Raw genomic sequence first — 72,089 nt, 5'->3', positions numbered from 1 at the left:
GCTCTCATTCCCATCACTGTGTAGACCATGATGGTATATTCCTTTAATCAATACTTTGGGGTAGGCTAATGTGGGAAAACCAAAAGTTCAAGATTATCCTCAGCTATATTGTGAGTTCTAAGTCAGTGTGGTATATATATATATATATATCACACACACACACACACACACACACACACACACACACACACATATATATATATATATATACATATATATATATATAATATATATTATATATATATATATAATGAAAACACACCAGTTCTGTTACCACAGTCCTAGATTTAAGGTTATATTTTGGGAGATCTGAACTTCTCTCATGAAAAGTTAGTAAAAAAAATTGGTGGTAAACAGTCAGGACTAGAATTTATTCAAGATGGCTGTATTGGAAGGAGCAAAAGGAGGAGGTCTGGCATCAAGCTCAACTTGGGTGAACTAACAGGAAAAAAAGGTTTCAGTAGGGGACAAATGACAGTCATATTTAAGCAGTCTTTGTCATGATGGTTTGGTTGATCATTATCCCAGCTTTGTTTCTATAGCATGATTCCAGATAAACGTACTCAGTTAGGAATTACTTTAAAGAGAGGTATCTGTTCCCATCTCTTTTATTATCAGTATGTTAAAACAATGGACTCATGAATCTCATGTTGGAAATTGAAAATGTTGAAGTCATGGTTCCATCTAGAGAAGGAACTAGCACCCCCAGTCAAAACAGGCACAATTCTGACAATTAATGTTAACATAATATGCTTCTTGGCTTTGTTTCATCATGTACATAAAATCCTAACAAGTGTACAGAGAAGACAAAAACCAGAAGACTTTCTGTTGTGTGACCAAAATGTAAGTAAATCTATTATCCTTCATCAAGTTTTCTAATTTCTTAAAAGAAGTGAGGATTTATGCATCTAAGTTCTTCTGTGTAACAGAAAGGCTGTCACTGTTGTCATTGATCAGGAGTCTGGATCCCAGTGGTTGATATTTTCCACTTGAATAATTTTCTCACCTACTTTCCCAAGATGATTACTTTTATTTAAAGGTGTGTATGGTGTGGATTATCATGGTGTAGTATGTCTGAAAGGTTCCCTCTTACTAGCTTCCCAGGTGACAGCAGGTTGAGGGCAATGACAGTATATTTGCATACCTTTCCAAGGGGTCTAGAATAGGGACACTACAAAAGCCCCAAATCCTATCTACTTTCACCTTAACATCCTTATTCTTGGAAAGAAATGACACTAATAAGGTAAATTTATGGGGACTTATCCTTGCATCACTAGTTTCTTATACATTTTATAAATCATTAACATGTCTCTATACTGAGATGAATAGGAAACTGACTCAAACATTTAAACAAAAGGAAACAGCTGCAGAGTGAAGACAGATGCTAGTTTTACCTGGCTTTAAGGAGTCCCTCAGGCATCCTCAGCATAAGCGAAGTGTCAGTGCTTTTCAATAAAAGCAACTGCTCTCCTTTGTTCTACATGACAGTCTTGCACTTCAGATGCTACCATCAAGGATCCAGTTGTAGCTTATCTTTTTTACTAATTAGCATAAATAGAAGTTGTCATGATCTACTGCTTTGTTTTTATCAATTTCTAGAGCAGCTTGTGGAATTCAGAAATGCTTTTACTCATTTATAGAAAAGATAATACAAAAGATAAAGATAAATAGCCTAATAGAAGAAACATACAGGGTGGCATGTAGAACCCTCATGCACCTTATGGGTGTACCACCATACAGAAACCACTACTGGATCTCCAATTCCATTTTCTTTGGACTTCTGTAGAAGATTAATTGTGTAGGTATGATTAATCACATAATTGGCCCTTGATTATAGGCCTATATCCAGAAGCTCTTGAAAGCTGATAGGCAGATTGAAAGTCCCTGAATTCAAAATTTTGATTCCCCTGGCAGTCAGCTTCATCCCAAGGCTTTCTGGGAGCATCAAGATTATATATATATATTGGAAAGACACATCATTTGAAACATTTCAGTTTTTTAGGGCTGATTGCTAGAGAAGTAGACAAAGATCTGCTTACAATATCTATGTAAAGTGGCTGATCTGGTTAAACAAATCAACACCCTACAACATATATTTTCTTTCACCAATGCAATTATATTTACTAAAATACCCTATATCACACACAGACACACACATACACACACACACACACACACACACACACACACATACACACACACACACACACACACACACACACACACACACACACACAACACACACACACAATTTTCTATTTTAAATCTTAACTCTGGTGTCATTTATTTTTTTATTTATGTCTTTATATATGACCTTTTATGCAACATAAGCATAAGAGAGGCCATGTAATATATTTGCCAATCCTAGGATAATTTCATGTAACATAATGGTTGTTGTCTATCCTTGTAACAAAGTACTTTTGCTCCTATATATTTGTATAAATTTATAATAGAATATGTATATTACATTTATGCAGATTTTATAAAGCACAATACTGCACAAGTTTTAACCCCATATTTTATTTTCCTGACTCTGCTGTGCATATACTGAGTTGTAAATTCAATTTTCTGTCATTACTTTGCCATGCTGCATTTCTGTGATTATGCTAATTTTAATTGCCTTACAAGTTTAATTCATTCTCATTAACCGAACTGGTGTCATATTACAACTTCATCTCTATATTTCTCATGTATCATCTTTATTTTGTCATCTAAAATGTCTCCCACTAAAATGGACCCTTACTTGGGGTCTTAGATTTGAGAAGCTGTGTTTCTACTAAAAATTATAATTGTTCCCATGAGCTAGAGTTTTGGGGGAGTGTTTTGAGGTTTAAAATTTAAGAATTCTTGCATGAGTTCCACAAATATTTTTGCTAAGACAGAAAGATTTACCTTTTGTGAATGAAATTCTGTAATTTTATTTCATTAAATGCATTTTGAGAATTTCATATATGAGTATTATATTATCACCATTCCCGTTTCTCCTGTCCCCCTCCTATCTCTCCTATACCTCATCTACTCCCTCTCAAATTCATGACTTTTTTCTCCTTAATTATTCTTGATGCTTATCAACAATATTAAAGATATAACTGCTGAGGTCATTTAGTAGTACTGGTATGCATATGTGTTTACCATTGGGGACTGGGTAAACTATCCATGGCATATTTATCCCTGGGGAAGACTGAATCGCCCTTTCTCAGCAGCCAGTAATTGCCTACTCTTCAACTAGCCTTGAGACCATGTAAAATTTTAATCCAAATTGTGATGTCAGTTGGTGTTGTCATTGTGCTGATCTTATTTAGAGGATCATATTGCTGAAATTTCATGGGTGAAACTCCCCAGATATATACAGAAGAACTTGTGTCAGAGGAGATATTCTGGTTTTCTAGTGCATACTCCCCCCCCCTTTCGTATTATTCACTGATCCTTAGGACTAATTACTATGCTATTCATGGTCTTTGGTTCTTTGCATTTTGAGCAACCATGGCTTTATATAATGGTCCCGGGTTGCTGCAAAATGAAGCTTGTTTGATGCATGGTAAGAGCTACACTTATTTGTTTCTGTAAGGATAAGTATTTTGAATGGAGTCAGAAATTGTACTGATTTAGGAAAGTTGTAGTAATAGGTTATTTTTAAAGATATATGATCTTACCAGCCACAGGGAGTTAGCTAAATTTACAGTTCCAGGCATGCATGAATTTCTTCCTTGGGTGGGTTTTAAGTCCAATTAGGTAGCTACTGGTTACCTCTAAGATAAAGGTAACACTATTGTACCCTCAAATTATTCTTTTGACTTGTATTCAGGTTCACAGCAGAGTCAATCTAGCACAATATGGAGTCTGGTTCACAAACTGGAGATGCTTCAGTCAACTACCACAATTTCAACATGAGAAAACAAATCAAAATACCAATTATTCTCTCCAGTTTACAAACTCAAAACCCGTGTAAAGAGGTCTAAGTAAAGTAGTGAATAAAAGTCAGTCAGAGATACAATTGCTTCCCTACATGTGTCATGTATACAGTAAATGCAGAAGTCCAATGATGCAGACATTTTAATGCAGCAGAGAAATAAGGTGTACAGCTTATCATACATTGTTACCTGCAAGCTCCATTCTGTCACCCTTGCTGAGAATAATGACATTGCTGAGCAGTTCTGAGAATCCACTGGCATTGACACATTCCTTTATGGTACAATGAAGACACACAAATCACTACTGCAAAATCAGGGAAAGAAACAATGAAATCAATTGAAATCCATCCTCTCTCTCTCTCTCTCTCTCTCTCTCTCTTTCTAGAAATTTAATGTGGTGACACTAAGTTTATGTTTAAGGGTAAAAGGTATGACAAATATGCACATATTAGCAATTTACAAATAATTGAGAGCATACCTTTGAAGGAAACAATATAAGAAAATAGTATACTTACCACGCATTGCATTTCCACTCTACAAAACTGGGAATGAGAGAACAACTTCTTTCTCACCGAATGTAGCAGCTTGACCCTGACTTGGAGCAGGAGAAATGGCTTGGTGGTCATGAGCACTTACTGCTCAAGATGAAGACCTGGGTTCAGTTCCATCACACTAGGAACTTTACAACCTTCCTGTGAGTAAGTCTAGTTCCAGGGGATCTGTTACCTCTCCTGTCCTCCAAGGGCTCCTGAATACTCATGGAACACATACATACACTCAGGTGAACATACACACACAAGAAATAAAAAGAACAAATGTTAAAATAAGATGCCTCTTGAGTTCAAAATCTACCATCTAATAATAAAGTTGTTTCTCTGCAATTGCATTACCTGTCATGCCTGAGTGGCTGCAATGATATGAAATGATTGAACCTTTTATGGTACCACTCATTTCTATGTCTATATTTTCTTATCAGCTATTTTATTTAATTACCTCTTCCTATTTAGTCATATAACTAGGGAAGAGTTTTTGTTACTTTTAAATACTAATTTTAGACATCTTCAATTCCTAACATTAATTTTAAACATCTTTTATTCCATGTTTATACTATATTCATTAACTTTATAAATATTGCAAATTTTTTATATATGTCCAAGTTCCCAGTTCTGACATTTGCTGATATATCCTGACAGTTTTTTTTCTATCTTTGGTTTTTCTAAAGAGTTTTGTTGCTGCTATTATATAATTTAAACTTTTTATCAAAAATATAAACTTCAATGCAGTTGTAAATGCAGTTCAAATATTTCTACTTATTCTTTTTTGTTTGTTTGTTTGTCATAGCTCCGGCTGACCTAAAGCCCACTGATCAGTATAAGCTGGGCTTAAACTCCTAATAAACTTGCCTTTACTACCCATGTTCTCAGATTATTTCATAATAAGCCACTGGTTTTAGCCTATTCCATCTTTTGAAATGAAGTCATTGAAATACACTATTTTATTCACAGTATATTTTCTGGATAACTTTTTAAATAATTAAGTACAGACTCACTTTACATGTGGTTCAAGTCCTCTGGTAGCACAAACAGCATAAATTCATCTCATTTACTTGGTAAAATATCTTAATTATAAAATGAAATTCTCATTATTATTTACTTAGCACCTGTTAAGTAAAGCTTGTATCAATGAAACAGACTCACGAAAATATCACAATAGTACTATTTAATGAAACAGGTTTTGATCAGTTCTTATTATTACGGATGAAAATTCATTGTTTAAAAAAATAAGATAACTTCAAATAACACTTCTCTCAGTGGTTGAAGTATGCAACCTATATCATATATCACACTGCTATAAAAATACATAGGAATCATCTCTCCCTTTAATTTCCATTAAAGATCTGTGATCCTGATGGGGGAAGTCATTCTGTGTATATGTTTGTCTTATTGGTTGATGAATAAAGCACTGTTGGCCAATAAGAAAGCAAGATAGTTGGGGCTAAGAGTCCAGGAGGATTCTGGGAATGTAGTAAAGAGAGTAGTTGCCATGTGATCCTGTGAAGACAATGCATAGTGCTGGCGTCCTCAATAAGTCTTTATAAAATATATATATTAAAAGTTATGGTTGATAATTAAGACTGAGCTAGGAAATAAGAAATCCTAGTCATGCACCAACAGCATTGTAACTAATATTAATCTCTGTATCTTATTTAGGGGCCCTAATGCGGGGGCAGAACTCAGGCGGCTGGCAGAAACAGTTATTGTTACAAATGGCGCCCATGTAGTTTTACAAATTTCTACATAAAAACTTCACTAAAGTTTAAAAAGGGATTTTAGAAGCAAAGGAACAGAGACAAGCATGACTTCTTGGTAGCACCATTTTCCCGGGTGGTCTCTTTTTGCTAGAGACAAGCAAAGACTCAAGCGGCCCCCTGAAGGGAGGTTTCCTGACTCAGCATAAGTGAAAAACCATAGGGCTCTTTTAAGAGGCCCTTAGCACAATTGAATGGTGTGTATGAGCAGCTGGCAGTGGCAGTGACTGCACCTCCAAGCCGGCAGCATACTTCTTGATGGCAGCATAGACCAAGGCTGTAAGCACAGCTCTCAGTGCTGGTGGTAAACCCCTGCCATCTTGGACAGTGGCTAAAACAGCCATGGCTTTAGTTTTAGCAATGTTGTTTAGGAGATAAAAGGCTTGTGGCCACTAAAAGATAAAGATATACAGTAAAGACAGATTCAGAGGGAAAAAGTAAAACCTCTCAAAGTTTACAATGTGTTTAAAAATATATGTAGGCTTGTGAGAGAAAAGAAACAGGATAAAGTAATTGAAAAAAATAAAAAAAGAATAGCTGGGATGTAGTGGCCCATGCCTTTAATCCCAGCACTTAGGAGGCAGAGGCAAGCAAATCTCTATGATTTCAAGGCCAGACTGGTTTACAGAGTGAGTTCAAAATTACACAGAGAAACCCTGTCTCATAAAAGGAAAAAATAAAAGCAAAAGAAATAGAGTTATAAAAGTAAATAAGCCATATAAAGATAAAAATGCATAGAGAGTCTGGATATTATATGCTATATCGTTGTATTTAAATTGTTTGATTGCCGAGGAAACAGCTACAGCTGCTAAAATACATTTGATTATAGGTGCTAATAAATTAATCCAACTTATACATTTTAAAAATGCTTTGGCTTCTAAATTTAAATATAAGGACAGGTTACTTGGGAAAAGAGTTTTTGCTTGTGTTTCCACATAAAATGGAAAGCTATGGATTCATTCCAAATTAATATGGTTTGATGAAGCAAGACCCACTGAAACAGTGTCTCAGGTGATCCAACATCTAAATCAGATGAGATAATACAGACTTACAGACTATAGAAACAAGAACCTGGCTAGGTTTCTGTGTTTTATCATGATCCTCATGGTATGGACATTGCCCCCAACCAGCAGGAAGCAATTTGGAATGAAGGACCCTCAAATTCCCAAATATTGTTTATAAATGTTTGTTTTCATTTAAATGGGGTTGGTTATAAATGGTAATGATCACAGTCAATCTCTTTTTTTAAAGGAAGGGAAAAACCTTCAATGGAGAAATATAGAAAGATACCTTTTTGGGTTACTTAAATTAACTATTCCTAGAAAAACTTGTCATATGTAGAGTATGATAAAGTTAAAATGAGCACCAGGAAAATAAAATGTCAACACATTACTATAAATTAATGGCTCTGAACTTTATCCTGCTAGCTCATAGGTGTCATTAATAGTAGAAGAAAGAGAAATTGGCATTGATGAAATTGTTTTTAAAATTAATTTTAAAAGATCTGGTAATACTCATTGGAAAATTACTATAGTAGTCCAGGAAAAATATCTAGACACTTTAGAAACTTAATAAAATGTTATTCAATACATTAATATCTGAAATAACAAAGGACAGGATATTTAAAATAATAAGACATTTACTAAGATTGCTGTGAAAATAATCAATTATGATTTACTTAGAGGAATGGGAAACCAACTGAAAAAAAAAGGAACAGTAACAAACAGTAGTTTCAGTTACTTTCAATGTTTGCCAAAATTTCTGTTTCTGGAAGCACTTTTTGTGATAATTAATAATAAATTGAGAAATCTAGGTGAAAACTTTTAAGTTAGAATTTAAAAATGGAAGGCAGAGTTTTGCCAGTTATTTGCTGATTTATCCCAGATTCCTGCCATATTAGGCACTAAATGGATAATGCATGAGTTGAAATGATTACTTAAATGTGACTGAAAAGTACAAGAAATGTTTGATAATGAAAGTCAACATAAAAGTCAAACTCTAAGGACATCTAAGTTGCAATGAGTCTTTCCATTTCTTTTAATAACTATCAATAGGAATGGAAATGTTGATAAAGCTTGCAAATCTTTTAATATATACTCCACGAAAAAGGTAAAAAATGAGTTGAATTGGATTTGCTACTTCAGTGTTAAACGTTAAAATTAAAATTACTTACAAACTAATTTCCTGTTAGATTTCAATGATCTGTGTCTTTATCACGTTGAAGAACAGAAGAATATTAGCAGAGATATATCTAAAAAATAAAGGAAAATATGACACTTGTGAACTCATTAAGTATATAGGAAATATATAATCTACTTTAGCAATCTATTAAATAATACATATTTAGTTTGCTAAATCTAACCTGTTTCAAGGGGGTAAACAGATAGCTTAGTGGCTAGAAGCATTTTCAGCTATTAGAGGACTCAGGTTTAGTTATCAAGATGTATAATGCAGTTCACCATCATCTTTATGCCCAGATCTAGGGAATATGTCACTTTCTTCTGACTCCTAAGGACCCATGGTGCACATGAATACATGCAAGGCAAACATACTTACACATAAAATAAAAATAAATGAATATTAAGTTAAAAAATCCAGCCACAGAGGCATTCTTGTGAATGAAAGCCTCTGACAAAAACCAACATCCCATCAGGATAAAGGTGTTGGAGAGATAAGGAATAACAGGAACATACATAAACATGATAAAAGCAATATACAGCAAACTAGCAGCCAATATCAAACTAAATGGAGAGAAACTCAAGGCTATTCCTCTAAAATCAGGAACAAGACAAGGCTGTCTACTCTTTCCATATCTCTTCAATATTGTACTTGAAGTTCTAGCTAGAGAAATAGATTAAGAAAGGGAGATCAAGGGGATACAACATTAAAGGAAGAAGTCAAACTTTCACTATTTGCAGTTGATATGATAGTCTACATAAGTGACCCAAAAAACTCTACCAGGGAACACCTACAGCTGATAAACACCTTCAGCAAAGTAGCAAGATAAAAAATTAACTCAAAAGATTAGTAGCCCTACTATATACAGATGATGAATGCAATGAGAAAAAAAATCAGAGAAACATCACCCTTCTCAATATCTACAAACAACATAAAATATCTTGGGGTAAAACTAAGCAAAAAAGTGAAAGACCTGTACAGTAAGAATTTTGAGTCTTAAAAGAAAGAAATTAAAGATACCAAAAATTGGAAAGATTTCCCATGCTCTTGGATAGGTAGAATCAACATAGTAAAAATGGCAATTTTGCCAAAAGCAATCTATAGATTCAATGCAATCCCCATTAAATACCAGCACAATTCTTCACAGACATTGAAAGAACAATTCTCAACTTTATATGGAAAAACAAAAGACCCAGGATAGCCAAAACAACCCTGTACAATAAAGGAACTTCTAGAGGCATCACCATCCCTGTATTCAAGCTCTATTATACAGCTATAGTCTTGAAAACAGCTTGGTATTGGCAAAGAAATACACTGATAGGCTAATGGAATAGAGTTGAAAACCCTGATATTAAACTATGACCACCTCATTTTTGACAAAGAATCTAAGCTATACAATGGAATAAAGAAAGCATCTTTAACAAATGGTGCTGGCATAACTGGACACTGGCATGTAGAAGACTGCAGGTAGATCCTAGATCCATATCTATCACCATGCACAAAACTTAAGTCCAAATGGATCAAAGATCTCAACATAAATCCAGCCACACTGAAACTATTAGAAGAGAAAGTAGGAAATACCCTTGAATGAATTGGTACAGGAGGCTCTTTCCTGAACATTACACCAGTAGCACAGACACTGAGATCGACAAGTAATAATGGGACCTCCTGAAATTGAGAAGCTTCTGTAAAGCAAAGGACACAGTCAGTAAGACAAAATGACAGCTCACAGAATGGAAAAAGATCTTCAGCAACCCCACATCTGACAGAGGGCTGATTTCCAAAATATACAATGAACTCAAGAATCTAATAACCAAAATACCAATCAGTAAAATTAAAAAGTGGGGTGCAGAACTAAATAGAGAATTCTCAACAGAGGAATCTAAAATGGCTGAAAGAAACATAAGAAAGTGCTCAAAATCCTTAGCCATCAGAGAAATTCAAAACAACTCTGAGATACCATCTTACACCAGCCAGAATGGCTAAAATCAAAAACATCAATGACAGTCTATGATGGAGAGGATGTGGAGAAAAAGGAACACTCCTCCATTGCTGGTGGGAGTGGAAACTTGTAAGAGCAATTTGGAAGTCAGTATGGCAGTTGCTCAGGAAAACGGGAATCAGTCTACCTCAAGATCCAGCAATTCCACTCTTGGGCATATATCCAAAACATGCACATTCATACAACAAGGACATATGTTCAACAATGTTCATAGCAGCGTTGTTTGTAATAGCCAGAACCTGGAAGCAACCTAAATGCCCCTCAACTAAAGAATGGATAGAGAAAATGTGGTACATTTCCACAATGAATATTACTCAGTGGAAAAAAAGCAATGCAATCTTGAAATTCGCAGGCAAATGGATGGAACTAGAAGAAACCATCCTGAGAGAGGTAACCCAGTCACAAAATACATAGTATGTAATGTCTCATATATGAATTTTAGACATAGAGCAAAGGATTACCAGCCTACAATTCTCTTCACCAAAGGAATAAAGAAACAAGAAAGGCTCTAAGCAAAAAACGCATGGACCCCGGAGAATGAGACGTGGCAGGATCTCCTGAGCTAATTGGGAGCATGAGGACCCCTCATCCAGTGGCTGATGAAAGCAGAGGCAGATACCCACAGCTGTATGCTGAATTGAACTCTGGAACCCAGTTGCAGAGAGAGAGGAATGAAGATCTAAAGGGTCAGGACCAGGCTGGTGAAACCCACAGAAACAGCTGACCTGAACAAGGGGGAGCACATTGGCCACAGACTGTTGTCTGAGAGGCTAGCACGGGAATGATCCAGACCCCTGAAGGTGGACGTCAATGAGGAGGCCTCTGCACTCAATGGGCCCCCTGGTAGTGGATCAGTATTTTTCCCTGGTTTAAGAAGAGACTTTCGGACCCCATCCCACATGAAGGGATGCTCTCTCTGCCTAGATACATGGAGAAGGGCCCAGGCCCGGACCAGGATGGTGTGCTGGACTTTGGAGAGCCCTTATGGAGAGCCCTACCCTCCCTTGGGAACAGAGGGTGGATGAATTCGGGGACTGGTGGGAGGTTTTAGGGGGAAGAACAGGGGAGGGAGAAGGGATTGACATGTGAAGCAAGCTTTTCCCTAATTTCAACTCATAAAAAATAAATATAAAAAAAAATAAAAAAGAGTGAAATAAAACTAGCTCTCACTCCCTAGAAACTATACAGTGTCATAGTTTCTCATTCAGGGATGGGGATTCATTATTCCCTATTTATTCCACACTGAAATGCTGACTTGTTTGATCCTTTGCATGCATCTTTCAGGCAACTGCAGCATCTGTGAGTTAGTAATGTACTGGTTCTTTTAATGGCCAGAAGATATATCTGATTTCTGGTCCTTTTTTATCTCTGGTTCTTACACTCTTCCTGTCGCTGTATAAAAATCAATTCCAAAAGGGTTAAAGATCAAATACTATATGTGAAACTTCTGGGATGGTTCAGGGTGGGCAGATGGAGAGCAAGAGCAAGGAAAGAGCTATCTAAAATAGAGCTGCTATGCGGTTAGGGAGAAACCTGATGCTAGGGAAATTCCCAAGAATAAACATTGAAGGACCCCAGCTAATACTCCTAGCAATAGTGGAGAGGCTACACAAACTGGCCTTCCCCTGTAATCATATTGGTGAGTACCCCAATATGGAAGCAGAGGCAGAGATTCACAAACAAGCACAAGGCTAAGCTCTGGGAAAACAGTTGAAGAGAGGGAGAACTGGATATATGAGCAAGGAAGGTCAAAAGAATGATGGAGAAATCTACAGAGATACCTGAACAAAGTTCATGGAAACTCGTGGACTCTAGACTGAGAGCAATGGAGTCTTAATGGAACCAAACTAAGTCCTCCATATGCAGGAGACAGTTGTGAAGCTTGGGCTATCAGAGTGGCCCCTGGTAATAGGACCAGGATCTCTCCCTGGTGCATGAGCTAGGTTGTTGAAGCCCATTTGCTATGAGAGGATGCCATACTCAGCCTTAATGCATGGGCTTGTACATGTCCCAACCTGTGTGTCAGAATGTGATGACTCCTCATGGGAGCCTTTACTTGTGAAGAGAGAATAATGGGGGTGCAGTAGTGGAAAGGTGGGGGGTGGGAGAGAGAACTTTGGTTGGAATGTAAAAGAAAATAAAAATAAAAAGTTATTTTTAAATACATTTATAAAACATTGCTCTCCCAACTCATCCCTCCCCAATCAAGACAAACCTGTCCCCAATGTTCTCATCCCCCATCCCATTCCACTTACCACCCCTACCTCCAGTTTACCCAGGAGGCCTCATCTAATTTCATTTCACGTGGTGATACATGTGTCCCTCTTAGGGTCTTCCTTATTACTGAGCTTCTCTGGAGCTGTAGATTGTGGTCTGATTATTCTTTGGTTTACATCCAGTATCCACTTATGAGTGTGTGCATATGGTGTTTATCTTTCTGGATTACTTCACTCAGAATGATTTTTTTCTAGTTCCATCCATTTGCCTGAAAATTTCATGATATTATTGTTTTTTACAGCTGAGTTTTTTACAGCTGAGCTCCATTGTGTAAATGTACCACATTTTCTTTATCCATTCTTTAGCTGAGGGGCATCTAGGTTGTTTCAAGATTCTGGCTATTATGAATAATGCTGCTATGAACATAGTTGAGCAACTGTCCTTGTGGTATGATTGAGTAGAGGATTTTATTTTTCAAAAGAAGTTTTACTGGGACCCAACCCCTGCTGCCCATCAATGCCCAGGGCAGGAGGAAGTGCTGGCCTTGTGACCACAAATGTAGAAGAGCTTTCACTGACCCCACCAGCTGCAACACACAGGATAGCAGGCTTTTTAGCTCTACAGAGCAGCACAATAGAACCAACCCTGTTAGGAAAGGTGTGAGTGAAGCAGTCCCTAAGTTGTGAGCTTAGAAGAAAGAGCTGCCCATGCTTCTCATATGTATTGTGAAGGAATGGGAGGGTTAAACAATCCCCCCCAGCCTGTCTATGCCTGGGACAGGAGGGGAGAACTGACCCTCTGGTCATAAGAGTGGCAGAGCTCTCCCTGACACCCACCAGCTGCCATACTCAGGAAAGCCAACTATGCACCTCACCAGGGCAGCAGAATAGTATCAACACTGTTAAGGCAGGTGTGGGTGAACCAGCCCCAAAATTGTGGTTACAGGAAAACTGTCCTGATTTCCCATCTGGGTGACCAACTCTATAGATGCCCAGGCCTGGACCCAGGGTTGTGACTTGACCTGCCCAAACATCCACCCTGAAGGGACCTGACCTGAAAACCCAAAGCTACAGAATCTCCACAACACAAGGCAGCAGCAGGATGTCCAGTAAGAACCATAGTGGGGCTCAACATCAGACATGAATGGAGATGAGGGGGGCCTTGAACCATACCAATGATTCTGTAATGAACACTTGCCAGTAGAGATGTATGAACAAAGTGGGATACTGTGTGACTTGTTGGGTCTCAAAGCACCTTCCCATGATGAAATTTTTCATTCCTTCCCTTCTATTATTTTTTCATTTCACTTTCTTCTCTTTTTTTTTCTCTTGACTTCTGTTTTATTTGGAGTGGGGTACAGGGGAAGAGGGTAGATGCAAGGGGACAGGGAATGAAAGGAATCAGGAGCCCTGTGAGGCACAGTTACGATGAGACTATTTCATGAGTAATGTTGCTCTTTCTAGAGCTTAATATGAACTAAACACATAGAACAAATTTAAAAAAATAAAAAGGAGAACTTGTAATGGGATTGTTAGGTTCAGCTTAATAGGCAGTATTACACCACCATAGGAGTATCCCTAATATAGTTTGGGGAAGGGATGAGGTTTAGTACAGGAATATTGGCAATTAAGAATCTATAAGTACTAGTGAAATTTCATTTTCTACAGTCTAGGTTCAGTCTTACATGGAAAAGTTTGCACAACAAGGGGTGCAATCACCTGCATAGGGCATGCTTTCAATAAATGAGTCCATTTAGTAAAACAGAGTCTGTTCAGGCCAGAACCTTCAGTTTGCTTTGTAGTTTTAATATTCTCTTTTATTCATTGCTAACTTAACTTACAATATTCTGTTGTTTTACTTTGTCTCTTCCTTCTTAATTGATAACTAACTTTTCTAATTATTTTCTTGAGGGAAAGTTACAATATCCATAGAGATTTGAAGCAGCATGTGTGGAAAAACATCTGAAAAAAATTAAAGTTTCTGGACAGATGTTATAAGAGTCTTGTAGAAAAAGCTATCAGCATTACAATCCCAATTCTAATTTACTTTACATCAGGCATTTAAATTTATTATCTTTAGGCCATATGCTCCAAATGAAGCTGGGTTCTATATTCATGAATCAGTTGACAATGAACACTTAAGTTCTGCTAATTCAGAAAGGTGAAGTTGAGTGAGCTTATTTAAATGGCAGAATATTTGTAACTACAAATTCTGCATACCATCAGAAAACTTCCAAAAAAGACCTGCCATATGTTTAAAAGCTGCGATGAAAATGGTTCTAAAAAAACTGCAACTTTTCCACAGCTATAATTGGGAATATCTTAGCATTTCCATTAAAATTCTATTTTGAGAGCTATAAACTTGGACATGGAATACATTGTAGGCTTAAATGTAACATCTGAATTCAAAAGGAACATTAAGACACAAAATATGATAAAATAATTAAATGATTTCTCACATTTCATGAATGGCTAATATCTTAGCAATGCTGCTGGATTTGAATTAGATTTTTAATGAGACAAATGGACTACTCCTTATGACTTACTTAGCTATTATAATCATGAGCTATCACACATACCAGTCACAACAGCCATGAATATTCACTAAGTTAGCTAGAAAGAACAAAAGTAAATATATGTAGAAAAAGTAGGAGCAGGAAAATAGCATTCCTTGGCCTTCCAAAGATCTTGGTTCAAATCCAAGGACACATTATAGACTCTCTGGAAAATAGCACTCACATGGAGATGGCATGTGTTGGCAGTGAATATTTAGAGGCTAGGCTCCAAAATGTTTAGATAGAAACTACTTAAATAAACCAAGACACTTCAAGTTGGAAGGGTTTGAAAGTTGTGTAAAATTATTCTTTGCATTATGAGGCAGAGTGGGTCTCCACACTCACCCCAAATGAAATCAGTATAAATGATCAGCTCAGAAAGGTTTTGGAAAGATAATTCCATTCCTGTCTAAAGCACAGTTCCAATGATAGTATTTTATGAGCAATGTTGCTCATTCTGGAGCTTAATATGAACTAAAGACATTATATGGAAGAGCAAAGAGCTTCTGAATACTGTCCAAAATGTGTAAGACTCTGAGGAAGATAGATTTGAATACCAGTTCCTGTTATTTTGAACTTATTAAAAAAACATAAATTGCAATGTTTTCTTGCTGTTGTTTTTCATTTTATAGTTTATTTACTTTTTGTGTGTTCAGGTTCACACTAATGGACATATTCATATAATCATGTGTGGAGACCACATATCAGTGTTGAGTGTCTTCATTTATCTCTCACATTTTTAATTGAATTTTTTATTTTAGAAACAATCTTATTTTATATATCAATTCCCCCATTCTCTCACCCTCATATCCTCCCATGCCCCACCATCGACCCCCCAATGCACCCCCCACCCACTCTCCAAGGACAGTAAGACCTTCCACAGGTGATCATCAAAGTCTGTCACAACATTTTGGGGAAGTCCTAAGCCCCGCTTTCATGTATTCGGGCTGCAATATTACCCTTTCACAGGTAATGGGCTCCCAAAGTCTATTTTTGCACTAGGGATAAACACTGGCTCCACTGTTAGAGATCCCATAGACTGCCCAGGCCTCCTAGCTAGCACCCACATTCAGAAGACTTGGTTCAGTCTAATACTGTTTCCCCAGCTTTAGACGAGGGTCTATGTGCTTTCACTAGGTCAGGTCAACTGTTTCTGTGGGTTTCTCCAGCACAGTCTTGGCTCCATTGCTCATCCCTCCTCCCTTTCTACAACTGGATTCCGGGAGTATGGTTCAGTGTTTAGCTGTGGGTGCCTGCTTCGATCAGCTACTGGATGAAGGCTCTAGGAAGGCAACCAAGGTAGTCATCAATCTCATTATAGGGTAAGGAATCAAAGGCAGCCTTTCCACTATTGCCTAGATCCTTAGTTGTAGTCATCCTTTTGTATCCCTGAATATTTCCCTAGTGCCAGACCTCTCTATAAACCTATACTGGCTCCCTCTATCAAGGTATCTCCTTCCTTGCTCTCCTCTATTCTTAACATCAGTTCTTTTACTGAATCTGGAGCTCACTAACTATTTAGATAAGGGAGTTAAATCAATCTACTTGCTCTACCTCCCCAGTGCTCTTGTTACAGATCTTCACCACCTTCCTGTATTTCTAAATTCTTGGGATCAAAAATCAGATACTCATACCTCTGCATCAGGGACTTTGTCAACTAAGACAGCTCTCCCATAATAGTACCATGGGCTTTAAGATTGTATTACCTAGCTTCTCTGGACCTGTTGACCTTAGTCTGGTTATCCGTGAGGAGGAGTGAACTAGGGGTGGGCTAGAAGGGAGGTAAAGGGGGTGAGGGGGAGAACTGTGGTTGGAATGCTGAATTAAATAAAAAATAAAAAATGGAAAGATAGAATTAATACTAATTAGGTAAATACAAAGTAGCAATCTTACATTTATTATAAAGTATGTTCAATAAAACCTAGTTCCAAACATTTTGTATAAGCAGTAACCAAATGCCCTTGAGAAAAAGGGCACTAATACCTCCATATTTCTAAGATCTAGAAGGTAGATTTGATATTCTTGGTAGTGAAGTAAGATGCATCAGGATCATGGGAATGACAATCTGGTGAGACAAATAATGCCTTTTAATTAAGGCCAACATCCATGATTCTGAACTATTTGTTATAAGGCAACTGGCTGGGATGTACTCAGAAGTACACTGTTTAGAAGGGAAGAAAAGAAGAAATACTATGTACTACTTGCTTGCAAACTCCTACTACCTCCCCAGTGTGATGCTAGTGAGATATATTTCCAATAGGATGGGGATGGGGTATGGCCTGATTTTCAAAAGAAGATAGTCAATGTAAGTAAAACAGACTCAAGTGTCTAAGAAATCTCCTTGTATGCTATTGATAAGTGGGCTTTAAATAAGGAACTGAAGCTTGTCATGTGAATAAAAGGAGAGAGACTATTCTAGCAGCTGAAACAGAACATTACACAAGCTATTGAAATAATGTTGTTTGGAAGGAGTCCAAAATAGTATTAACCTACCCAGAAATACATACAAGGAAGTGAAGAAAGAATTTTCTGAAAAACATATTGGGGTTGATTACCAGATTTTCAAAACAGAAGTTATGGAATTATTGTACACTGGCTGTATTGTTCTGATAGTGATATTAAAGACAATCAAATTAAAGTCAATGAGATCATTCATGGATCTATTTAATAATCCTAGTAAGATACACAAATGTGTTTACTCTGTGTTCATCTTGGGAAGGTTGAGCTGACTTGTTTCCTTTGTGTTATATAAGCCAATGGAAGTATGAATCATATTACCTGTCAAAGATTGCAACAGCATTAGCTTGAAATAATGCACACAACAACATAAATCATGAAATCAGTAGAAAAGCTGAACATAGATAACCATATTTTTATTTTTGTCCCACTGTGCATTAGTCATGTGTGTAAACACAGAGACATGGATTTGAGCTGCCAGATGTTTGTGATCATGATGGTATGTTTAGTGAAAGAGGTTATAAATGACAACTTATCTCCATGTGCTCTGGAGAAGCTCTTCTCTTACCTTGATGTGACTCATCATAACATAGGTATTTTGTTAAAATGCACACTAAAAGAATGAAATTCTGGAGCCAGGCCAGGTTAAATACTCCTGGGTAATGTCATCATTACTGATCAGTAAATAACTATTTGAATTACAAAACTGTAAGGAATGCTTATAATTTTGTGTATATCCTTTGCAAGTACAGAGGTTAACATTTAAAAATAAGTGCAACAGATGACCAAAGAAATATGTAGAAATAACCAGGGATAGATCTGATTCATCATGGTCCTTTTATACTAAGGTGATTTTGTTTGTTTGTTGCCATCCTTCCCTCTCTAATGACATAGAAAGCAGAAATACCAGTTTCCTAATTTTATCATAAAATACATAACTTCAAGACATGGGTAAGAGATTTGCTGTATGCTGTTTGTTTCAAATCAAATTATTCTGTATTCAAACTTCAAAGTATTCACCTCATCAAAAGGTTGAGAGAGTTTGATCACTGGATTCCCTGTAAAGTAAATTTGAAGACTAGAAAATTCAAAAAATCTGATTAAAAGATAACATATTCAACTAAAATTTCACAGAAGCTTTGAGATATAAAATTTTGTAGAAATAAAATCTTATTCAGGAAAACAAGTTTTACTTTGATGGAAGTGGCAAATATTTCTGTAAAAATTTTCTCTAAGTCACCTTTCATCTAGAAGTTATTTAATTTAAGAGCCTGGGTGTTGAGTCACAAATGATCCTGCTATTCAACTTCTAAGAACTGTTTTAATTTCCAGGGTGTTAAGAAAGATATGCCAAATTATTATTGAGGAAGTATGACAATGTTCATAGTTGCTGCACAGACCATTCTGAAAATTAAATATTAGATATACTTTACCTAATATTCTTATGTGGGATAGAAACATGTTATAGTAGTAATAATATATAATTTTGAAATGTGGTTAGATCAAGTCTGAGGCATTTTAAAGGTAGTCAGCATATTCTTTAAATTGACTTTTAAAATTGCTTATATTTTATGTAAATTTATTTTAACATTTTCCATTTATTATGGTTTCCAGATCACATGAGTATAGAGAAACATAAGAAAGATAGATCAATTTATTGCTGAGCCTGAAGTATCACTGATATATTATTGAAAAGAAATAAGCACAGTAATATTTTTGGGAAAGTAGGTAAAGCTACTTTAAAAAATTTAAAAATTTAAATTTAAAAATTTAAAAAATATGGTTTTAAAACACCTGGGTTATGGTACACATTATCTCTACCAATACTTCAAGATGTACAGTATTGCCAAACATTGCTATAAGAATTTTGTAAATATCTTGAACATAGAAATGAAATCTGATTATGAGAGAGTTAAAACATGAAGTTTCCAGGTACCAGTCATCCAGTCCAACATTCACATTTTTTAGATTGTTAATGAAATTTGTACTCAACATAAAACTAAAATCTCTGTTTTGTGGTTTGGTGGTAATAAGATTCAAAAGTTATCATCTATGATTCAATGTTTGGATTAAACAAGATGTGACATTTTGGGAAAATTGTCTTTTTTGATATATTCTTTTCCTTGCATTGTCCATCTGTGCTATGTAAAATAAAACGACTTATCATGGCAACTGAAGAATCACTTGTGCTGTCTCACAGTTAAAATCTTTGTTTGAGAACTATGTTCCCTGCTGGAGAATGTGTAACAGATACTGAGAGGGTATATTAGAGGTATTATACAAAATGCATTTTTCAGTGTTTTCCAAGTAGGTTATTTGTTGTCAATTAAGAAGTATATTTAATAGTGCCAATGAAGGAATCCTTGATTAAACAAATAGAAACAGTTGAAGGTATAACAGCTTAAATGAAACATTTGAGAATATAAGGGTCCTTCACTTCAACACTGAGTCTTCTTCATTTGAAAATGGTGAAATTATAGTAACAAATATATCAAGATACAATTAAATCTAAATAGAAAAACGTTCCAGAACACAAAACATACAGCATGAAATTGCTGGATTTTTCCGCATTCTGTGGTTTAGGCCTTTTTACATGGTAATTTGAAATAAATTAAACATAAGGGAAACAATTATGGATTCATTTAGCCAAATTTCTCAGTCATAGAACACATATGCCCATAGGGATTCCAATGGAACAACAAATTCTTCTATCCAATTTTTTTCTTTTTGAATAGTATTCATTTTCTTCTACTTCTACTTGGATAACACATGATGCATAGCCATCTGGTATCAGATTATTTTTAATTTCCTTTTCTAGTAGAATAATAAATCTGTGTGTATTGTGGTCTTCTTGTATATGCAGATGTGTATAGAAGCTAGAAAACAGCGTTGGTTATCCTGGATCTGGAGACAGGCATTTATAAGTTTCTCAACATGAATGATAAGAAACCCTCTCCAGGATATAGAGGTCTAGGTACTGAGATATTTCTGCAGTCCCAGTATTGTGTTCTGATTCTTTTTACTTTCAAGCAAGAAATAAAGCGCAATTCACTTTCTGAGGGATAAATATGGTTTTAAAACACCTGGGTTATGGTACACATTTATTGACTTATTTTTCCTTGTTAAATGGGATTGTGGAGTAGTAGAAATCACCTACAAGCTAAAACTTCAATGAATGACCTAACACAAAATTATGATTTACAGCTCTACACATTTGTCTACAAATTTTATTTGTCTGTATATTTGAAAAATATTCTAATATATATATATACCACATTTCATTATTCTTTCATTACTTGATAGACTTCTGCAGTAGGACTTTCTTTGGACCAGCAGCTCCCAAATAATGACAAGGAGACTCTTTATTAAGTATAAAAGCTTGACCTTAGCTTGGCTTGTTCCCAAATAAGTCTTACATATTTTTTTTTTAAATTATCAATTTTTTTTTTTTGCTTGTGTCCCAAGTACCTGCATTCATTTTTTTCCTGGATATTTTTTTATTAAATTATTAATATTTTCACATGTACTTTCCCTCTCCCTCTCCCTCTCCCTCCCCTACCCCCATTCCTTCTCCCCCACCTCCAACCTACCCCCCACCCCATCCACCCGCCACTCCCCAGGCAGGGTAGGGCCCCCAACCAGGGCTCCACCAAGTCCACCAAATCTTCCTGTGCTGGGCCTAGGCCCCTCCCCATGTGTTCAGAGACAGAGCGAATCCCTTCAAGTGGGATGGGCTCTCGAAGTCCCTCCCACCCACCAGGGCAAAACACCAGTCCACCTCCAGAGGCTCCCAGGAGTGCAGGGGCCTCCCCATTGGCATCCATGATCAGGGGGCTGGATTAGTCCTGTACTGTCCTCCCAAAGAGCATCTGGGGTCGATATGCTTTCCCTTTTTCAGGCCAACTGTTTCTGTGGGTTTCTCCAACCAGGTACAGACCCCTTCGTTCTTCATTCCTCCCTCTCTTCAACTGAGTTCCAGATTTCAGCTCAGTGTATTTCTGTGGATGTCTGTCTCTGCTCTCATCAGCCACTGGATGAGGACTCTAGAATAGCATAGAGAGTATTCATCAATCTCATTCTAGGGGAAGGGTTTCTAGGCCAACTTCTCCTCCACTGCCCAGACTGTCAGATCGTGTCATCCTTATAGGTCTCTGGAGATCTTCCTAGTTCCAGATCTCTTCTCGGACCTATAGTGGCTCCCTCTGATATGGTATCTCTCATCCTGCTCTCTCTCCTCTATTCTTCCCCAACTCAATATATCTGCTCCTCCATTTCTTCTCCTCTACTCTTCATCTTGTGCTCTTATTGTGGCAGCACCCACTCCCCTACCCTCATGCTCTCAATTAGCTCGGGAGTTCATGCCATTTCCCATTCCTGGGGTCCATTTATCCCTTAGAGTCATTCATGATTTCTAGTTTCTTTGGGGAAGAGGATTATAGGCTGGTAAACCTTTGCTCTATGTCTAAAAATCATATATGAGTGAGTACATACCATGTTTGTCTTTTTGTGATTGGGTTACCTCACTCAGGATGGTTTCTTCTAGTTCCATCCATTTGCCTGCGAATTTCAAGATTCCATTGCATTTTTCTGCTGAGTAGTACTCCATTGTATAAATGTACCACATTTTCTCTTTCCATTCTTCAGTTGAGGGGCATCTAGGTTGTTTCCAGGTTCTGGCTATTACAAACAATGCTGCTATGAACATGGTTGAACATATGTCCTTGTTGTATGGACAAGCAGTATTTGGGTATATACCCAAGAGAGGAATGGCTGGATCTTGAGGTAGATTGATTCCCATTTTTCTGAGCAACCGCCATACTGATTTCCAAAGTGGTCTTACAAGTTCACACTCCCACCAGCAATGGAGGAGTGTTCCTTCTTCTCCACAACCTCTCCAGCATAGGTTGTCATTGGTATTTTTGATTTTAGCCATTCTGACAGGTGTGAGGTGGTATCTCAGAGTTGTTTTGAGTTGCATTTCTCTGATGGCCAAGGATTTTGAGCACTTTCTTAAGTGTCTTTCAGCCATTTCAGATTCCTCTGTTGAAAAATCTCTGTTTAGTTCTGCACCCCACTTTTTAATTTCATTGTATGGTGTTTTGGTGGCTAGCTTCTTGAGCTCCTTGTATATTTTGGAAATCAGTCCTCTGTCAGATGTGGGGCTGGTGAAGATTTTTTCCCATTCTGTGGGTGGTCGTTTTGTCTTACTGACTGTGTCCTTTGCCTTACAGAAGCTTCTCAGTTTCAGGAGGTCCCATTTATTAATTGCAGACCTCAGTGTCTGTGCTTCTGGCGTGATGTTCAGGAATCGTTCTCCTGTGCCAATTTGTTCAAGGGTTGTTCCCACTTTCTCTTCTAAAAGATTCAGTGTGGCTGGGTTTATGGAGAGATCTTTGATCCATTTGCACTTAAGTTTCGTGCATGGTGACAAGTATGGATCTATCTGCAATTTTCTGCATGTTCGAATCCAATTGTGCCAGCACCATTTGTTGAAGATGCTATCTTTTTTCCATTGTATGGATTTAGCACCTTTGTCAAAAATAAGGTGTTCGTAGGTGCATGGGTTAATATCTGGGTCTTCAATTCGATTCCATTGGTCTATCTGTCTATTCTTGTGCCAATACCAAGCTGTTTTCAGAACTATGGCTCTATAGTAGACCTTGAAGTCAGGGATGGTGATGCCTCCAGAGGATCTTTTATTGTAAAGAGTTGTTTTGGCTATCCTAGGTTTTTTATTTTTCCATATAAAGTTGAGTATTGTTCTTTCAATGTCTGTGAAAAACTGTGTTGGGATTTTGATGGGGATTGCATTAAATCTGTAGATTGCTTTTGGTAGAATTGCCATTTTTACTATGTTAATTCTGCCTATCCAAGAGCACGGGAGATCTTTCCACTTTCTGGTATCTTCTTTAATTTCTTTCTTTAAAGTCTCAAAGTTCTTATTGTACAGGTCTTTGGTTAGTGTTACCCCCAGATATTTAATGTTGCTTGTGGATATTGTGAAAGGTGATGTTTCCATGATTTCTTTCTCATTGAGTTTATCATCTGTATACCTTCAGCAAGGTAGCAGGATACAAAATTAAGTCTTACATATTAACCAGTTTATATTAATCTATAATCTGCTATGGGTCTGATTACCTCTCTTCCATACTGTATGTCTGCCTTCCTCTGTGTCTGGCTGGTGAATCCAACTACAAGGGATACAATGGGCATTGATCACCATGAGGCTCCATCCTTCTGGAGCCCAACCAAAGTCAACTCTGCCAGTAGCCTGCTACAAATACCTCCAGGATGGTCATTTGGCAAGATATTTCCTGGACTCTCAGCTGCCGACAAGGCCATGCCCCGTCTGCTCTCAGACTGGGCACTGGAAATCAGAATGCCTCCATGTGGGCTTGTCCTCTATGCCACACAATGGAGGTCGAACCTCAACAACACCAGTAGTTGAAACTGTGCCAGCCTTCGAACTGCTCAGCCTGGCTGAGGACTGACTTGGCTCAGACTTGGTGACTTCCTTTGCTCTCTCGGAGCCTAGGGTAACACTGCAGATAGTGGGTTTTCTTTTGGAGATGGGAGCTACCTACTCTGTTTTGACCTCTCTCTCGGGTCCTTTCAAGGGGATGGATTGGACCACCTCCTTCTCATTTGAATAAAAATTGAGACTGCATTAGCTGAAAATGCTGTCTCATTTCTGCTCTTCTACTCATGCCTCTCAGATCTGATGATGTTTGATGACTAGGGTACTGATGGCTCATTAGTTCATTAAGTTTCCTGCTAAAAGTACAGACAGGTGTGCCTCCTTTACAGGCTTCATAGTCAGGGATTAACAGGTTTCAGAGTTTTAAATTTCCTCTGGTTGTTTTCCAAAAATGTTCATTCCTTTTAACCTAAAGCCATAGCCTTTTGCTATGACACCAAGATTTACATTTTGTTCCTTCTGTCTTATAGATACCTGCAATTTCCTGGGAGAAGTTCTTCTATATCAAGAAATGTGGTCTGATAAAAAACAGTCTTCAAAAACCATTTTTACCCCACCCATTTTTGAGAATATCTCGAAGATTCACTGCTCCTGTCTGGGCCAAGGCCAACCCACAGAGGGTCCTCCTGATAATGCCAGAACCTGTACCAGTTCCTGAGACTTCACCATTGGTAACACCTCCCCAGGTTTATGTGGAAACCAACCCAACTGGAGTCTGGTTTTTGAAGATGTTACAATAAAAGACACATCAGCTCTCCTGTATCACCCATTTACTCTTGCTTCTTCTATATTACCAGGACACTTCTCCATTCCCTTCATTCTGATAGTTATCACCCTTCCCATGGCAAGCCCCATCCATAGGGCCAATGATAACAATCTATTTTTTTCTCCTAGCAATCTGTGTTCTCTGACTCCTCAAAGAACAGGTGCCTACCATCTCTCTACAGGATGGCAGCTAAGGGAATGCTTATTCAATCATACCGCCTACTTATTGTGATCCTGCTTACTCCTGACTCACTTCTCCCCCATGTCAGCAGGAAGAAGCCAGACATGAACTAGAGTCCATATACCCAAAGAGTCTGGAATGTTATGGTGGAAGTTCCATCCAAGCCCCCCTCCCCATCTCCCTCCAAACCTTGCTACATCTCATAAAGTCCACCAAATGATGGTCCCTCACCTAGAGTTACTCAAGACTACTCCCCCAGAGTAATTAAACTGTCACCCAGAGAAGAGACTCCTGGTTTTTCCAGTCTCCCTTTTCCTCTCCTCTCTGAGGGACAGGAAGACCATCTGGGCATATTGTATCCATTAAACATGGGCTTTCTCTAATTTGGTTTGATTTGGTATGATTTGGATTGTTGCAATGGCAGAGAAGCTTATGGGGGTGTAGAAACTTTTCAGTATTTTCTTCTTATCTCATGAAAGATGTACTGCTACTTTAATATTACATTTGCCACCATAAGCATTTTTATAAGATTATTCAGAAACAGTTGGCCTGAACAAGGGAAAACACATCGACCCCAGATGCTATCTGGGAGGCCAGCACAAGACTGTTCCAGCCCCCTGAACATGGATGTCAATAAGGAGGCCTCTGCACTCCAGGGAGCCTCTGGAAGTGGATTAGCATTTTTCCCTGGTGTAAGAAGGGACTTTGAGAGCCCATCCCATGTGAAGGGATACACTCTGTCCCTGGACACATGGGGAAGGGCCCAGGCCCAGCACAGGAAGATTTGGTGGACTTTGCAGAGCCCTCGTTGAGGGCCCTACCCTGCCTAGGGAATGGTGGTGGATGGGGTGGGGGGTAGGTTGGAGTTGGGGGAGGAGGGATGGGGATGAGGGGAGGGAGAGGGAGAAGGGCCTTACATGTGAAACAAGCTTGTTCTCTAACTTGAACTAATAAAAATAAATAAATAAATGTATACTCCCCCCAAAAAAAGATTATTCGCCATACCTTAATCATGTCTAATGATATTGAAGATTAAGAATAAATACAAAATTAAGTAGTTTAAATAACTGGTTGCGTTTGCAAGAAGAATACTCTATTAAGAGCATTGACCTCAAACAAACAAACAAAAATCTTAAGGCCAAATGCTGTTTTTCATTCTTCACCTCATAATTTACCAGTGTGCTATAAGTTTTAATTTGGAGAGATGAAAAGAAAACCAATGTCAGTGGCTTATAAGAATGAAGAGTTTTTTTTTTCTTTTCCTTAATAGACATAATATTTTTATTCTTTCCAATCTACTTTCTTTTACTTTTATGGGGAGTATATTGTCAAAAATTTCAGGGAAAACATAATCATGATACTAGGGTTTAAATTTAATATATTCATATATATGAGGGCCTGGGGGTGGAGAGATGACTCAGCACTTATTAGCACTTGCTGGACTTTCAGTGAACTGATTTATTTCCCAACACTCTTATAATGGTTCACAGCTTTCTGTATCTTGTTCCTGGGGACCTGACATTCTCTTCTGGTCTCTGTGGGTACCAAACATACATGCAGTATACATCCAGGAAAGCAAAACATTTGTAAATGTTAAAATGAATATATAACTCTAAGTAAGTTATAATGACAAAGCCTTTTAATTAGGTTACATGTATAATTAATAAATTATTTCAAATGTATTTCTTATAGTTTGCTACTATAAGAAATCTAATATGATGCTTTTGTTGCTGTGATAACAATTTGTGACCAAGGTGAGTGACTCAATTTTCTTTCTATTCCTAGGTTAAAACACAATGATCCAAAGCAACTTGTGAAGCAAAGTACTTATTTGTTTATATTTCATTTACCATCCATTACTGAAGGAAACCAAAGCAAGAATACAAGACATGGACTTGGAGAAAGGAACCAAAACAGAAAGCATAGAGGAACACTGCTTACCTTACTAGTTTGGTCTTTATGGCTTCCTCATTCTCTTAAATCACCCAGGACCCTCTGCCCTCATGACCCCAGTATTTGATGGAGGTATTTCTCAATTAAGATTCCTGTTCCCAGAGAAGGAAGTTTATGAAGTTGAAAAATCAAACCAAAACAAAGGAACCAACAACATAAACAAAACAGAACAGGAACTTACAGAGGAGTTATTTGGACTTTGGGTTTCAGAAGGGGTATCCATAATGTTTGAGGAGGCATGGCAGCAAGGTGGCTGAGCAGGAAGTTGAGAGGTTATCTCTTCAATTTAAAACATGAAATAGAGAGAGAAAATTACAACTGTAGAAAGGCTATATGCAGTGATATTTTGCTTATGATTTATTAAAGCCTTACTGAGAATTCAGAAAAACAAAGTCAGCCTTAAAAGCCAGGCATACACCTTTAATCCCTGCAGCCAAAAGCTAGGAGGTGGTGATACACACCTTTAATCCTAGGACTCAGGATTAAAATATAGACAGATCTCTGTGAGTCCAAAGCCACTCAGATCTACGCAAGAGTGAATCAGTCTAAAAGAGAATTATAATTCACACCTTTAATACCAACATTAGGGAAATATATATGACAGAAGCAAGGTCTCAGAAAGGCATTCATTCTCTAGCTAGGCAGAGAAAAGGTTACAGTCTGCGACTTGGTAAGAAGACTGAGGTAGAGGTAAGAAGATAGTGGCCACCTGTTTTGCTTTTCTGATATTTAGCTTGAAGCTTGAAGCCTCTGGATCCATTTCAGTCTCTGGATCCATTTATTTTTTTCCACGTTGCAGTTATAGTCTCTGAAAGCCGATACTCCAGTGAAGTAATTCAGCTAGGCTTCACCTCCTAGTGGTTGTATAACATTCAAACAGTGTCACCAACAGGGCATCAAGTGGTCATTTACATGCCTATTTGGTATTTCTCATTCAAACCATGTGCACTTTACAGATCAAAGTTAATACTTTAATCAGACCAAGTATTTTTCAACTATATTTACTACAAAACAAACAAATTAACTGGATATTATAAGACATGATGGCTGGGTGATGAACAGATGGAGAAAAGAGAATTGTCAGGGCAGTGTAAGTACTCCTCAAAAACAGTAGGGCATGAACGAAAGCACACTGTGAACTTTGTGGAATTCATCACCAGGGTACTACTTTTGATGCAAATATTGGTGTCTGGGACATGAATATACAAGTAAGGAACCACTATATGGAAAATTTTACTAAATTTATTTCATTGTATGAACTTAAAACTTCCAGGAAATTAGTGAGCTATTGATAAAAAAAATGATAAACCTCATTGACTGTTTAGGACTTTGGCAACACCACCCTTGATTGTCATAAACATATAAATGATATTCATTGAATGAAATATACTCAGTATTTTTTATTTATTACATCAGTTAATTTAAAATAAATGGTTCATGGATAATTGCCATGATTGCTGGTGTTTCTCAATTAAAATGAACCAGAAAGGTACTAATAAATAAGTTACTTTAAAATGCAGGTCACATGACATTATTTAGAATCATTTTCAGGATATTTACACAATAGTGTTAGGGTGAGAGTTTCCAGCTCAGTTTCTTGAAGTAGCTTTTAGTATGTCACAAACCATCAGGGTTAAATGAAAGACAAGATATTTGCATTGTTTTCTGCATATACTTTAAAGGGAAACCAATTATCTAGGCCTTGTTACACTGAGTAACTTACATTCTCTAATTAGAAAGAAATAAAAAAGATAGAGAGAAAAGCTGCAGAATCTCACAGTGTATTGTCCATAGAGCTCCTCGCCAACCATTGCAGTTCCTAGGAAACTCTTTTGCAGAACTGACATTTCCTGACTCTATTTTGGGGATGTTGATCTATGCACATTGGTGAAGACATCTTTCTTTGAATAGAAACTCCATTTTGAAATTGTGTCTTTGCTTTCGAGTTTCGTCAGATGTGAAATTGTATTATTCTGTTCTCACGTTTTTTGCTGTTGAACTGGTTCTCTTTCTTAAAGGACATTCTTGGATAAAACTTACTAGCTAGTACTCAATAGCTTTCCTGTGGAAACATAAGATTAACACAACAGAAACGAGTCTACTTTGACTTTTACATCTATAGAAGCCTCACATGTATCAGCAATTCCTGGAAGGGAGGATGGAATTTCACCTTTGTTTCTATTTTCCCATTCCCAGACTATAGGAGGGTTTTACTATGGAAGACTTCCCTTCTCAATCAATACCCTATTTCCAGATTCATGTAACATTCAATGATTATGGAATTACAAGAACAGAAGAACTGCCATGTCTGGAGTTGAGCAAGGCTGAACAAACATTTAGCCGAATGCTCAGGCATAAGAGAAGACAGTCTTACTCAGAGCATATTTTTTTTAAAGATTTTATTTATTTATTATGTATACATCATTCTGCTTCCATGTATATCTGCACACCAGAAGAGGGCACCAGATCTCATAACGGATGGCTGTGAGCCACCATGTGGTTGCTGGGAATTGAACTCAAGACCTCTGGAATAGCAGCCGGTGTTCTTAACCTCTGAGCCATCTCTCCAGCCCCAACTCAGAGCATATTTTAAAGTGACTTTCCTGTGAGTATTTTCAGGTTCTCAGGCATTGAAAATATTTTTAAACAGAAAGTAATATAACACAATACTAAATCAGGGCTTTTAATGAAGGTTTGCGTAGCAGGACTGTGGAGAGTTCATCCTTGTGAAGCTGATTAGAAACTGATTGTAATTATCCATGTGAGAACAGATGTCAGACAAGTATAGCATTAGGAACAAAACATGAGTAAAGGGTGTTTTGAGATACTTCAATGACAAAATATGATTCGAAGCCATAGATTTATGAAACTGAGTGCATGAGAAGTGAAAGAAGTCAGAAGGGTATTCTGATACTTTCAAAGGGGATTTTTAAGTTCTAGGAAGAAGTTCAATTAGTAATCTCATTTTATATAACTTTATAAAGCAGAATGTTCATTGAGTAAAGACTCTTCTGCATGTGTTATCTAAGTGAAGAACACTGCATCTCAGATAGTTTTTCCATACAGATTTTCTGGAATTAATCAATGGATCCTGAGAAATAATTTAGAAACAAAGACAAATGAGGTAGCTATAATTACAGTTATATTCAACATTTTACTTGTAATTATTGTAGGTTGTTTCATATTTGTTGTTTTATGTTTCTTCAACTGTGTTATCATAAAAATTAAATAAATGTTACTAATGGCAGAAATAAGGAATCACAAGATCAACCATGTATCTCATGGATCCAGAATGATAGCTAGGAAACCAGCATAGACCTGTTCCAGACCCCTGAGCAAGGATGTAAGTTTGCAGGTCTGGACAATCTATGGGGCCTCTGGTAGTGGATCATTATTACTAGTCCCTAGTATATGAATGGACTTTGGGAGCCCATTCCCCATAGAGGTATACTCTCTCAGCCTAGACACACAGGGGAGGGTCTAGGCCCTGTTCCAAATGATTTGCCAGACTTTGAAGATCCCCCATGGAAGGCCTCACCTTCCCTGGGGAGTAGAAAAGGGTTGGGATGAGGTTAGGGGGCGGGGAGGAGGGAAGGGGAAAGGGAACTGCAATTGACATGAAAAAGAAGCTTGTTTCTAATAAAATAAAATAAAGAAAATTGTCTTCATGTCTTGCTATAAATGAAAGAAAGCTCAAAGCTGATGTGTCCTCATGATTCATGATGATAATTTAATTGTGATAACTCATTTACTCAGGTTTTAATTAACAAAAAACATTTGAAGTATATCTAAAGCCTTCTGTTTTAAAACAAAGAACAATACAAAACAAAGCAAAACCTTTAGCTTCCATCCCACAATCAACATGATCAAATCCAAAGAGCTCTATAACATCACATTGGGAAATCTTTATCATCACACATTCAATAGAATGATAATAAATAATACTTATTGGTAATCTTTCTTATTTATTTGTACAATCCTTTTTGGTATTCAAGCATAAAATAAATTTGGCCAAACATTCCTTTCACTTTACTTTTATTCTTCTCTCATATCATCCATCCCAACTGCAGAATCCTCACCCTCCTATTAACCATTGCCCTCCCTTCTCCCCCACATCCATGCCTTCATTTCTCTTCAGAAAAGATCAGGCCTTCCAGGGATATCAACCAAACTCAAAACAAACTACAATAAGACTAGGCACAAACCCTTATCTAAAGGCTGCATGAGGCAACCCAGTAGGAGGAAAATGATCTTTGGAGCAGGCAAAAGAGTCAGAGGTATGCCCCCTTACTGATAGGAGTCCACAAAATCCACAAGCTAAACAGCCACAGCATGTAAGCAGAGGGCCTAGCACAGACACATGCAAGATCCTTATTATTGCTTCAGTCTCTGTGAGCTCTGAGCCCTGCTTAGTTGATTTGCTTTTAATTGTATTGTCTATATCTCTCAATGAATCCCTGCCCTAAGCATTCACTCCAGTTTTAGTTTGTTTTCATTATCTTTTATGTCACTATTTCTTTTATTGTCCAAAGTATATTTTTCCTTTTACCACTGTTCCCTAGATCTCTCCAGAGCCTCCCTACCCAATGACATGCCCTTTCTCTCTCTCTTTAAAAACAAAGAATCAAAGAAAAGCAATCAAACAAAAATAAGAAAATACACATGATACCCACCCACAAAATTATTTAAAAACAAAACAAAATGTACATACAAAAGAACAAAAGACAAAAACATAGTTCAAATAAAGCAATATGAATCAAAATGTCTACAAAAATTAGGTCACTGTTATTTAAATTTTTGAACATTTGATTATGCAGGCTCATATTTTCTTTGTAACTATATACTTAAACATTTAGAAATAATAGGTATCCTATTAAATGTTCATGTACTTATGCTATTGCTTCATATTTGATTTTACATTAAAACTAATAAAATAGCTGGGAGGTAGTGGCGCACATCTTCCATCCCAGCACGTGAGATGTAGAGGCAGGCAGAGCTCTGTGAATTTAAGGCTAGCCTGGTCTCCGGAGTAAGTTCCAGGTAAAGCAGGTCTGTTTCACAGAGAAAACCTACCCCTCCCCCCCAAAAAAAACCAAAAACCTTAAAACAATAATAAATAAAATAGAGAATAAAATAAATTACAAGGCTAAATCTGAGGTAAAATGTTGATATATAGCCTTAGGACAAATTATAAGACTCAAATAAATATGAAAATATATCAATTTTATAATAAGTGAAAAATTTCCAAAACCAGTTTTGCTTTCCTGAACTTTCACTTTCAAAATATACATATTCCTAGTTACTATGTCTGCATAACTATGCCAGTTATCTCCCCCAAATCTAGTATTAGTTTTGCCCTGTTCTTTTTTTTTAATGAACACAGTATCAACACCACCGCTGGGAAAAAAAAAAAAAAAAAGAATTGTATTAAATACTGAAACTTCAACTTCCATGAGTTCTCATCAGGATGAGTTGTTCAATTATAGATGATTCTGATGAACTTTATCTGTTGTTCTTCCTACACACCCTTCTTCGGGTCATTTATCAAGCCCTGACCATTTTCTTCTGTGAAGTTTTAAATAAATGTCCTGTACTCCTTCCAGACTCACGGTCTTCTGCTTTAATCAAAACCACCATCTGATATTCCTAAGGCTACAGCAATTATCTGCTAATTGAACTCCTTCCCTCAAGACCTTGGTAATACAATACACTGCATAAAGAAGGGCCTAATTAATCTTCTTAAAAAGGTATTTTTTATGTGACTAATGTAGAAAATAATCACTATAACTCTACAAAATAAAATTCCATCTAATTTGGATAAGAATTTCACAGGCTGGCTGTTTGTCCCCTTTCTTTTTTCAATTTGTTGAGTGTTTAAGATGATCAGCCTATAATTCATATGGAATCCTTATGGAAGAAACAATGTGATGGACCTATTCTCATGGTGATGATTCAAGAAAATCTTCTGTGATGGCTTAACATGTTTGTCAATTTGACATTTCTGGGAAGAGGTAACTTCAGTTGAGGAATTGCCTCCCCTGTAAAGGCCAATAGCATGTCTGTGGGGCATGTTTTTGATTGCTAGCTGATGTAGATGACCTAATCCTTAGGAAGCTTAGCTCTGATTGTATGACAGGTAGTTAAAATTGAGCCTGGGAGCCACCCAGTAAACAGCATTCTTCCAGGTTTCTGCTTCAGATTCCTATCTTGCCTTCCCTTCCTGATAAACTGTTGATAAAGGGCAAATAAGCCCTTTCACCCCAAAGTTGCTTTCTGGATGTTATATTTTATCACAGAACCAGAAAGCAAACTACGACAGTGATCATGCAATGTACTCATCAACTTCCTTTTTGTTAACAAATTCAATGAAACCCTCTAGTGATACCATTAAGAAATGACTTTCCTCATCAAGCTTTTCTGTGAAGAGGAGGGTTACCATCACTTGTTTACCATATTGCAAGTTTTAGAGGTACACTGTATTTTCTCCAAATTTTTATTTTAACTTTTATGACTATAGATTTATTTTAATACATCTTTAAGTAAAATAGAACTATATTACTTCCTCCTATTCCCAACCTCCAGCACCTGTCAAACCTGAAAATTTCAAGGATAAAGATGAAATCCACAATTGCCCAATTAGAGCAAGTTTTATTTAATACTGGCCAAGACAATGGACACTGGCTATGACCTTACCCAATGTCGCGACCAGCAAGGAAGATGCAACGCTGAGACTCTTCCTTAAGCAGTTTGCTCAGGAAACTTAAACAATCTTCTGACCCCGGGGAAAGCCCGCCCACAGCTTAAAAGCACTCTTGCCAGCCAACACCAGAACACCACGTGGCTAAGGCGCATAGGCTCGTATTTGTTGATGTAAGTTTGAATCTTAGACCAAGCCAAATAAGGAGTTGTTTATTCCAGAGAGCACTCACCCTTGGGATGGTGGAAGGTGGAAACTGGTGCCATCTTTAAGGCACGGTGCATCTCAGCTCTTCACAACCCAAGATTCACCTGAGAATGGCACTGAGTTAGGTTTAGTCAGGTGCTCATAAGAAAAAAAAAAAATCACAACGTTTTGGTACTTCCTACCTTCATCCAATAAGGGGCAAGCACACATCCTGAGGTACTTCCTGCCTGTGTGATCAAGCACAATCTGTGCAGACAGGGCAACCTACTGGTGCTTATTGAAGAGAAAGCATGTGACTTGATATCTTGCCTGAACAAAAAACAGCCTCAGCATTCCAGGAAGTTATTTGTCCTTGGGTTTACAGGCTATCTTTAGCCCTTAAACCCCTTCCAGCTACTTTCCCTTAAACCCCTCATATTTGTGTTTTCTTGTTTTATCATCTGTGTGGTGGCTATACGTGAATCTACTGCTATGTCAGCCAGCAATTGCAGCTTTCCTTTCAAAGGAGGTCAGGGTAGTCCAATGACTTACCAAACAATATGGATTATAGATGTAGCCCTTGGTTTCCTCTTGTAGATTGAGGGAGTACATCTTTTACTAAATTAACTATACACTTAAGACATAAGTCTCAGATGATTCTACTGGATTTTACCTTAAAGCCTTTCCATGTGGTCTAGCTTCTATGATTCCTGAAAATATTATGCAAGCTGCCAAAAACTGGACACAATTAAACAGTCCTCTTAAGCTACTGCATCTATGAAGAATACAATTAACAGAATGGAAAGATGAACATAGAAGTTAAACATGGCACTCAAGGTCAGTGTCAACCAAGGCTATCTAAATGGACTTGAGGACCATTCAACAGAAGGGAAATAGTTCCTGCTACTGGAATCCTAGCTGGCTTCTCAGGGTTAGTACAGTCATAAGTATTAGAAAAGAATCTACTATTGCTACTTTACTAGACAAGCATAATTCCTTAATACACTCAAAAACTCATCCTTACAAACACAGATAAGGGTAGCTGTTACCCTCATAAAAGAAGCCTTTATAGCAAAGGGAGACAGACCATCATAGAAAACCACAATGGGACACAATAAAGAGATCAAGAGATCATGGGGAACTGAGCCAAAAAGTACACATCTCTAACACATCTTCTACAAACACGGCTTAACACACATTGCATGTAAATAGATAGAGCTACAAACAAACATCCTTAGTGAGGTAAGGACAAACAATGTGTGATGTATTACCACAGAGGTTAGTTAGGTAGTAAGGAACCAGAGGCAGTGAGGGACTCTTCAAAAGAAAGAGATATAATCTTATTTTGGATAAAGGGAAGAGTAAAACAAAAGGATTAAAGGGGCTGTGAATGGGAGGGCGGTTAGAGGAGGGAATACAAGGAGCATAGCAGGCTAAAATCTTTTTGAAGAGCATATGAAAGCCTACTACTCTAGAAATTTCCTACATTTAAAAGAAATTAAATGCTGTTACCACATAATGTGGTAGACAAGACCTCAAATAGATATACTTTATGAATTAAACCCCTCAAAGACAGGAATGGGTTGCAATTTTTTGACTCATTGACAATAAAGGTCCAATACCCACCAAAAAGCAAACAAAACAAACAAGCAAACAAACAAAATCTCTAGCAGTATTGTGAATGCTATCAGTTACTCCCCACTAGTTGATGCTAACAGCCTATTGTTGAAGATACTGCATACCAATGTCATAGAACATGGAACAATTTAACTTGTGCTTAACTGGGAAGTTCATTCCTGCTCTCTGGCATTGATAGTGATGAAAGGTATCATACAAGCTACTGGAGGAAAAAAGTAATCATCAGTCTCATCCTGCTATGAATACTCCTTGCTGTATTAACAACTTACCTGCAATGTATGCTCACTCATGTAATAGTTGCTGGAAAGTTCAGAGAGTGACATATAAAAAGTTGGATTAAATGCTCAATCCTTGAGAGGGAACCCATACTGCATACTGTTAATGAGGCCAAGTTCATGAAACTAGATAGGTATGAGACCTATAGGGAAAACCCCCCAACATTATTTTTCTAAAAGAATTTATCAGTTATATGTTTCTTAATGATATATTGACACAGCCTTAGGTCAGTGTATAGCCCAACACAATTGAGAAGCTTCTTTTTCATTAGATGATAACTAAAACAGAGAGTTATATTGAGCAACATGCAGACAGTGAGGGATTGTGCTGTGCTCACTTCTGGATGGAATGTCTTTATTAAAGCTGTCCTCTCAAGGCTTAGGTATCTATGTGGAAGAAGTAGAAGTGGAAATCTTATGGGAATCAGAGGTGCTTAACAATTTCAGGGAAATAGCATCTTCCTATCACAAAAGGTAAGATGCGTACATGAACTCACAGAAAATGTGACAACATGCTCAAGACTTGCACAAGCTAAAGCAGAATATCAGAATCTCAGCATAGTGGAGTGGATGGAGGCACTGCTAGTTAAGACCTAACTTGTGACTGATAATTTCTAGGAGGGTGAATTATCGGGTTTCTTCAATGGAGTGACAATGTGTATATTGGCCATACTCCAGGGAAAGCTTTATGCTCAGAAATTATGCATTTGACCAACACAAATTTGATTCTATATTTTCTAATGAATTTTTGAGATAGACAATGAAGTAGTATGGGAAAGGGAGGTATATGAGGAGTTAGAAGAAAGGAAAGACTTTCTTAACAGTAAAATAAATGAAACTCTCAAAGAACGAAAATAGGCAACTACCTAGTTAGGTAGATACTGTAAGTTTCTGAGAACAGTGGCCAAAAGATTCAAAGTAAATAAGTAATTTCAAATATCTGTTCCTGGATAACCTGTCTGACATATATGAATTTTACTGATAAATATGGACCACTTCTTTATATGTCATTCAATTTTTTATTTGAAAATAATCATTGAGGCTGTATATTATCATAATGTCCTCTAATTCCACTGTGGCAAATCAAAAGAAATCAGTTCACCACGAAGTATATGGAGGCTATCAAACACCAGCTTGGACAATTTAGGTAGGTAATGTATGGGAAGATTCCTCAAAGGTGCTAATATGTGTCTGGTGATATTGCACAGGGGATACTTGTGTTTGATGCCCATCATGAAGATCTGGGTTTAATCATCAGAACCCACATGGTAGGAGGATATAACTGGCTTCTGTAAGTTGTCTTATGACTGCTATCTACACTATGGTGCATGCACACAGCTCACATACTGCATAAATGAATAGTTAATAAAAAGCACACTATTGAATGGAAGTTTGGTATGTCTGGTTTTATTTAATAGTGCCAAAAGTTGAGGTCGAAAGCTAAGAGGACAATAAAGAAACAGGTTTTCTAAAAAAGGATGCATCAGAGTAGTTCTGTATTCCTATAAAAGTCCCACTTTTCATGAAATGGCAGGAATATGTGATGAAAGTCATTATCCTATTTATTCACACGCACCTATGATGGCTTACAAAGCTCACCTTCAATTGACAAATTGCTTTTTAATGAAAAATGATCTCAGTATTCCCCAAGAACATCACAGAGAATTCTAAATTTCTGCCATGTTATGGACTTCCTGCCACTTATAATTGCCTTCTTAATCATAACGGGGTGTAAGAAACAACAGAAACTGCATTTAATATTAGAGAGGTAGCTAGTAAGATCGATAGCATCCCCAATGTAAACAACAAGTGACCTGTATAATTCTATAATTCTATAAGATATTCCAATTGTTTTAGGAAGCCAAGAATCAACAAAACTGACAATATAAGTTATATTCTCTTCTTCTTTCAAACAGTGGTTCTCTAGTAGTTTAGAACTTTGTGACAAATTCTGAGAAGTACAAAGATATACAGAGTTAGCAGATGATTTAAAGATCTGTGCCTGCACAAATTGGGGTGGTCATACATTGTATTGATGGTAAAATATGACCAGAATATTTGTGTTTGAAGAGAAAATGAGGGATTATGTATATGAAGGCTTTGGAGTTCAGATTCCCGAGAGACATATGTATTTTAAAAAGAGCAGACGTGAAGACAGCCATTCTCACAAATCTAAGCTGAATATATAAGCAGAGCAAAATTCCCATAGGAAGAGGAATGGCAATTTGTGAAGCTAGTGCATCTATTAAATCCTAACTGGTCAGGTTAACTTAAATGAAATGGTGGCTGTAAAAGTGTTCCATTTGTTTTAACTAGTTCCAAGTGCTGAGAGAATGGGATTTGCTGAATAAAATCTTGATGTGTGAGTTTGTAAACTCACAAACGTACAAATTAATTGGTATTTCTCCTTTCTTAGTTCATGGCATTCACAGTGAAAAATTTGTGTGGAGACAAGAAGGTTAGGGGGAAAACTGTTTTTTTGTTTTTCATTAAAAAACTATTTTTAAAAATGATTAATTAAATTCAAGTATCCAATGACTTAACATTAGTGGATGCAAAATAAATGAATGTTTGGGTAAATTAAATACATTTTATATTCTGTAACCACTATCTAGAATTAAAGTGGATTCTCCTTCAGAAGATGTTTTCTACATGCTGCCAGAAATTCATTTAATTATTATGTAAAGCAATATTGCCATTGTTATTTGTTGAGATCATTAGCAAGCCTGAATTGAACACAGACTATTCCAGAGCTCTCAGAAAGGTACACTGCATCCATTTCACATAGATGTACAGGTTGGATAACTTATAGAAGTCGACTATACTCCACATACCAAGAAATGAATTTCAACATGTCTTGCCGTCAAAGCTTATTTCCCTTCCTTTCTTAGAGAGACCCTCCTGATAAGAACAGTTTTCATCATCTCAGTAATTTTTGTTCTAGTATATGAAACAGCACACTCATAGACCTGAGTTCTCTAAAACTCCTTTCATTGAACAGTTGACATCCGACACGGCATGTTTTGGTTATTTGGTTTGATCGTGTGGTCTCTGTGGGAGACAAAATGATGTCATACATTACCCCACCTCCAGTCTCAAGCATGTTCACACATAACCATCAGAAACTGTGATAGTCTGCAGACTTGAGATTCATCTAAGAATACTGAGATGGAAGATTTTCCTGGATCGCATCCATGTGCCCAAAATGTCCACTCACTCCTTAAAAGGTTAAGTCTCAAAAAAGATATGAAGATGGCCCTTTATCAGAGTAATGGTTTGAAGCAAGAAAAAGGAGCCCAGCTATGAGAAAAAGGCTTAGAGTTACAGGATGTTCAAGGCAAATTTAAATAAATAAATAAATAAAATAAAATAAAATTATTAAAATCAAGTTCTCTGTTAGACACTGAAAACTGATATAATTTTGGAAATCTTCTGATGTGTAAAATTGTCAGAAAACAAATTTGTATTGGCATTAATATTTTTTACATTTTTATTTTATTTTATTATTATTTTTACTCCATTTTTCATTTGAATTAGAAACAAGATTGTTTTACTTGCCAATCCTAGATCCCTCTTCCTCCCCTCCTCCCCTACCCCTCCCCAATTAACACCCTACTTTTCCCATTCCCTTTCTGCTCCCCAGGGAGAGTGAGGCCTTCCATAGGGGGTCTTCAGAGTCTGTCATAGCCTTTGCCATAGGGCCTGGGCCCACCCCTGTGTGTCTAGGCTCAGGGAGTATCCGTCTATGTGGAATGAGCTCTCAAAGTCCATTTGTATGCTAGGGATAAGTACTGATCTACTACAAAAGGCCCCATGGATTTCCGAGTTCTCCTCACTGACACCCACGTTCACGGGGTCTGTTCTCGTCCTTCTCTGCAACTGGATTCCATTTCAGTTCAAAGTTTAGCTATGGGTGTCGGCTTCTACTTCCACCAGCTGCTGGATGAAGGCTCTAGGATGACATATAAGTTAGCCATCAATCTCATTATCATGAGAGGGCATTTAAGGTAGCCTCTCCACTGTTGCTTAGATTGTTAGGTGGTGTCATCCTTGTATATCGCTGAACATTTCCCTAGTATCTGATTTCCCTTTAAACCTATAATGGCTCCCTCTATTATGGTATCTCTTATCTTACTCTCTTCTATTATTCCCTCTAATCAACCTTCTCACCCCCTTTTCTCCCCTTCTCATTCTCCTAGCTCCCTTCCCTCCCTCCATGCTCCCAATTTGCTCAGGAGTTCTTGTACCTTTCCCCTTCTCTGGGGACCATGTATGTCTCTCTTAGAGTCCTCCCTGTTTACTAGCTTCTCTGGTGGTGTGGATTGTAGGCTGGAGATTTTTTGATCTATGTCTAAAATCCATATATGAGTGAGTACATACCATGTTTGTCTTTTTGTGACTGGGTTACCTTGCTCAGAATGGTTTCTTCAAGGCCAACCTGGTCTACAGAGCAAGTTCGAGGACAGACTCCAAAAGCTACACAGAGAAACCCTGTCTTGTATAAAAGGGAAAAAATGTCTAGGTTTTTCATTCATTAACCAAATATATTTATTAAGGTGAATATTGATATTGCCTTTCACTCTTACTATATAAGGAAATAATAAACAGAGAAGTAAACAATAGTTTTTCTTTTATCTGTATCACTACCATCTATTTTCCATTTCCTGGAAGATACTTGCCTGCCATGGTCCATTACTAGCAATCTAATCTCTGTGGTTATTCCAACTGAAAAAACACTAAAGCTTAAAATCCACATCGGCATATAAGGGGAGATATGCAATGTTTGTGTCTCTGCGTCTGGATTATCTCAATTGCGATGATTGTTTCTACCTTCATCAACTTACCTGAAATTTTCATTTTTTTCTAAGACCTGAATAATAATCAGTTTTATAAATAAATCCTATTTACACTAACCATTCATCAGTTGATGGATATCTAGCATGATGTCAATTCTTTTGATATATGCCTCAGAGGGATATGACTAATTTTTATTTATTTGAGAACCTGCACAATAACTTTCATAGTGGCTCTATTGGTTTGAACTTCCAATATACATAGACAAGTGCTCCCCCTTTCCCATGCTTTTTTGTAGCATATGCTGTCAGTTATTTTTATTAATCTTTGTCATTGTGACAGGGGTAAGTTAAAAATCTCAAAGTAGTTTTAATCAGCATTTCTCTAATGACTAAGGATGGTAAACATTTTCAAGTGTTTCTGGCATTTGTGTTTCATCTTTGTTACTCTCTTTACAATTCTATATCACATTTTTAGTTAAATTGTTTCTTCTATACTTAGTGTTTTTCAATATGCATTCTTGTTTATAATCCTTTGTCAGAACTATAATTGGTAAATATTTTTACCATTTGCATAAATAATGGTCTCCATTGCTTTATGGAAGGTTTTTAGCTTCCTGAGGTCCCATTTGCTAATTGCTTATCTTAATGCAGGTGTTATGAGGGTTCTGTTCAGAAAGTAATTTCTGTGACATTGAGTTAAAGCCTATTCCCTGTGTTCTCTTCTATCATACTATGGATTACTTATCTTATGTTGATATTTGTGATTCATTTGAAGAACAAAGCAATGGATATGAATACATTTTCATTATTCTATATACATCCTTCAAGTTTGACTAGGACCATTTGTTGAAGATGCTGTCTTTTCTCCAATGTGTATTTTTGGCTTCTTTGTGAAAAAAAATTATATGTCAATATATATGTGGAAGATTAAAGGAAAACGATATGGGAAGGCAGAGTAATGGGGGGATAGGGGAATGGACACTAAAGGACTTTTGAAAAGTTGTATGGAAGCCTGTTACTCTAGAAGCTTCCTAAAATGTATACATATATGAACATAAGCTAAATAGAATCACCATATTATGGGGAAGAGAATGGCTCCATTCAACATTTTATGTCATCAAATGAAACTCGTAGTGCTAAAATTGGATAGCATATTGTGAATTCTTTGGCTAAAGTGGTTATTTAGAACCCCTATTATGATCATCACAGGCTATTGCCAATGTTATTGGATAACCAACAAACTTGAGAGAAAGGCCCTGTTGCTAAAAGATATCATATACTTATGCCATTGAACATGGAGAAATTGAGCTGGTGCCCCACTACAAGTGTCACCCCTACTGAATAGTATTTTTGGTGCTGGAGAGTACTTTGCCTGATACCATAAGAAAAAAGTAATCATTAATATCACCCAGCTACAAATTTTGGAACCCATCATAATGATATGCCTGCAAGATAAACTAATGCAATAATGGCACAAATGTTATGAGAGTAACCAAATGTGAGTTTTTTATTAGATGTAAGACCAACTCAATGACATGGGACTCACAACTTACAACACCGCTAAAGTGTCAAAGCACGTGAGCATTATTCGTTATTCTGCTAAAGCAATACAAAAATACAATAGTGTCTAATATATATATATATAATATATATATATATATATAATCTCATAGTACTCATAAGAGATGGTTCTTCTATAACTGGACATACTATAGAACATAAGAGACTTTGATTGGGATGTTTTTATCAAATGACTCACTTCCAAGCTCAGGCATCTACATAGAAGTGGAGGCAGAAGAATTTCAAGAGACAGAGGTGGTTGATGGCTCCAAGAAAACTGTGTCTTCCTCATACCACAGGGATGATACACAAATGAACTCACAAGACATGCACAAGTCAGACGAGAACAAAACCCCAGAACTACAAAGGAGAAGTTGATACAAATCATCATCCTTAACTAAAAAGCTATCTGCACCTGATATGTGCTAGGAAAGGGAAAAACAGTTTTCTTGATGTTTTCAATGATATGACACTGGGTATATTACCCATATTCCAAGCCCCATAAGCAAGAGTAGTTGGCCAAAACTAAATGAAACACTCTTTGTGGGCTTTAGTTTCCATTTTGTTTTGCTTTGACACTTTTGTTTGTTTGTTTTGATACCATTTCTGTGTGCCTGTGTGTATGTGTGTGTTTGTGTGTGTGTGTGTGTGTGTGAGAGAGAGAGAGAGAGAGAGAGAGAGAGAGAGAGAGAGAGAGAGAGAGAGAGACAGAGACAGAGACAGACACAGAGACACAGAGACAAAGGGAGAAAGGGAAAGAATGGGAGATGGAGGAGTTGGGAGAGGAGAAACATGCATAAAATATATTGTATGAAAAACTGTTAATAAAAATGAAGACAGTAACAATGAGTAAGTGGAATAGCAAGAATAAGCAAGAGTATGATGAAAAGAAATGTCCAAATATGCTTAGAAACAGATAGCTTGGAAAGCCTGGCATCTTACCACACTCTATATGTTTTGCCCTATACATTGTACCTTTTAAACATTGCTGTGTCACAGTTACTGCTTCATATTAATTGTTTGTTGTTTCACAATTTAGACTCACTTTCCCTAGCATTTCAATAGAGTTAGTAGCATTTTGTTCTGAACTATATCTGAACTATAGATGTTAATCAATATTTGTTGAATAAATAAATAAATTCATTTACACAAATATTTGGAATGAGATAAAGGAGAGGTAACTTGATTTATAATTGTGGAAATTTTCAACATAAAATATTTGAAAATCAAGAATATTTTAAGTTAGAAATTAAAAATAAACAGTAATGGTATTTTATATAAACAAAGCCTTAGAGTTCCTATGGCATATAAATTCATGTACCAATATTTAATCTCTTAATACTCTATGCCATCTAGAGATAACCTGCAATACAAAGTAATTTTTTTGTAAAATACTTGTAATACTAAATTGCTCAGGGAACAATGGTAGAAAATTCTGCAGCTGTTTCTGACAAATTAATTTGTTCTCAACAACTTTGATTAATTGCTAGTAGAGTGTTTGGATATGGAATCATTTACATAGAGAAACAGTTGTACAATTACACTTTTAATGGCATGTATTTGATTCAAGTCAAAAGGTGTATACATTGGGGCTCTTAGGCTGAAAACAGGGGAAACTTTTATGTAAAAGTGATAAACATAGAAATAAGTGACAAAAAGGCATAAGGAAATTTCACATAGAAATATAGGTTAGCTAAATATATTGTTACTAATGTGTTATCAAAAATGATTCATTAAAAAAGGAATTTATTTCCCATTAGACTGGAATCATGATTGTGATAATATATGATATATAAGTGAAGGAGAAGCCACTAGCTGTGACAGAGAAGGAAAGCTATACATTTTTTGTTTTTTGTTTGTTTGTTTCTTTATTTATGGATTTATGTTTATTGTTTATACATCCCAATCAAAGATTCTCCTTTCTCCCCTCTTCCCAGGCCCTCCCATACATTCTCTCCTCTCCCCCAGTTGCCACCTCCTCCACTCTTCCTCCACTGTTTCTCTTCAGATACAGGCAGGCCTCCAATGGATATCAGCCAGCCATGGTAAATCAAATTGCGGTGAGACTAGGCATCTCCTACTGGGTGTGGCAATCCGGTAGGAGGAATGGGTCCCATAAGCAAACAATGCAACTAGAGACAGCTCCTGATTATCACTGTTAGGAGTCTCACATGAAGACAAAATTATACAACTATAATATTCATGCAGGGGTCCTATTTCAGTCCAGGACAGGCATACTTTTAAAGAGATGATCATATAAAGACATGCCACAGAGACACTAAAGAAAATTAAATATCTGGGTTCACAAGTAAAGGATTTCATATCATTAAAGAAACACATTTCCATAATGAAATTGCAGAAGTTACACTTCCTTTTGTTAATGAGTAAGTGATTTGTGAAGAAATAAAGTAACACACCTAGGCTACCCTTGATGGATCAGGCTGTGAAGAAAGAGAAAATGAGTTGGAACCTTGACAGGAAGTTCATGTCTAACACAAAGAGGAGTTTGAGAATTTAGTCTATCTGTAAACTTATAATTTAGACCCAGACTCCTGGGGCAGAGACAAAAAACTTTATTAATTCTTATCAAAGCAGCATTGGCAGAGTATCAGCATTTGCATTTGTTCTCTGAGCCCCAGGTCCCAGAGAGCAAGGTGAAGACATCCAGGTAAACTGCATCACATACAGTGGATTTAATTACAGAAAAAGAAGAAAGTGTTTAGGGAATCCTTTAGAATGGTCTATAAGCTTCTCTAACCTTTGTCATGAAAGAAGACAATATAATTATTACTCTGCAAAGAAATTTGCTCTGTTTTCCCCAAAGGGAGATGCTATCTCTCCTAAAGCTATTTGTGAAACAAACATCCTTGAAAAGATAGTCCAGAACAAAGTTAATCAATGCCTCAGCTTGTAAGATGTGTGAAAATATGAGAGATCCATGGAGAGTTGTCTCTCAATAATTAAATTGGAAAGCAGAAAAATTTAATATGGGAAAAACTTTAGAATGATAACAGAAAGACAAAAGTCTCTTGTGGATACATTCCCTGATCATGAAGGAGAAAGCAAAATAAAACACTGGGTGTGGTAATTTGGACAGTTACTGTGGGGTCATAGTAAAACAGTGCTGCAATTAATGCATAGACTTTAAGTAATTTGGTAATTTACTTGAAAAGTAAAAACATTCTGAAACATGACAGTATTTTTCATTAAAGAAGAAATAGAAATACGTTCTGGGAATTGAAATTGAATAGGAGATCTCACTAACATATACCATAGCCTAAATTATTGCACCAACTATGAAGAGAATTTAGCTCCATGTATATTATGTGAACTCAGAACCACAAAACTATGTTGTTTGGTTCCAGTGGTTCTCAACCTGTGGGTGTCGACATCTTTGGAGATCCTGCATGTTAGATATTTAATATGATTCACAACAGTAACAAAATTACATTTACAAAGTAGTAACAAAGCAACTTTATGGTTTGGGGTCACCACGGCATGAAGAACTGTATCAAAGAGTCACAGAATTAGGAAAATTGAGAACCATTGATGAATGACTATATGAATAAATAAATGAATTTATTAATTCATCATTATATCTATGGTTTTATATTTCAATGTAGATTACATAGAGACATTGCAGCTACATTCTAGGACTAAGAAAATTTCAATTTTAATCAAAAACCTTTGTTTATGTCATCCCACACACACCTTTACAAATCTGGGCTCCTCAGAGGGTATTCTAACATATTGGTACTTGCAAACATTGCCTGGCTTTTCTCATCATTTTGTGACACTACCTTCCGCAATAGCAGCTATGAAATTTTACTAAGGCTGTCACCATTCCCCGAGGTAGATTATCTTCCTTGTTCTGGACTCTCTTTCCTATGCTGTCTAAACTTTACACAGTAGAATTCCTATTACTTTCTGTTCTCTTATATGATGAGGGTTGTCCTTATGTAAACATATTTCTCTTACTGGTTGATGAATAAAACACTGTCAGCAAATAAGGCCAAAAGATAGGTGGAACTAGGAGAGAGGAGTATTCTGGGAGAAAGAGACAAAGAAAGCAGGCCAGAACAGTCAAAATGTAGAGGAGGAAGAAGTAACAGGTCCAGACCCTTCTCTGGTAAGATAAGACCATGTGGAAATATTTAGATTAATAGAAATGGGTTAATAATTAAGACAGAGATAGCCAATAACAAGCCCTATCCACTGGCCAACAGTTTTAACATCGGTGTGTTTATTTGGGATGAGAAGGGCAACTGGGACTTGTCAGGACAAAGAGCCACTCATAAAACTAATACATTGACTTGACCAGTCATTTGCAACTTGGGACTGAGGTTTGTGTGACCAAATACATTTAGCAATTGATTGAACAAAAAGTAGAAAAAATGAGAGATATTTAAATATGGAAATCTTTGATTGAAACCTTAATTCACAAAACAGGATTTTGCTGTTATGCTTCATATTTTAACATTTATCTACTTTTATGTTTTTTAAAGGAGAGTAGGTAAGATTAGTTGAAAACAATCTGCTCTACTCTGAAATTTGGCCCTGTGGTATGGTCACAAGGATGAAGACAACTTTATTTTATATACTCCATAGATAACTTCATTTTCAAATTTAAATAGAGGAAGGAAATTTTAATATTTATTATTTAAATGTATATATAGGTTTCCCAAGCTAATATTTTCAAGTATTGCATACACAATCAATTTTGAGACCAGGTTTGACAATTGCATTCTTCCCAACAGAGTTTTAGAATAAAAAATAGTAAATGACCTGTTTTCATTCTTTCTTAGCACTTTAACAGTTCCTTTATCTAGAACAAATAAATCCACTCAAGTATCTTGTTTACAGGAATGTTTTCACTTACTTTACTGCCCAGGACATTTGTGTGGATCTCTCTCCATATACAAACTTGGTAGCATGCTCAGATGTTGTGCCATCTCTTCTTGCCCTATGTGTTCCTATCATAATCACAAAACCACAGTCCTGACATTAACTTTTTTAAAGCACTATCATATTGCTCCCCTTCCTTCATTATTCTTTAATATAAAATCATCCTTCATTTCTAGTGGAAAACCTACATAACTTTTCCATAGTCTCCACTATGTACCCAACTTTTCCTTTGGATGACATCAGTTACAGCTTATTTTTCAAAAATCTTTATGAAATCCTACAGCAAACAAATACTCACTTTGCATATTGTTATCAAATACTGCATAACAGTATCAGAAGATTTTTACAAAATCCATTCAGTAATTCTCTGACAGGTTTTGTTGCTTCTGCTACAGTTTCCAGAATACATGTTTTATGTTTGCAGAGGAGATTTCATGGTGTCTGTATTTCAGTCTTCACATATATCTTCATTTTTTGTGTATTTCTATTTGATATGAAGAAGTCTTATTGCTTGGTTTCTCCCTCTCTCTGTTTCGTTCTGCAATGATCTATCGTTTAACTTCTAGTATACATGCCATCTGTATTGAAGTTTGTATTATCTGGTATGAAAATAACTGGCAATTTCAATTTAATACATGCTAAAATTATAAGAACAAACCTCAAGCCCAGTCAAAATAAAACCCTTAAAGACTCTAAACACTGCGATCGCTGCATGTACTTTGTTTCTCAGACTTATATTCAGCAAGCACACTCACTTTTATTTCCAAGATTTATGGCAACCTGCCCATGGATTTTCTGAACACATGCATGATCAAAGCATAGTATTGCAAACACTTAGCCACGCATAAGGCACACTGGCCAATGTAGACTAACTTCAGCTAAAGCAGCTAACAGAGTTTTATAAGCTGCCTCAGTGACAATGCTAACCCCTGGCGAAGCTTTGGTGGAAGCAGGGAGCAGAACACAATGAGGGCAGAGACTAGCTGGCTGGGGTGAGTATCAGAAGTTTTCTCACATGCTCTTGAATATACTAACCATTGATTCTATACCAGTGTGTTCCTGCTAAATATTATCCTCACTTCAAAAGCTACTTCCACCTACTTACTTCTCCCTACCACTAAGTAATTCTTAAGAATCTTTCTGAGATGCTCTAAATATTCTAACAGAAAAATTACCCTTGGCTTCATGTTATTATTTTCTATGGGGATAAAAATCCGTGATCCTCTGAATCAGAATGGCTAGGGAGGAGTCCTGTTGTTATACAAGTGATTTTTCACATTGGGAAGCTCAGGAAATAGTGGCTTGTATTTGAGTGTTTATGACTGAGAACAGATTTTATAAGGGTTATTTTTACAAGTACTGAACCACTTCAATGTTTTATAACTTACTAAATAAGTAGGAACCAAGTCTTTGGTTTGTAAGTATTATAATATTGAAATGATTTGGGGGACTATACTCCCGAGGATAGAATTTTCCATTTTTATTTCATTGATTATTATTTCTGTGTGATGTGTATGTATGAAAGAGAGACACACAGAGAGAGACAGAGACAGAGAAAGAGAGAGATCAGGTATATATATACCATGGAACACATGCAAAACTCAAAGGACAACTTCTGAGACCTGTTTATTCTCTTCTACTGTGATTTCTGTGATCAAACTCAGATCATCAATCAGGCTTTGACTGCAAGCACATTTATCCATTTTTTAAAAATAGTTGCATTTTCTCATATTTTTACTTTTGGGGCCTTCTTTTGGAGCCTTAATTGTGTTGTATGTGTGCCATTTTATTACATTTAGAAGATCACTTATGCCAGGCAGTGGTGGTGCATGCCTTTAATCCCAGCACTCAGGAGGCAAATGCAGGTATATCTCTATGAGTTTGGGACCAGCCTGGTCTACAAGAGCTAATTCCAGGACAGCCTCCAAAGCCACAGAGAAACCCTGTCTTGAAAAAAAAAAAAAAAAAAGAGGATCATTTATTCAGCAACCATTCATTGATAATTCTCATCTGCTTAAAAATAAACATACCATTAGCCTCATTAGCAAACGATCAGGTTCATATTGTTATCATTCACATTTCTTTCATTAGTGATTTTTTAAAAAGGAGTTAAATTTCCGAAAATGTACATGATTTTTAAAGTACACCCAAAATATCTGGATAAAATGGTTATCCACCATTTTTCTGGACTGTACTTAGGAGCTAAGAATGGGAAATTTTTTTAACCTAACTGCAAGTGATTCCTTTTGTTTTGCTTCCTTACTTAAGGTTAAAATATAACACTGTCCATTGGTGAACCTCTATTAGGTGTTAAATATATACAAAGGCAATAAACATTGATGAAGAAGGAATAACTGAAACACAGCAAACTATACAACCTGAATGGACACGAAAATGAAAAGGTATTTATATGTCACTCATTTGTAAAACATCTGGGGAATTCAAGCTGACTGACTTTCCCAGTAAAGCAAGCGATTGTCATGCACATCAATGATCACCTGAACTACAAAGCTGCATTCACTGCTGGAAACTTCAGATTGCTAGAAATGTCATTGTTCTTCTGTGAATAAGCCATCTAAACAAAATTTAACAGAACTGTATGCTGGTGACATTCAGATTTGGGAAAATAGGAATCTGTCATTAAATGAGATACTTTTGTCACATGGAAGGATTCAGAATTGGATCCAAACATATCAGTCTTTTCCTGAGGATCTCATCCATAGGTCTGAGAAAATTCAATAAATAAAATGTACATTCATAGCTGAAAACTTTGAGCAAAACATTGAGTGTTGGGAGCTTGATGAGGTACACAAACACACATGTACACACACATACAGTTAGGATATATATGCAATATATTCTAATATTCATACCATTTAAATGATAGTGCTATTAGAACTCTATGTTAGCATAAGGAAAAATCATTTTTCTTCCGTGAAGTAGCACTAGTTATATCAACCACATTCCAAAGAAGCAACCATGCCCAGGTGTGGTTGGCCAGCAGAAAACAGACACTGTTATTTTTGTTTGTTGCTTCTGTTTTCCCTCTTTATGGGCATTTGTTGTTGTTGCTTTCTTTTGTCTTGGAATGTTTTTGTCATACTAGTGTTTTCTTGTTTGTTTTAATTGCCAGTATTATTTGAGAGAAAGAACATGAAGTGGATAGGGAGGTGGGGCAATGTTAGGGGATGAAAAAGCACGATCAAAATGTATTGCATGACAAATGTTTTAAATAAAGAGGTCTTTTTCCCAATGTCAAAAAATCAGGTTTTCCAGTAAATAATTTTTATGACTATAAAGAATTTCATACTTGTCTTTTAAGTAATTAATTTAGTTAAGTTTCTATTAACAGAAATCCTATTCCTGACCTCTGAAAAATGTTTTTTACTTAGAGTATTCCTGTATTTACTGTGAGCATATCATGTGTTTCCTCTACAGTGAGGCTTTAGGACTGGTGGACTAAGTGTATTCAGTTGAGTGTTATTGCAGAGAAACATCTGCCAACAACAGGAACAACTGTTATATCTTGCTTCTGCAAGATATAAGACAATATCTGGAAGAATTCCTCATAGAAGATACAATAGCTACCCATCTAGCACATAACGAGAATTGTAACGTTTGTGTCTTCATATTAAATCAAGCCATATTTATGAACATTTTGTCACTAAGCTTTCTCTTGACAAATTTATATCAATAATCTACATAAAAAATAACTCTAACACTTTTAAAAATCATTTATCAAAATCACCTCCCAGGGGTACCATAAGAAAAAATTCATACATACAGCGAGCATTACAACATCATGAAAGAAACTGGTTATGATTTCTGCTCAAACTCTTGGTGCAGTGTGCTTTTTATTGTAGTCATCTGTGAATGCACAATATCACCTACTGATCAGTGTTTTTTAGATATTAATTTTTGTAATATGTTGGACCCAATCAGTGCTGACTTTATATACACGAAGATGGAATCATTCTCTAGAGCATGGACAACCCGAAAGTGGTTGTAATTACCAAAGAAAACTGATGTTTTCTCCACCAACAAATATGAAAGTCTGGAAGTTCCTAACTCTATCCATGCTGGAAATTTTACTATCTTGATTTTTTACATATTTTGTGAATGTTGTTACAGCTATTATGATTCCATTTGTGTAGTGGCCATGTCATAAACAGAAGACAATATTCTTTCACAACACTCTTCTATCTCTGACAGTAGCTCTTCCACCATTCCTCAAAGTTCCCTGTACTTTGTCTGGAGAGAATGGAGAGTGTTATAGACATTCATTTAAAAAATTAAAATTGCTGGTTACTATTAACTCAAATTAGTTTATAAAGGGTATGAAGAGAGCTGTATTTAGCGGCTATAAATGTCAAATAGTTTCATAAACTATTCTTCAGATCCTTGTAAGGAAAGCCTATCCTGTATCTTTTGTACTTGTGTTAATAAAACCTTCACTGCTAATCCAAAATATGTTGTTCTCTCATTATGATTGGAGTAGACTCAAATTTTCTTTCCCAAAGACATTCTAATGTTTGTACCTTGATTCTCAGAAATTGTGAATATATTATCTTATAAGGTAAAAGTTATTTTTGCAGATATAATTAATTTAGAATTTAACAGGAGAAATGCTGTATTATCCAAGTACTAGTGTAATCATAATCTGGGTAATAGAAGGAGATAGAAGTAAGGAATGATTCACTTGTGCACTGCAGGGATCAAGCCAGGAAAATTAAGCAGTCTCCAGATGCCAAGGAGGAGGCAGCAATCATGTAGATGCTTCAGAAGGATCCAGCACAGATTATGTCTTCACTTCACAGCTAATGCCACCCTGAATGATAGGATAAAGTTATGAACCAATTAAATAAATTCTAGGTTTCTGCTTAAACCCCTAAATTTATGATTATTTGTCATAATGATTAAGAACCTAAACAACATTAAACAGTGCACTAAGCACAATTCCCCATAAACCACAAAACTACAGGAAGGAAACTTAATAATTTAGTCCATCAATCCAGGACATTTGCATCTAAGTCCTATTTCTATCCCTTACTGTGTTACCTTGCAAGCCACTTGTGTTTCTGTATGCTAAGAATAATGCCTACAATTAAGGATTGTTGATATTAAATGAATTAAAACAATATAAAGTTCAGAGAATAGTGAGTGAGACAGTGTAAATTTAAGTAAACTATAAAGCTACAAACAATAAATCATCTCATCAATGTGATTGTTAAAGTTTTGATTATAATTTGTTCACATAAACAAAAAGTATCTCTTCTGTGTTACTCCATAGTGACTTTCCTATGGAGAAGGTATGAAAATGTGTGTTAACCAAGTTTTTTCACCATTTACTTATATGAGACAGAGGAAGGGCATATATCAAATTCTTGCAGAACAGAATGGAAAATTAAGCAAATGGCATAGATGTCTTTTCTTGCAAACCCCTCTCTCTGAATGTGAAAAGTCTGGTGCATGGCACACTACATATTGCTATTCACTATGGAGCTATTACAATTATGGTATACTTGAGAACCTGTTACATGATTGAATTTTCTTTGACTTTGAAAAATCAATGTTTTAGGAAGCTGTGTGAGTCTTTTGTCAGATTGTTCTCCAATATTCTTGCTATCAGATGACATTACATCCAATTATCATTTAGGTCATCTACTACCACACAAATTGTTTGATATGAGTCATTTCCCTTTATCTGTTTAATGAACCTAAAACCAAAACAAACAATAGCAACAACAATAAAACTCTGTCTTACAGCCAGTGGTAAGCACCTCTTCCATTAACCACACTATCTTCCTTTTAGAATGATAAAATGACAGCTCAGACATGAAACAAGAAAATAATAACAATTTGTGAGCCCATGTAGCAATTTTCCTCTAAAATTAACCTACACAAACGTATGATGGATTGAGCAGGTACCATTTCCAAATGTCATCTATAAGAGAAGAACACTCAATGTGTATGACCCATGGGTAAAGGAACAAAACCAAGCATTGTATCTCCCCAAATGTCTTTGGCAAGAGGCTTTTTGCTACTTTATAAAAACTTTTTTTTGCACTCAGTATGTACTTCAGATTTCAAAGTTGTAATCAGTTTGCACACATGTGATTGGACAGTCATTACAAGTATCTTTACATAAATAAGATGCAAGGACACAGGTTCCCCAGTCACTTTGATGCTGCCCTTCAATAGCCACTATGCTACAACTTGAGAAAGTTTAGTGACATATGATAGCGAAAGCTGAGTCATATGGATTAGCTCTTTTCTCCCTGAGATCATGCATGAAAGACTGATTTAAATTTATAATTTTGTTTGAAGTTAATTTAAGAATCAGTATAATAAAATAAGCCAAATATTCAAATAATTACATAGGAAGTAAATTAACTACTACTCAAGTTAATTTATACTTGTGTCTTTAGCTATGAGAATTTCAAATAAAAACGTATGTTTTTTAATACTCACCTCATTCCATAGAAATACTAAATTTGTTAAAGAAAATACGTACTTAGATATATTTGAAAGATGAAGTGATATAACTATATGCGGTAATTTATGTGGATATTTGAATTTACATTTTAGCTTATTTCAAAAATACCTCATATAATACAAAATGAAAGGATATTTAATGAAATTTCTATTAGAAGTAAAAGGATTATATTCATATATAAACCTGATTTATGATCAATATACTGGGATTAAATGATTTTTGCATTATAACCTTCACTGAAATTGTTAGACTTTAAAATACTATGTGAGCCTACCTTAAATGAATTCATAACATATATTATGCTTTGGGGGAACTGCAAGATGACTCATAGGGTAAAGAATTTGCCACTGAGGTACATCCACTTAGTGGAAGGGGAGAAATGGCTCCCTTAACTTGACTTCTTACCTTGATATATGTACTGTGGCACACATACACACAAAGGAAGAAAATTAAAATTAAGAAAACACATAATACTTGAGGTTTTTTCAGCTCAATATTTAAAGCATAAAAACTGTGACCAAAGAATAAAGTGTATATATAGATACACATATACATATAGATATGTATTTTGTTTTTTCAAACAAATGATGAAGAATTCATTGTAGTATAATTTAATTTAAAAATATGTATATCTTTTTTTAAACTTTTGCAAATTATAATTTCACATGTCAATCCCTTCTCCCTCTTCCCCCTCACCCTCAGTCCCCCACCATCCCCTTCCCCACTCCACTCCCCATAGAGGGTAGAACCCTCCACAGGGGCTCCCCAAATTCCACACCATCATCCTGGGCCAGGCCTAGGCCCTCCCCCACATGTCCTGGATGAGAGCATCCCTTCACGTGGGATGGGCTCTCAAAGTTCCTTCTTTTTTTTTTCATTCATTTATTTAGCTCATAAGCAAAGTCATGCACAATTATGATACACAATACAGTATGTTCACAATGGCATGGCTAAATTAAATCAATTAACATGTTATATCACACATATTCATCATTTTTATCTTGAGAACACTTAAAGTATACTATCTCACAACTTTTAAAATATAGCATATTGTTATCAACCATATTTATCATGCTCTCAGTAGACCTCAAGACTTCAGAGTCCATGCCTCTTGTCCAACTGCAGTTTTATATCCTTAAACCAATCATTTCCCCATTGTTAAAAGACCCACATTGAAGCCTAATAGCCACAATTCTGCTCTCTGTTCCCATAAGTTCGTCATTTCTAGGTTACACATAAAATTGAAATTGTGTGATATTTGTCTTCCAGTGTGTCACCTATTTATTTTTTTTGGCAAGCATATAACTTTACTACTTACTAAAGATGAAATCAAATTTGCATACACAGGTGAGCACTCTCTGAAACCCCTTGAATTCATCACATATCACATATTTGAGTTTCAATTAGCATATATATAATATATATATGTATATAGCGAGAGAGAGAGAGAGAGAGAGAGAGAGAGAGAGAGAGAGCAATAATGGCAATATGTTATGCATCAATAGCAGCAACAGCTTTTCCAGGTTCTGCAGTCATTTGAACAAAATTGTAGAGACATCCAGCACACTCCATTTAAAAAGCAAAAACCAAAAAACAAAAAACAAAAAAACAAAAACAAAAAAACAAACAACAACAACAACAAAGTAAAAAACAAAATCCCAGAAAACAACACAGTTCTGTTACTCTTGTGGTATTTTGTCTTTTTAAAATTCTTTGGGAATTTCACAAAATACACCCCAATAGCACCTATCTCCCAGTCCATCCATTCCTGCCCCTCACCCACTGTAGTGCCCCTCCAAAGGTAAATTAATGAAGAAATAATAAAATTAAGATTAACACTAAAAATAAAAGAAAAGTACTACTACTACTAATAATAATAATAATAATAATATAACCTAATAAATAAATAAAGTGAAATACAAATAAGGCTATCACTTTCAATTAAAAAGCAAACACAGAAGATATATACCACTTCTGGATTGACTATGATGGGTTTGCCCCATATTCAACTATGTTAATACACATTTTAGGAACAGAGTTTAATTGAATATTAAGTTAGAATGTGCATGAGGAATACTTTACCTCCCAAGAGTGCCTTCAAGTAAATGTCAAATGGACATAGGATAGATTCTTTCAATGCACATGTTCTTCAGAATCACACTACAGAAAACTGGCTATCATATGTCTAAGCCAAAATAACTATCTAGACAAGAATGTGTAAATTTGATGGTAAGATGGTAAACCTGTTCTTGACAATAAATTAGTATTTCTGTATGGTGGTAGCATTTGTTTCACAGTAGAGAGCCTTTGCTAGAGCATATCAATTTTTAATGTATCTATATCTTTGTGGGGGATCCTCATCTTTTTTGTTCTAATTGCATTGCTACATGAAGGAGTCCACACTTTTCCACAGGTTTAGCATTGTTTATGTTAAATGATTTGCCACATTGCCTGAGAGACAATAGAAATATGGATGCATCCTGGAAACATGTCATATTTTGATGTGATGGATACACAAATTAAATACTTTGGATTTTCTTTCAAACATGAATTAATGTAGACCTTAGAAGATAAAACAAAGAGCAGACTGGTGGGATGGCTCAATTGTTAAACTGCCTGTCAGTTAACATAAGCATGAGGACTTGAGTTTCAAATCTAGCAATTATATAAAAGTAGGTGTAAATTCAATTTTTTAAGGAGGTGGAGGTTGGAGGATAGGATTTCTGTGTCTTATTGGCTAGCTGGTTTGTTCAAATTTGTTAGTGCTAGGTAAGTGTGAAAATTTACCTGATACCATAAGATAGAGAACAATGTATATAGATAGACAATAGCATTGATTTCTGGATTCCACAAGCATATAGACACTTGCACAATCATATAGGAGCATACATGCACAGATTATATAAAAATAAACTTAATTTTATAATACATCATATTAGCAAATATTAATATATGATAATATATGGTCTTCTGAATTTATTCTGATTCTTCCCACAAAAGTTTACTAAATTTATTACTCCTACTCACCAACAATTATATAACAATTAAAATCTCTCTTCAAGAAGAAAAATTATGTTAAACTTTCCATATGCTTAAAGCTGAAAACTTTTAATTTTCATCTTTACTAAATGGCATCTGCTCCATCTCTATGCTAATTTTTCAAAATGAGGTTACTTAAAATTGATTTCTCTTCTTGTGAAGTACGATTGCCAAAACTGAGAAAAAGCATCCCAGGAGACCAGCAATTACAGGAATGGAACGACTTTACACATAGCATTTATGTTCTTAGCAGTTTATATTACAATATTTTATTCACTTACCTGTAACTCTCTGTGCTTTTCACTCAGCCAAATATAGGTAAAGTTCTAACAGTAAAAGTCATACCTTTTAGCAAGCAGACTAATGAAAATCTTCTTAACTGACAATAATTTTGAGAAAGCTTTCATAACATTTGTTTTTCTGTTAAATTGCTTGTATGAGGTCCAATGTTTTCTTGTATGAGGTTTCAATGTCCAATATTGGACACTAGGTGGAGTGAGGTCCTTATGTGCATATGTTTGTACTGTTGGCCAATAGGGAAGCAAGTTAGGCAGGACTAGGAGTTGAGGATTCCGGGAAATGCAGTAAGAGAAATCTTGTGATCCAGGCAGGAGGTGACATAGCAGGCAGACTCAGAATATAAGCAGGGAGAAGCAGGAAATTGCTCTCTTCTTCTTTCTCTCTTCTCTGTGGAGCTGCATGTGAGCCTGACAAGAGAGGACACATGCCGCCGGTGTTCTCAATCAGATAAATCTTTACAAAATATATAGATTAACAATTATAGTTGATACTTAATACAGAGATAGCAGACAAGAAATCCTGTTCATTGGCCAGCAGCAATGTAATTATTATAGGACTCTGTGTGTCATTTCAGGTGCCTACATGGCTGTGCGGCTTGGTCAGCTTGGCAGAAAGATTTATCATTACAACTAGGAACAGTAAAACCTTAATTACATATAATGTTTTTTTGTCTTCTGATTATCTCATTTTTCTCCCTCTCACGGTATCTTTCCTCTTTCACTCAGTGTGTCTCACGCATATATGCATACACAGCTACATACATGTGCAAGTGACATATCCTAAAAGACAATGTTTTACAATTTAGATTCTGATGGTGGAATATTATCAGTTTATATCCTGGTCTATCATAAACTGTGTGTAACTTCAGTGTGTAACATATTTAAGTTGCGTCTTAAGTTGTATCATACATAGGTATGATACATCTGCCTAGTAAAAATGTTCATGATACAGTTATTGCTTTCTATGGCTTATACCTTTTAGGCAAAACAAAACTTAACATTTTAGTAAATATTTGTATATTGTTGCATATACTTGGGAAGTTCATTCTCAACTATAATCATAAAAAGTCCTTGTTATAAAAGTATTTTGGTAACAATGTACATATAATAAATTATAATTATGAACTCTTAGGTATATCATAATGCTGATAAATCATAAGATAATCCTACAAATAAAGACTCAAATCCTATCTACATATTTCTAATCACTGTTCTGTTTTTTAGTCATTATGATAACCCAGGTATGGAAAGAAACTCAACAGTACTGACTAAAGAGGAAGTTTTTAAAAATTGTTTAATAGAAGCAATATTTTAAATCATATTTTGTTATATTATTACTAACGATGTCATCTTGATTTTATTTGAAAATTTAACTGATCTAAACAAAAATCTGGGGGCTTAATGAATAGAATCCCAGAAGGATGTGTTACCATGTCAGTTATATAACTTTATATGTGTGTGCTTGCTGCCCACTTCCATCACTGTCCTAAACGTTCTTGTTTCTCTCATAAGAACTGGGATCTAAATGACTATTAGTTTCTTTCATCTTAAATTGAGGAATATAATCTACAATAGATTAACTTTTATGACTGACCTGTGGCTGAAGATTAGTAAAATTGTTTAGCAAGTAAGAAGACCTGTGTTCAATTCCCAGTTCAAGAACAAACATCCAGACAGAACCATCAAGTCATATCTGAGCTAAGGACATCAAAGTCTTTTGTTCTTTTGCTCTTACTCATTTTAGTTTAGGCTTCAGGCTACAGCATACATAATTCAGAAATCTGTCCTTTATATAAGTAAAAATAAAATAGAGCCAGCATAGTGTAATGGGACAAATAGGAAGCAAGGAATCAAATGATATAATTAAGTTCTGATTTATCTATATATCTTAGTGACCTTTAAGAAATAAACCAAGACTTCCTGTAAACTAAAAACAATTGCTTAAACAATTTGTAAGCAACTTTCCAATGGTTATGTTTAATTTTATTATGACCCATTTTATATTAAATAAATGCCTGCAAATAAAAATGTGCACCCTACACTACACACTACACACACATTCACACTCCCCTAGCTTCCCTAGCCAAGTGTGAAAACCCAGTACTATTACATATAATAAATGAAAAGGATATCTCAAAGAATTTATGATTGCATAAGATGCATTCTTTCTATACTATTTATCTGGGGGAAATACATGTGTTAGTGATAAAATCCTTGGTCTGCTTTTTATTCAGTGATAAAATGTTATTTTGAGGAATAAGAAAAATAGGAGAAAGAAGTCATTTGTCATTAGGAGAATGAAATGTGTTCTGTAAATGTGTTCAGTAAAAGCCTCCTCCTCATTTGTGATAAAGGTCTTCTAAATGCACATCCAGTTTATTATTGATTTTGTATTCCTTATCATCAAGAAATATAAAAAACACATTCGATTTTAGCTTGTGGGAAACAGAACAAAATAAAAGTAATACCCATACCCCATCAAGTTGTGGCAAAAAACAAATCCACTTGGCTGACCTAATAAGACCTTCTTGACTGAATTTGTAGCTCTGAAAGTTAAAACCTGCCCTAGATGTAGACTAGAATAAGAACAATGGTGTACAGAGAGAGGAAACAGCAACTATGAAGGTAAATTACAACCACATGCTCTTATCTGAGTCAGAATTTACCAAGCAGCTTTATTTGAACTCTGAGGTGATGTGCAATTCTATTCATGAACAAGTGAAGAGGCAGAAAAGCTACCAAGAAAAGAAATCGATTCTTACACATCATCAAAGAAAACACATAGTGCTGGTGATCTGTCTCTCAGTATTTAAACCAAAAGTTACGTATTACATGAGTAGCCCAGGTCTGGGTTATTTTAAATAAGAGAAATAACATGATTTTATAACTGTCCCCTGATAAGGCCCTCTGTGTTTCTTTGCTAAAGAAATGCGTGAATTTGTTCAATTTTCTTCTTTGTAATCTTGAATAGAAATATGGAGTTTCTGTTCAGCATTGTTAAAGGTGGCCATGTTTCCTTGTTACAAAATAATGCAAACAAATACAAAGTCATCACCAATTCTCTTTTGTATGTTAAACTATGAAAGCTGACCAGGAATTAGTGTAAATAGATCATCACCTTAGTGATTTCAGCTTTTGCAGGTACCATAGTGAACAGAATGAAATTGGAAAATTACCTGAACTTCATGAACTCATAATTTTGAGCACCTCCTACTTTCTTGTACTCTCTTAACAGAAAGGTTTGAAAAATGTGCCAGATTTTATGTGTCTCTCCTAGAAAGGATAGCCAAAAGAATAGCTATTCCTGGTAGCTGGAAAGCCACACAACAGTTAGAAAATGCCAACTCCAAAATTGAAATGCCAAAAGCAGACTTGTAGGAATAATTACACTTTTGTATTTAACATGTGGACATTAGTGTGCTCCTTTAACTCATCCTTATAATGACTTTCAGTAGAAGCAACTAGAAGTATTCCCATATCTAAAAAGAGAAAACAATGGGTTTAAAATTTATTTGAGATATTCAACTAATAAATAGAAGTTTCATACTTATAGGTAGCAGAAAGTGTAGATTAAACAGGGATAATATGTGCATACTCTGTTATGGGATATTTTATTAATTAAATAATGCTACTGTATTAATTAAAGAACACATTGCCCTGTCAATAACAATGTCATTATTTACATTTATGTTTCTCTCAAGAGAATAACACTGTTATAACTCGTGCTCTTTAAGTTTTCCAGATTAAGATTTAGTGGACAAGAACTATAGCTTTGCCATAAGGCACTAGAAGCTATATTTATTAAAAACAAAATGAAGAAAAACAATCCACCCAAAAAATATCAAAATCCTTTCCTAATGTAGGTACTAATTAAAAGCCATAGATAAAGAAGCCATTGCAAGGCATTGGTGGCACATGCCTTTAATCCCAGCACTCAGGAGGCAGAGGCAAGCTGATCTTTGTGAGTTTGAGGCCAGCCTGGTCTCCATAGTGAGTACCAGGATAGTCTCCAAAGCTACACAGAGAAACCCTGTCTTGGAAAAACAAACAAAAAATAATAAAATAAAATAAAAAGAAATCATCTAGCTTTACAGTCTAGATGAAAAGTGCTCATTTCTATAAATCAAAAAAAAAATAAACCCAAGAAACCCATAAACGTAAAGCTAAACTTAGTTTTTTTTTATTTCCTCATTACTACAGGCTCTAGATTTCTCAACTTTTCACATTAAATAACAATGGGAAATTGTGTGTATTCGTGTCTTCTAGTAGGATAATGAAGATATCAGAATATTTAAGTTCTCTTTTAAAGTTAAACATGAGACATAAGTGCATGATTTTGACTTTCTATACAAGGTCCTTGTTTAGAAATAGAATAATGCCCATTAATAGAGTAATTGAACCTGAGCCATTATATTGAAGAACTAACCAAGCTCCAAATGTAAGTGATAAGATCTTTAAATTTCATAGGAGGAAGCTATCAAGCATAGAACAAAGCAAAATAATTTACACACCCTTACTAGTCACTGTCATGTTAACTACTTCAGATGGAACCCCAATGTTTGAACAATACTGACTGGTTAATCGCAAAATGTACAACAATTAAGGACTGGTCTAGAAAATAAATGACTATAAGAACATTATTTCTGCTTATTCATAATATATTCAAAATTTGTACAATGTTCAGTGACTGACCGTAATTTAAAAATAAATGAAACATTACCACAACTAATGACAATTCATACACACCCATCAACCATGCAAATGAATTAATAGTGTCCTTCTGTATAACTGTATAAAATTGTACTCATACACAAGATATGATGACTCTACTAAATTTGTGGAACACATACAGTATATGCAAAGAATCTGTATGCCAAAGAGTTGGAAAAAGAATTTAAGGTGACTTCTTCACTTGTGGAGTTTATAGTAAAATGTTCTCATAAAAATATTGAAGGAGCCAGGTGTTGGGGGCACACGCCATTAATCCCAGCACTCCGGAGGCAGAGGCAGATGTATCTCTGTGAGTTCAAGGCTGCACTTGATCTCACAGATATCTGCCTTCTTCTACCTCCGGAGTACTAAGATTAAAGGTGTACACCGCCATGGATGTATACTCTCTCTCTCTCTCTCTCTCTCTCTCTCTCTCTCTCTCTCTCTCTCTCTCACACACACACACACACACACACACACACACACACACACCAGCTCTCAGTGATGTATATCACAGGGTAATTTTATAAACATTAATTGAATGGGAGGAAAGTATTATCCACAGAGACAGAAGACAAATGCCTACCTGCAACATACATAATAAGCCAGTGGTCAAGAAGGATATGGATTTTTAACTTATTTTAAAGAGTTTTGAGATGGTATAACATAACTTCTCAGAGCTATAAAAATGTGACATAATCCATGCAAATTTGAACATTTTTATCTGTAGATATAAGAAGAAATAGTCATGAGTGTCAGAATGAAAGAGCAAAGGGTATCGCTGAGACAGAGAACATTTATGAAGAAAGTCTGAGTTTTCTGAACATGCCATGTATTCCCTTTAAAAATGAAAGACTCAGACACTGGAATAGATGAAAAAAGTATTATTCTCTAAGTGAACATTTAATACAGTAGAAAAGGTACCATTAACCTTGAGAAAGGGCTTCATGTTTTCATGACCAGAGTTACCAGAGCGTCCCCAACAATGTCACAAGAGATCACTCAGTGGGAGATGCTCACATTGTGAGAATCAAGAACATATTGCTTGCCTAAATTTTGGCAAAATCAGAAAACCAGAGAATTTCCAACTCCCCATTCATTATAATACTTTCCAAAAATCCCATGACTACCAGCAATGTATCATTTGAAAAGGGACATCCTAAAGGACACAAATCAGTTTTGACAGAAAACTACAAAGAGAAGAGCTAAAGCCAAGAATGAGTTAGACACTGATTAAATTCTTCTACTAATCCCCCTTCAAACAGACACATACTTCAAAATATTGATGCAGTAGTAAAGTAAGAATAATCTAATAAAATTGTAACTCTGCTTTTGACTAGAATGAATAAATTTCACATACTAAACACTGCAAATTTTTAAAGTTTCATACTCTAGGTAATTAATAACATACTTCAGTGTGTAAGGACTTGAAAATGCATCTGTTAATTACAATTATTATAAATTATAAAAAAAATATGAAAAAGTTTGAAAAACTAAAAGATGCTGGAAATGTTTTATTAAGAATGAAATGCAAAGATTTAGGCTATTATATGTATTAGATTTGAAACAATCAGGCAGAGAATTAAAGATGATTAAAATTGCTTCAATTTAAGTTAATTAAGATGTTATATTCTCAAGAGAAAGATAGATATTGAATATGGGCAGAAGAAAATTATAAAAGATGTAGAATTTACAAGAAAAAATATAATGTGGACATCATAAAAGAAGTTAATGAAAAAAATAAAAAAAATAAAGGAAGTTAATGATGTTTCTTCTCACAATAGAAGATGAAAAAGTGGTCACACCACTAAATAACTAACAAATGTCCACATCTGTTTGGAATAGCAGAACAGCAACTGGTACATTCAAAGGCATCTTAGGGAGTATCCCTCTATGTGGAATGGGCCTGGGCCCAATCCCAAAGGATATAGACTCTGAAGACCCCCTATGGAAGGCCTCACCCTCCCTGGGGAGCAGAAAGAGTATGGGATAGGTAGCATGTAAGATGCGAGGGTGGTGGCAGGGGAGGAGTGGAGCAAGAGGGAACAGGAATTGACATGTAAAACCATCTTGTTTCTAATTCAAATATAAAATGGGGAAAAGACATCTTAGACTCTCTCTCTCTCTCTCTCTCTCTCTCTATATATATATATATATATATATATATATATATATATATATATAATATCAAACAATAAATCCCAAAACAAGAAAACACAAGAATAATTTTACTAATTTACCAAATGTGCCTTAATCCTGTGAACAAAACATCAGGGTATTGCATAAACACAGTTACATGTTACAGATTAGGAATCTAGGAGAAAAATGCTGTCAACAGGTCTTGAGCAAAGATTCTAAGAATGTAAACTCAGGAAAGGACAGGTCTTTCAATAAATGAATCAAAAAACAAATAATATTCAAATGCAGAATTTTAACCCCTTTATCTGCAACTTAGAGAAATCTACATAAATATGAGAAGAGAAATTTTCAAACTACTTAGAAGAATTCATGGAGAAACATGTCTGCATGTTAGAATGGAAATAGATTTTCTTAGCTAAATTATCAAAAGAGCAGGGGAATAAAACAACACATATAGACAAATAAGATTTTAGCAAACTAAAAATTTTGCTTCACAGTAAATTAATCCACAGTGATTTATTTCCCTTTGGGAAAGTTGTCTAAAAACTTTACATTTGGCAAATTGCTAAGAGTTTGATGTTCATCAAAGTCTCTACAATTCAAGTAACCAATAAAACATTTTAATTAAAAATAATCAATAGGTCCTAATGTGTTCAATTTTATGAAAAATGTCTGCTGTCATTATGCATCAGAGAACTGTATATCCAAACAAGCATATATTCTCTCCATTGTTTTTGTTTAATTTAAATTAAAAACAATCTTATTTTACATACCAATCCTAGTTCCCTTTCCCTCCTGTCCTCCCACCCCCTAGTCCCCCTACCACCTCTCTATCCCAACCCCATTCACTCCTCAGAGAGGCAGATTCCTCCATGGGGATCATCAAAGTCTGTCACATCATTTGAGACAAGACAGAGGCCCTCTCTCTTGCATGTAAGCCAAGAAAATATTCCTCCCACTTGCTCAGTTCAGCTGTTTCTGTGGGTTTCCCCAGTGTGATCTTGACCCCTTTGCTCATCACTCCTCCCTCTCTACAAGTGGACTCCAGGAGTTTGGCTCAGTGCTTAGCTGTGAATCTCTGCTTCTGCTTCCATCAGCTACTGAATGAAGACTCTAGGATGGCATTTAAGGTAGTTATTAATCTGACCTTAAAGAAGAAGAAGAAGAAGAAGAAGAAGAAGAAGAAGAAGAAGAAGAAGAAGAAGAAGAAGAAGAAGAAGAAGAAGAAGACATGGTTAGCCCCACCTAATGTTGCAGGCTTTTAATAGCACTTGTGGGAAGAAAGCAGAAAGGTTACAAAGTTTTAAACTCCCCTGTGTTACATAGCAAGATGAAGTATCAAATACTACTACTAATAATAATAATAAACAAAATTTAAAGCACAAAACAAAGAAAACAAAGCAAATAACACACACACACACACACACACACCACACACACACACACCACACCACCACCACCACCACCACCACCACCACCACCACCACCACCACCACCACCCCTACCACCACCATACCTAGCATTCTGATTTGTTTGTGTGCACCCCATGGCAATCCTTTATTGAGAAAAACCATCAGTGAAGGAAAATTCCCAAATATTTTTCTTGCCTGTTAGTGAGACAAAAGTCAATGGAAATGAGACAGAATAGCAGTTTGTGTCTTGAATGCTTTAATGTAAACCAGACATCCGGCTTCTCCTTACACCTGCCTCCAGATGAAATCAGTCTGTAAATATAAAGATTCAGGCAATGCAATGGAAAGTACACATCCCTGAGTTCATTCACTCTGTAAGAATCTTTGATCAAGGGATTAAATCAAACTGTAGACAATAGCCATGAGAGTTTATCAGCCAGGCAAGCATCATTTCACCCATGGATATGACAGCATCATTCTGTCATATATGTAAGTTGTGTGCCTATTCTGGTAGCTCTGCATTTAGTGCTACATTAGGTCACTGGAACAACAGGCATCATAAACTTTAGCCATGGGATGTTCTGTGATTAAACAATGCCAATCTTTGCAGATTCTATGTTGCCTTTGTAGTCTTGGTTTTGTTTTCCCTCCTCTCATTTAGTTCTTCCTTCATGTTTTCTACTCTTTTCAGTTTGTTCTGCACATTTTGACACATTAAGATCTCATTCATCAAAATGTAAAATGCTTGATTTTATAATTAGTCATCTTTCATGTTTTTCCATGTTTTTTATGGGTTTGGAGACTTGAAACTCTTCTTTCAACATTCTTGAACAAGAATTCCTATTCGTTGACATGAATGTTGCCTACTAATATCCTCTATTTTTCTAATATATTGTTACAATTGCTAAACTGCTTCTGACATCACACAGCTTAAAGTTAAGCAAAATCTTGCTATAGTTGAAAACTTTAAAAGAATAAAACATGTAAGACATAGTGGCACACACTTATCCCAGACATTGGTAGATAGGTGATGAGATGGAGGTATCTCCCTGTGATTTCTAGGGCAGCCTTATCTACACAGAGGATTTTATGTTACTCCATGTTTCATAGTGAGAACCTGTGGGGTGTGTGTGTGTGTGTGTGTGTGTGTGTGTGTGTGTGTGTGTGTGTAACAGGACATAGCCAGAGTCAAGCCCAGTGTTCTGAACTATTTTCATGGAAATTTAAGGTATGGAAACGTGAGGGCAAGTATAATTTTAACTATAGGTGCTTATGGCTAGCAATTAGGGAAAATGGTGAGTCCCCAGGTGAGGTTATTAAACTTATTTTGTAGTTGGGAAAGCTTGGGAGGCAAGAAAGTGCTATTGAAGCATTCCTAAAACCATTCACCTGAAGTTGGTGAACATTGCTGCATGGAGCTCAAATGCCTTTGTGTCAGTCAAGAACTCTGAAGCTCTTCTGTCCCCACACCATTTAGCCCTCTTGCTGCCTTGCAGCCAAATGCACAGTCTTCACCTCCCCTCCCTCTCCTCATCATTTTTACACTTGAAATCAAATAACTGTACTTCATCCATTAAATACATCCCTCATAATTAAGTACAAGGCAGTGACAGTATCAATAAAAATTATACAGCAAAGAATAAGGAACCATTCTAATTATCCTACATCTAAAAGGGCCCCAGAATATGAGCCTTCCATGCAAATAGGAGGACAAGTTTCACACAGATTGGGGAGATCTGGCTTCCCAAATATAACAGTGTAATAATGATGACCTCTGGGTTTGTTATCATAGAACACACAGATGAGATTGGGTATTAAGAGGAGATAACTTTATTGTTTTAGATGTTATATCTTTTACCATTAGTTCTACTTACTTTAAAAAATGCTTTCTAACCACAGTATAGTACTTTAAACACAAGTAGTAAAAGGGGTTCAAAATAGAGGTATTAAAGCCAAACACTAAAGTTTCAATGCCTGGTAAACACAGGGCACCTGAATTGCCATGGGGAGTTCTACAGTCCACCTTTGCTATTAGAGTAGTGTCTGTCCACAGCAATATTGGAGAAACTTACACTAATAATATCTCTAAGAAATTCAGGCCTGGGCATAGTCCATGGCAAATATGAGAAAGGAATAGGTTATCTTCTAAATTTGTCACTCACTCACCTCATAATTATCTGCCAATTCCAAGTACAACATAGTTGAAAGCACTGCATTTAAGGGAAGAAAATGAATCGTAGGGCATGGTTCATACAGAAAAAATCCTTTAATAGCCTCTCCCAATAATTTTGGGAAAGGAACACTTTTAACTCAGTTTCCTTGACCTCAACATACATTGTACACGTCTCACAATTTTACAATGAAGAATAAGCTATCAATCACACATGTTGTTAACTTAATTGTCTCTGTTTTTATTAAGTGACATGGGGGAGGGTGTATTTAATGAAGAAATACAGAAAGGATGTAGAAGCATAGCATTTGCACCGCACCACATCATAGATGCTGTGATCGCATACTCCACTGCTCCATGAGCACAAAGGTCAGAGGCCAAAGCCACCTGAGTGGAACAAAGCTGTCCTTCAGGTAGCACATCTCTTTTTAGACAACTCTCCTCCAATGGCTCCTTCATCTGAGAGCCCTTTCCTTACCATGCAGCTCATCAGACTAGCTCAGCTCCTGTGGACAAAGGCATAGATCATGCTTTGCACTCATTGTCCTGAGCCTCCATTCTTCTGCAAAATATTTATTACTTTGTTGTTTTCAAAACATCTGTTTAAACAGTTAGGATTTGTATGGATCAACAGGGATCATTTACAAAAGATTAACTGATGTTCTGTGCATGGTAAACAGTCTTTGAATGTAAAGTTTGCATTTTTATGATTGAAGAAACCCATGTATGCCTCAGCTGAATCCATTTGGCACTTTTTTTCTTAGCATTAATCCATCAGCACATGAAAAATTCTTCAAAGATAATACTTACTGCTTGAATTAAAAATCCTGCTGAAAATTTTAGTGACTAATTCAAGGCCCAAATCACTTTCCTTACATAACTTTTGAATGTTTTCCTTTATAATTATGAAAGTATAAGTAAATATATTCCTTTCACTGGTTTTCTGGTTTTTGTCTTTCTTGGAGAAAAGGAAATTCCAATATCCCTATATTATCCTGTGTTTCATTTAGGAAGGTGTAAATTATATTGAATTCATTTTGTCTTCTTCTGTTAAGAATTTTCAAACTTAACATAGCACTGTATGATCTTTATATTTGCTTCTTGCCTATAAAATGGAGAAAGAATCTCCACAGGAGAAATACAGTAAATATATTTATCTTATATTAATTTTAAAATTTATCTACTTAATTTACTCATTTATTTTACATCTTGACCATAGTTTTGCCTCCCTCATATCCCATTCCCTCCTGTCCCTGCCCCCAATCTACTTCTCTGTTTCTGTTCTGAATGGGGATGGCCTCCCATGTGTATCAACAAAGCATGGTATATTGAGTTTCAGTAAGACTAAGTACCCCAGCCTTCTTGTATTTACTCTCGCCATGGCAATCCAGTATGAGTACTAGGTTTCCAAGTGTTAGCCAAAGCACAAGGAACAGCCCCTACTCCCATTGATAGGAGTTCCACTAATAACTGTCACAGATATGTAGAAGGTCTAGGTCTAAGTGATCCCAGGCATTTTTTGCTGATTTTTGTTTCAGACTCTGTGAGTTCCTATGAGCCAAGTCAGTTGTTTCTGTAATTGATCTTGTGATGTTCTTGACCCTTCTGGCTCTTACAATCCTTCCTCTGTCTCTTCATTAGGATTCCCGGAGTTCAGACTAATGTTTGACTGTGTATCTCTGAATCAGTTTCCATCAGTTACTGGATAAGGGCTCTCTGATGGCAAATGGGTTAGGCACAAATCTGACTATAGGAGATAGCTAGTTCAGGTTACATATACACTATTGCTAGGCGTCTTACCTGGGTCATCCTTGTAGATTCCTGAGAGTTTCCCTTGTATCAGGTTTCTACCTGAAGTTGAAAAGTCCCCTTAACCAGTAATCTCTTTCAGTGCTCTCCCCTTCTACCCAAACCCATCGTTCAGTTTCCCATCTATGCCTACCTCTAGTCTACCCAGGACTGTTATTTACACTTCTAAGGGAGACACATGTGTTGCCCCTTGGGCCCTCCTTGTTACATAGCTTCTCTGTGTCTGTGGATTATAGCACAGTTATCATTTATATTACAACTAATATCCACTTATGAGTAAGTAAATACTATGTTTTTTCCTTCTGAGTCTTCATAAATGCTCATAGACTAACTGGATGTCAGCATGTAGAAGAATACAAATAAATCTATGTCTATCAATATATAAAACTAAAGTCCAAGAAGTGGACCAAAGACCTCAACATAAATTCCGTTACACTGAATCTGATGGAAAGTTGGAAACAGCCTTAAATACATTAGCACAGGAGACAACGTCTGTGAATAGAACACCATTAGAACAGACACTTAAGATCAGCAATTAATAAATGGGACCAAATGAAACTAAAAACATTATGTAATGCAAGGGACACTGTAAATAGGACAAAACCACAGTCTACAGAATGGTAAAAGATCTTCATCACTGCATATCTGACAGAGGGCTGATCTCCAAAATATATAAAGAACTCAAGAAACTAGACATAAAAAATCCAATTAAAAATGAGGTACAGATCTAAACAGGTATTTCTCAACAGAAGAATCTCAAATGGCAGAGAAATACTAAAAGAAAGGTTCAGCATCCTTAGCCATCAGAAAAATACCAATCAAAGCGATTCTGAGACACTATCTTACACCTGTTAGAATAAATAAGTTCAAATGCAATAATGACAGTTTATGCTGGAGAGGATGTGGAGCAAGGGGAACACTAATCCATTGTTGGTGGGAGTGCAAACTTGTATAGTCACTTTGGAAATCAATATGACAGTTTCTCAGAAAATTGGAACTTGATCCACCCCAAGATCCACTTATTCCAATATTGGACATATGCTCATAGGATGTTCAATCATACACACAAAGATACTTGCTCAACTATGTTCATAGCAGCTTTATTCTTAATATCTAGAAACTGGAAACAACCTAGATGGCCTTTAACCAAAGAATGCATAAAGAAAATATGCTATATTTACCCAATGCTATATTTACTCATCAGTTTAAAACAATGATATGAGGAAATTTGAAGGCAAATGGAGTAACTAGAAAAAGAAACATTCTGAGTGAAGTAACCCAGACCCAGAAAGAGAAACCTGTTATCTAATATTCTTGTTATCCTCATTATATATGCAGATAGATGAAAATTATAACAGTAATGAACAAAATGCTCTTTTTTTAATTAGCTTATACATATCATGTGTCAATAGCAACAACAGCTTTTCCAGGTTCTGCAGTCCTTTGAACAAAATGGTAGAGACATCCAGCACACTCCATTATAAAAAAACAAAAAACAAACAAACAAACAACAACAACAAAGTACAAAATAAAATCCCAGAAAACAGCACAGTTCTGTTACTCTTGTGGTACTTGGCACCATTTTTTTTTAAATTAGTTTCTCAGTCATCATCTGGGAGGAAACCATTATGAGCAACATCATTAAAAACAGCTCTGATAAAGCATGGTCACTACTATGTATCGTAAAGCAGGTCCACATATGAGTGAGAACATATCATGTTTGTCTTTTTATGATTGGGTTACCTCGCACAGAATGGTTTCCTCGAGTTTCATCCATTTTTCTACAAATTTCAAGATTCCATTGTTTTTTTTTCTGCTGAGTAGTACTCCATTGTATAAACGTACCACAATTTTTCTATCCATTCTTCGGTGGAGGGGCATCTAGGCTGCTTCCAGTTTCTGGCTATAACAAATAATGCTGCTATGAACATGGCTGAACATATGTCCTTGTTATATGAATGTGCTTCTTTTGGTATATGCCTAGGAGTGGAATTGCTGGATCTTGTGGTAGACTCATTCCCATTTTCTTGAGGAGTCGCCATACTGATTTCCAAAGTGGCTGTACAAGTTGGCACTCCCACCAGCAGTGGAGGAGTGTTCCTCTTTCTCTGCATCCTCTCCAGCATAAACTGTTATTGGTATTTTTGATTTTAGCCATTCTGACAGGAGTAAGATGGTATCTCAGAGTTGTTTTGATTTGCATTTCTCTGATGACTAAGGATGTTGAACACTTTCTCATGTGTCTTTCAGCCATTTTAGATTCCTCTACTGAGAATTGTCGATTTAGTTCTGTACCCCACTTTTTAATTGGGTTGTTTGGTATTTGGGGGACAAGCTTCTTGAGTTCTTTGTATATTTTGGAGATCAGCCCTCTGTCAGATGTGGGGTTGGTGAATATCTTTTCCCAGTCTGTGGCCTGCCGTTTTGTCTTGCTGACTGTCTCCTTTGCCTTACAGAAGCTTCTCAGTTTCAGGAGGTCCCATTTATCATTTATCAATTGTTGACCTCAGTGTCTGTGCTACTGTTGTAATGTTCAGGAAAGCAGTCTCCTGTACCAATTAATTCAAGGGTATTTCCCACTTTGTCTTCTAATAGGTTCAGTGTAGCTGGATTTATGTTGAGATCTTTGTGATTTTGACTTAAGTTTTGTGTAAGGCGATAGGCTTGGGTCTAACTGCAGTCTTCTACATGTCTGCAACCAGTTATGCCAGCACCATTTGTTGAAGATGTTCTCTTTGTTCCATCCCATAAATTTGGATTGTTTGTCAAAAATCAGGTATTCATAGGTGTGTGGGGTAATATCAGGGTTTTCAATTCTATTCCATTGGTCTACCAGTCTATTTTTGTGCCAATACCAAGCTGTTTTCAGGACTATAGCTCTGTAATAGATCTTGAAGTCAGGGATGGTGATGCCTCCAGAAGTTCCTTTATTGTATAGGGATGATTTGGCTATC

This window comes from Cricetulus griseus, chromosome 4 (assembly GCF_003668045.3).
Source record: "Cricetulus griseus strain 17A/GY chromosome 4, alternate assembly CriGri-PICRH-1.0, whole genome shotgun sequence".
Classification (NCBI taxonomy): Eukaryota; Metazoa; Chordata; class Mammalia; order Rodentia; family Cricetidae; genus Cricetulus; species Cricetulus griseus.
The sequence above is the reverse complement of the archived record's forward strand: the minus strand, read 5'-3'. Positions refer to the sequence as shown.